The sequence below is a fragment of the Grammomys surdaster genome, unplaced genomic scaffold, assembly GCF_004785775.1.
Source record: "Grammomys surdaster isolate TR1022 unplaced genomic scaffold, NIH_TR_1.0 125834, whole genome shotgun sequence".
Taxonomy (NCBI): Eukaryota; Metazoa; Chordata; class Mammalia; order Rodentia; family Muridae; genus Grammomys; species Grammomys surdaster.
This window is the reverse complement of record NW_021620662.1, coordinates 658,252-730,340: the sequence shown is the minus strand read 5'-3', so window position 1 is coordinate 730,340 and position 72,089 is coordinate 658,252. Positions and strand designations below refer to the sequence as shown.

Sequence of the window (72,089 nt, the reverse complement as noted above, 5' to 3'; positions counted from 1 at the left end):
ACAGGACTGTCCACATCCTCCTGAAAATCAACTCATTTGCTTTGTCTGGTGTGGCCGCCCCATCCTTCAGGAATTTCCTCCTGATGGTAACATGAAGATTGTGTCGCTGGTGGAAGAAAAGCAAATTATTTCAGAAGAGAATAAAAGTGAAAAACAGAAATATGCATTCAACATTGTCTATTTGATCATAAAAAGATTTCATCTATTTGATCATCCAAGAATATATTTGAATCCCTACATGCACCTATTGTATGTCAGGCACTTGAAACAAAAAGACAAAGACCTCTTCCTTTGTCAAACTGATGTTCAAGGAGGGGGAGAGAGAACAGACACAAGGCATTGTATAGCATGTAAAAATGCTTTCTTAAAAAAGAGAAATAGTATCAAAGGAAGGAAACAAAATATGTTATGATTAGGCTAAGAGAAGGGTCCCAGGAGCAATGTGATTGGTCCATGTCCCTTCCAGAGCTAGAATTCTGCTATCCCAGATCAAAGAGTCAGACAGAAGCAACCCCCAACTTCTTGCTTCAGCAAAGGCAAGATCAAAGAATTGAAGAAGTGTTGGGACTTAAAGACTTAAAGAATTAAAGAACTGTCAACATTAAAGACAGCACCTTACATATGAGGAAACAGAGGCACACAAAATTTAAATAATGTATCTTAGAGCAGAAGAGGGCTGAAAGCAGAAGGGAGAGCCAAGACTATAGCGTTCCAGTAACTTCTTCAAAAGTAGAAGAAAAAAAAAAAGGTCAAGTACTTTTGCAGGTGAGGTAATAAAAAAAGTTTTTAACTGCACAAAGGGCATGAGCTATGTAACAACAATAATACAGCAGCAAATACTTACCGGGCACTCATTTCCTGCCAGCCACTGTCCTGTCAGGATAATAAACTGAAATCACCCCCATAACCACCCCCAAGGCCAACTCTATTGTTAGTGCTTGCACTTAGTTCTTGTAGTCAACATTTTTTTTGTTTGTTTTTTTTTTGAGACAGGGTTGTAGTCAACATTTTAACATTTAAATCGTTGTTTGTTTGTCTGTTGTGTCTTGGAAGTGTTTGTTTGGGTGAGGGGTTGTTGAGCCAACGTCTCTGGCCCAGCATGGCTTCTAACTCATTCTGTAGCTGAGGATGACAATGAACTTCTGCTCCTCCTGCTTCTATCCCCCAAATACTGAGATCAAGAATGTAAGCCACCACACCTGACTTCTGCAGTGCTAGGGATCAAACCCAGGGCTCCCTGCATGTTGCACAAGCACTGCACATGAGCCCCAGCCCCACGCCTTATTCTCACTCACATAAATCCTATGACCTTCAGCATTTCAAAGGCTGCACTTGTAGCCCCTTCGGGGGCAGTGCTGGGGACTGTACCCTGGGCAAGTTGTGTGCTAAGCAAGCATTCTACTTGCTAAGCCAAGGAATGGAACTATTTTTAAACAGCTTACTGATACTCATTCAGCCATTGTCAAGGTGCCAAGGTGCAAAGCACTTCAAAGAGTGTAACTAGTGGAAGCACTGTCTTCAAGCAGATTTTAAGGAAGTAAGGTAAGTGCAACACTAACTGTGGCCACAAGAAGTGAGAGCAATAAAAACAAAATACCCACCTGCTGTAGGGATGAACAGAGAAAGGGATGAACTCTGGGTTTTGTTACAGTCTACATGCAAACAGAAATGTGATCTGCTCTAATATTCCTGCCCACAGGGTAAAAATAAACCAGTTGGTCAAGAGAAAGAGCAACTATTTTTGATACTGAGATCAGAAAGAAATGCATCCTGTGCTTCCTAACAGAAGATTCTGTTTAATGTAATAAAAATCCTACACATATTTTTTTCTACACTAAACAGTGATCAGCTTTCATGGAGAGGAGCAGTTCCAGTTAAAAAAATAAATCAGGCCATTTAACATGCACACAGTCAGAAGAGCGCTCAGCTCCCCACCTGGGCTGTCCACCAAGGAGACTCTGCAGCACTGCTGACCCGCTTCAGACAACTGCACCTCTCCAGCTGCGATCAGACTCGACCAGGGTCTGAAAATGCCACTGTGTTGTTCAACTGAACTCGTTCCTCCTCATACAAATTAAATCACAAAAAACACTGTGATCCTTCATAGAAGCAGAAAATAGGCCACCAGTCTAAAACAAAGTGTATCAATTTAGGAATTTTTAGTTTTATATGACGGTACTGGGAATGTAAGTACTGGAAATCAAACCTAGGTCCTATGGAAGAGCAGTCATTGCTCATAACTGCTAAACCATCACTCCATTCCAAGTTTCATCTCTTTAGTCTCAGCACTCAGGAGGCAAAGGCAGGAGGATCTCTGAGTTCAAGGCCAGCCTGGTCTACATTGTGAGTTCCAGGACAGCCAAGGATACACAGGATACACACCTTGTCTCAAAAGAAAGAAAGCGAGAGAGAAAAAGAGAGAAAGAGAGAAAGAGAGAAAGGGAGAAGGAGAGGGGGAGGGGGAGGGAGAGGGAGAGGGAGAGGGAGAGAGAGAGAGAGAGAGAGAGAGAGAAGAAATGAAAAGAACAAAGGGAAAGAAAGGAAAAGAATGAAAGAAAAAAGAAAAAAGAAAAGAGAAAAGAAAAGAAAGGAAAAGAAAAGAAAGGAAAAGAAAAGAAAAACTGACCAGAAAGTGTAGCTTGGGGTAATAAAGAAATTACAGAATAAATGTAGCCATCATAGCTAGTTATTTTGATGTTAAGTATTTAATATGGCCCCTTCCTGGTCCTGTGGGCTGGGGCAGACACAGAGTTGGTCTGCTCCTGTCCTGTGGAGATACTGACTCCTGAGTCATCCTAGAGGAGCTACTGCACTCAGAGCAGCTGAGGAGCCACTGTACTCAGAGCAGCTGACACTGAGTTGATCTACTCCTGTCCTGTGGAGATACTGACTCCTGAGTCATCCTAGAGGAGCCACTGCACTCAGAGCAGCAGAGGAGCCACTGCAATCAGAGCAGCAGACACCAAGATTAGAATCATAAGACTACAGAGACATCTGGACTCTGAGGAGCTCTGCAACAAGCAAGATAACTGGAAATACAGACTCCAGTCTTACACAGTGAGGGCGGGCAACACTAGAGTTAACCAGATGGCGAAAGGCAAGCGCAAGAACATAAGCAACAGAAACCAAAGTTTCTTGGCATCATCAGTTCCCAGTTCTCCCAATATAGCAAGCCCTGAACACCCCATCACACCTGAAAAGCAGGATTCAGAATTAAAATCACTTCTCATGATGATGATAGAGGATTATAAGAAGGAATTAAGTAACTCCCTTAAAGAAATACAGGAGAGTACAAGTAAACAGATAGAAGCCCTTAAAGAGGAATCACAGAAATCCCTTAAGGAAATGCAAGAAAACACAAAGAAGGAATTAAACAAAAAACATTCAGGATCTGAAAATGGAAATAGAAACAATAAAGAAAGCTCAAAGGGAGACAACCATGGAAATAGAAAACCTAAGAAAGAGATCAGGAGTCATAGACGCAAGCATCACCAACCTAATACAAGAGATAGAAGAGAGAATCTCAAATGCAGAAGATACGGTAGAAAATATTGACACAGTTGTCAAAGAAAATGCAAAATGCAAAAAACTCCTAACTCAAAACATCCAGGAAATCCAGGACACAATGAGAAGACCAAACCTAAGGATAATAGGTATAGATGAGAATGAAGAGTCCCAACTTAAAGGGACAGTAAATATCTTCAACAAAATTATTGAGGAGAACTTCCCTAACCTAAAGAACAAGATGCCCATAAACATACAAGAAGCCTACAGAACACCAAATAGAATACACCAGAAAAGAAATACCTCCCGTCACATAATAATCAAAGCATCAGATGCACAAAACAAAGAAAAAATACTAAAAGCAGTAAGGGAAAAAGGTCAAGTAACATACAAAGGCAGACCTATAAGAATTACACCAGACTTCTCACCAGAGACTATAAAAGCCAGAAGAGCCTGGACGGACATCATACAGACCCTAAGAGAGCACAATTGCCAGCCCAGATCACTATACCCAGCAAAACTCTCAATCACTATAAATGGTGAAACCAAGATATTCCATGACAAAACCAAATTTGCACAATATCTTCCCACAAACCCAGCACTTCAAAGGATAATTGATGGAAAACGCCAACACAAGGAGGGAAACTACAACCTAGAAAAAGCAAGGAAGTAATCTTCCAACAACCCCAAAAGAAGATAACTATACAAACATAACTTTACCTCTAATAGCAAAAATAACAGGAAGCCACAATCATTTTTCCTTAATATCTCTTGACATCAATGGTCTCAATTCCCCAATAAAAAGACCCAGACTATCAGACTGGATACACAAACAAGACCCAGAATTTTGCTGCATACAAGAAACGCACCTCAGTGACAAAGACAGACACTACCTCAGAATAAAAGGGTGGAAAACAATTTTTCAAGCCAATGGTCCCAAGAAACAAGCTGGAGTAGCCATTCTAATATCAAATAAAATCAACTTTCATCCAAAATTAATCAAAAAAGATAAGGAAGGACACTTCATACTCATCAAAGCAAAAATCTACCAAGGTGAACTCTCAATTCTGAACATCTATGCTCCAAATGCAAGGGCACCTACATACATAAAAGAAACTTTACTAAAGCTCAAAACACACATTACACCTCACACAATAATAGTGGGGGATTTCAACACCCCACTCTCAGCAATGGACAGATCATGGAAACAGAAACTAAACCGAGACACTTTGACATTAACAGAAGTTATGAACCAAATGGACTTAACAGACATCTATAGAACATTTCATCCTAAAACAAAAGAATATACCTTTTTCTCAGCACCTCATGGTACCTTCTCCAAAATAGACCATATAATTGGTCACAAAGCAGGCCTCTACAGATACAAAAAGATTGAAATAATCCCTTACATCTTATCAGATCACCACGGAATAAGACTGGTCTTTAATAATGACAAAACCAATGGAAAACCCACATGCACATGGAAACTGAACAACTCTCTACTCAATGATGACTTGGTCAAGAAAGAAATAAAGAAAGAAATTAAAAACTTTTTAGAATTCAATGAAAATGAGGACACATCATACCAAAACTTGTGGGACTCCATGAAGGCAGTGCTAAGAGGAAAACTCATAGCTCTAAGTGCCTACAAAAAGAAACTGGAAAGAGCACACACTAACAAGTTGACTGCACAACTAAAAGCTCTAGAACAAAAAGAAGCAAATACACCCAGGAGGAGTAGAAGGCAGGAAATAATCAAACTCAGGGCTGAAATCAACCAAATAGAAACAGAAAGAACAATACAAAATATCAATAAAACCAGGAGTTGGTTCTTTGAGAAAATCAATAAGATAGATAAACCGTTAGCCAGATTAACCAGAGGGCACAGAGACAGTATCCAAATTAATAAAATCAGAACTGAAAAGGGAGACATAACAACAGAAACTGAAGAAATTCAAAAAATCATCAGATCCTACTACAAAGGCCTATACTCAACAAAACTGGAAAACCTGGAAGAAATGGACAATTTCCTAGACAGATAACAGGTCCCAAAGTTAAACCAGGAGCAGATAAACCATCTAAATAGTCCCATAACCCCTAGGGAAATAGCAGCAGTCATTAAAAGTCTCCCCACTAAAAAAAGCCCAGGACCAGATGGTTTTAGTGCTGAATTTTATCAGACCTTCAAGGAAGACCTAATACCAATTCTCTTCAAACTATTCCACAAAATAGAAACAGAAGGAACACTACCCAATTCGTTCTATGAAGCTACAATTACACTCATACCCAAACCCCACAAAGACCCGACAAAGAAAGAGAACTTCAGACCAATCTCCCTTATGAACATCGATGCAAAAATACTCAATAAAATTCTAGCAAACCGAATCCAAGAACACATCAAAACAATCATCCATCATGATCAAGTAGGTTTTATCCCAGGAATGCAGGGATGGTTCAATATTCGGAAATCCATCAATGTAATCCACTATATAAACAAACTCAAAGAAAAAAACCACATGATCATCTCACTAGATGCTGAGAAAGCATTTGATAAAATTCAACATCCCTTCATGATAAAAGTCTTGGAAAGATCAGGAATTCAAGGCCCATACCTAAACATAGTAAAAGCAATTTACAGCAAACCAGTAGCCAACATCAAGCTAAATGGAGAGAAACTTGAAGCAATCCCACTAAGATCAGGGACTAGACAAGGCTGCCCACTCTCCCCCTACCTATTCAATATAGTACTGGAAGTCCTAGCCAGAGCAATTAGACAACAAAAAGAAGTCAAAGGGATACAAATAGGAAAGGAAGAAGTCAAAATATCGCTATTTGCAGATGATATGATAGTATACTTAAGTGACCCCCAAACTTCCACCAGAGAACTCCTAAACCTGATAAACAACTTCAGCAAAGTGGTTGGTTATAAAATCAACTCAAACAAATCAGTAGCCTTCCTCTACATGAAAGATAAACAGACTGAAAAAGAAATTAGGGAAATGACACCATTCACAACAGTTGCAAATAATATGAAATACCTTGGTGTGAATCTAACCAAGCAAGTGAAAGACCTGTACGACAAGAACTTCAAGTCCCTGAAGAAAGAAATTGAAGAAGATCTCAGAAGATGGAAAGATCTCCCATGCTCATGGATTGGCAGGATTAATATAATAAAAATGGCCATTTTGCCAAAAGCAATCTACAGATTCAATGCAATCCCCATTAAAATCCCAACTCAATTCTTCACAGAGTTAGAAAAGGAAATTCTCAAATTCATATGGAATAACAAAAAACCCAGGATAGCGAAAACTATTCTCAACAATAAAAGAACCTCTGGAGGAATCATCATTCCTGACCTCAAGCTGTACTACAGAGCAATAGTGATAAAAACTACCTGGTATTGGTACAGAGACAGGCAGGAAGATCAATGGAATAGAATTGAAGACCCAGAAATGAACCCACACTCCTATGGTCACTTGATCTTTGACAAAGGAGCTAAAACTGTCCAGTGGAAAAAGGACAGCATTTTCAACAAATGGTGCTGGTTCAACTGGAAGACAACATGTAGAAGAATGAAAATTGATCCATTCTTATCTCCTTGTACAAAGCTCAAGTCTATGTGGATAAAGGACCTCCACATAAAACCAGATACACTGAAACTAATAGAAGAGAAGGTGGGGAAAAGCCTCGAATACTTGGGCACAGGGGAAAAGTTCCTGAACAGAACTCCAATGGCATATGCTCTAAGATCGAGAATTGACAAATGGGACTTCATAAAATTGCAAAGTTTCTGTAAGGCAAAGGACACTGTCAATAGGACAAAACGACAACCAACAAATTGGGAAAAGATCTTTACCAATCCTTCATCTGATAGAGGGCTAATATCCAATATATACAAAGAACTCAAGAAATTAGACTCCAGGCAACCAAATTACCCTATTAAAAAATGGGGTATAGAGCTTAACAAAGAATTTTCAACAGAAGAAACTCGAATGGCCGAGAAGCACCTAAAGAAATGCTCGGCATCCTTAGTCGTCAGGGAAATGCAAATCAAAACAACCCTGAGATTCCATCTCACACCAGTCAGAATGGCTAAGATTAAAAACTCAGGTGATAGTAGATGCTGGCGAGGGTGTGGAGAAAGAGGAACACTCCTCCATTGTTGGTGGGACTGCAAGATGGTGCAACCACTTTGGAAATCAGTGTGGTGGTTCCTCAGAAAATTGGACATAGCATTACCCGAGGATCCAGCTATACCACTCCTAGGCATATACCCAGAAGATGCTCGAACATATAACAAGGACATATGCTCAACTATGTTCATAGCAGCCTTATTTATAATAGCCAGGACCTGGAAAGAACCCAGATGTCCTTCAACTGAGGAATGGATTCAAAAAATGTGGTATATTTACACAATGGAGTATTACTCAGCTATTAAAAACAATGAATTCGAGAGGTTCCTAGGTAAATGGATGGAACTAGAAATTATCATCCTGAGTGAAGTAAGCCAATCACAAAAGAACACACATGGTATTCACTCACTGATTATTGGATATTAGCCCAGAACCTTGAAATGCCCAAGATACAACTCACAGGCCACATGAAGCTCATAAAAAAGGAAGACCAAGTGGGGGTGATTCAGTTCTTCTTAGAAGGAGCAACAAAATACTCAAGGGAGCAAACATGGAGACAAAGTGAGGGACAGAAACTGAAGGAGGGGCCATTTGAAGGCCTTTCCACCTGAGTATCCACCCCATATGCAGTCACCAAAGGTAGATGCTGATGTGGAAGTCAGGAAGTACATGCCGATAAGGGCCTGATATGGATGTCTCCTCAGAGGCCTTCAAGAGTCTGACATATTCAGAGGCAGATGCTCACAACTAGCCATTGAACTGATCATGAGGTTCTCAATGGAGGAGTTAGAATGAGGACTGAAGGAGCTGAAAGGGTTTGTGGCACCATGAGGAGACCAACAATACCAACCAACCACAGCTCCCAGGGTCCTAACCACCAGCCTGGGAGCACTTATGGAGGGATCCAGGGCTTCAGCTGAATATGTAAGAGTAGAGGGCCCTGCCGGCCACAGATGGAAGATGAGATCCTTGACCTCATGAAGGCTGGACGCCCCAGGGGGTGGGAATTTTGAGGGTGGGGAAGTGGGAGTGTGGGGGGGGAGGTAGGTGGGGGTTACATCCACAGAGAAGAAGGTGGAGGGGTAAGGGGATGGGGGGTTCCCGGGTGGGTGGGGGATGGGGTAAGGGGATAACATATGAAATGTAAATAAAATATCCAATAAAAAAAATATATAAAAAAAGTATTTAATATGCTTAAGTATTTAACTACTTACCTATTGGATTATTTTAATTAAAAATATTTTTGTTATAATGGCATCTACTTTATCATCTGATCACTGAGAGAAATAATGTTTGCCTTTTACAAAAATAATTAAATTTTAAAAAGATCTCTTTTTATTCAGCAGAATCTGGGCAGCAAGAAAACAGCTCTTCTTACCTACTCGGCAGCCTACTAAACACCCAGTAGTAAGCAATGCCAAAATGCTACACAGTTTCCTAAGGCAGAGTCTGCATAAACTGATTAGAAATCACAGTAATACTATATTGAGCTACCTTAAGTATAAGGATTACCTCTGAACCATTAATAATATGAATGCTAAGTTTCCAAATGGAACCACCACAAACACTTGTGAATGAAATATCTTCTTTCTTTTTCTTTTTTTTATTTCTTTCTTCTTTCTTTTTCTTTTTTCAGTTCTTCTTGCAAAGAATCATACACTTAGAAATGTGTAACTGATCAAGAGACAGAGTGGGCCAGGTCAGCATGCAAATATTTGCCCATGAATTTGTCCTCAACTTGCATCATCTTTCATTTAGTTTTGCAGTTTGAAGTTATATAGACCACTTCCTCAAAAATTATCCATGAAAATAACCAATTAAGACAATGAACATGGAAAATAAAATACATACATCTAAACTATGAGTCTTGTGCTTACATTCTGATCTGTAACTGTATTTGTTACTTTTCTGACAAAAAAGCCATAAGCAAAGCACTGGAAGGAAGAAGGTTTCTTTGGGCTTATGATTCCAGAAGGGTATGTGTCCATCACCATGGGGAGACGTGGCAGTAAACAGCAGGCATACAGCAGAAGCCTGAAGCTGAGAGCTCACACCCTCAACCACTAGCAAGAAGCAGAAAAGGGAAAACTGAAAGTAGCTCTAGGCTTTTCATCCCAAAGCCCAATCACCATCCTTCCTCTCAGAAGGGTACACTACCCAAACTTCCCCAAATAGCACCAACAACTGGGAACCAAGTGTTTAAATACCCAAGACTACAGGGGACATATCCCATTCAAACCACCACAGAGCATTCTAATAATATCTCATAGAAAGCATCATATTTATTTAGCCTCCACTACTTCTACAATGGACTTGAGGGAGCTTAAAATAAATGCATGTATTCAGGAAGAAAATTATAAATTAGAATAGGAGAAAAGATTCTAGAATTGAATATGAAAAATTGGAACAGGATTTTAATATGGAAACAATAAGGTTCAATACCTACACGATCACAGTTCAAGAAAGAATTTGAACCTATGCTTCACAGTAATCTAGGATGAAAATGTAAACACATTTCAGTAGTCTTGGGTATTGGTTCCATCAGGACAAGCATTTGCACTCCTCCTGAAGGATGCAAAGGTATTTCCTATTTCTTACTCTGAGAAAGCTGTTCTAGGCAGAAGATGAGATTTTTTAAAAAAAGACTTCCCAGGCAAGCTATGGCTTTAATCCCAGTACTCAGAAGGCAGAGGAAAGTGGATCTCTGAGTTCAAGGCCAGGCTGGTCTACAGAGTGAGTTCCAGGACAGCCAGGGTTACACATAATAACTCTGTCTCAAAAAACAAAAACCAAAGGAACAAACAACAAACCTTCCCAGTGACATTTGAACAAGTGAATAGGACACAGAGCCACTTATATATGCTGTCAGTGGGTCTCTGTCTTCTCTTTCCTCTGTCTTTCTATGTCTGATCAGAACTACTCTTCATTTCCTTCCTCAGCAATCCATCATTATCCATATCCCAGAGCAGGGCTCCAGTCCTTCAAGAACATGGTGAAAGCCTCCACAGTCTCCCTTGACCTGTCTTCCATGGCACTTTATTTATAAGATGCTACCAGCATAAAGCTCTAAAGCTGTAACTATCTCGGCCTCTCAAATACCCACTTGAAGTCCTTCTGCAGTCCTGAAGCAAGCTTCTCTTTGAGTCCAAAGCTCCCAGTGGCTTTTCCTTCTCATATCTTGAGCTATCATAAGTCCACTCATCTAAAAATAAGCTGAGTCTATCCACTTCTGCTCATGGCAATGCCAGTGTGGGATATATGCCTCACCTCCATCTCTGCAGGTTAATGGCCAAGTTTAAATGTCACCACACCCAGGTAGAACCCCTTAGTTCTCTCCTGTGAAATAACTCCTTCTTTTCTCCAGCTCCATGCCCTAAATCAGGGTTCTCACTACAAAGTTTAATCATCACATCTTTCCAGATCTCTCTTGGACAGCCCAGTTTTCATACTGCCCCTCAGTTTCCGTCCACACTGGTCCTGTCAGCTCAGTGTTTGGAGTCATCCTTCAGTATCTTCATGAGGATCTTCCAGGCTTTCCACAGTAGGTTCTTTCTCCAACCAAATCAAACTCACTTCAATCTTTCTAAATAGGAGATCATGTAGTTTACATTCTACACATCTGCCTCCAAGAGCCAGGATAAAAACCTTATTATTTTTGCATCTAACATGTCCACCCACTCACTGCATACAGTCCACCTTGCTCCTTTGCTTGGGGTTTTTCCTGCTTATTTACAGTTTCTCTCCTTCATAGTAAACACATTTGCACAATCAGTGCACAGACTGTGCTAGCCCTGTTCTCGGTCACATCCTTGACATCTAGAACATCATCTGGCACACAGTAGACAATCAAAAGTCCAGGGTGAGCTAAGGAATGCTGTCTATTCCTGGCACACCACGAGCACAGCACACGTGTCCTCTGGAGTGAATGAATCCTCCCTTCTATTTTGATACACTTCCTAAGTTCTGACAGTTGATGGTCTTGGCATCCTCTCTTGCATCTCACACAGTGCTTAGCACACACTAGGCCTTCAGTACATTTCTGTGAGCTCAGAATATTGCTATGTAGTTCTCTGAAGAAGGTGAATATTAAAGATGTTGCAGGATACTTGATCTTGTATGTGATTATGGAGAGTTATGGAATGTTGTAGGTCAAGAGCCAACATTCTCCTGAACTCTAAAAACAAAACAAAACAAAAAAACCAAAAAAATAATTACCTCCTCCACACCCAGTGCTGGAGATTGAACCCAGGCCCTCTACTACTCGACCATATCCCCAGGCCTCTTTTTACTTTTTATTCTGAGATGAGATCTTACTGTATAGCCCAAATAGGTGCTGAACTCACAACAGGCAAGCCTTGAACTTATGATCCTCCTGCCTCAAGCCCCCTGAATAGTAAAATTACAGGCTTGTGCTGCTACATCTGACTTGATTTGGCCCTTCAAAGGCCAATTATCCTAACTGTTATGCCTGGCCTGACATTCTAGTGATTAATAGGCAACCTTCTCAGAATACATCACTTAACTTGGCATACTTTTAAGTCCACCAACCCTACACTAAGAACCCTGCAGGATTCTGGACATCTGAAGCCTATAGAAGACATGCCTGCTGTGCTACATCCCACCTAGGGATGCTCCCACTGCTAACTGTATTGACTTACAGCTTTCTTTTGTTCTGTGAGTACAAAAGTTCACATAATCTCTTCCCCAGTTGAACACGTGATTCATAGTAACTTGAATCTGTGCTCCTGAACTGTTATCACTCATATTTGACTCAGAATAAACAACTTTCTTATTTCCATGAAAACAGAGTCACTATTATACATTCAAGTTGATTTGACCAAAGCTCAAGTACTCATTTTTATCTTCTAAACCTGAATCTGTCTTCTCTTTTCACTAAACATTCTGTTTTTCTGTTGTAGTGCTGAAGATGAAAAGCTAGCTCTCTCCTGGGCTGCATAGCCAGCCCATGATTCCGTCTTACTTCTTAGGGAACATAACGCCTCCCTGCCAGAGGAAAGATGGCCTTGCAGAGTATTATGGGTCACTAGCTGTGAGGTCAGAGGTCAGAGTTCAGAGGCCAGCTCTGCCATTGGTTAAAGTCTTTCCACCTCAGCTCACTCCCTAAAAGACTAGTAAACCTGTCATGCAAAGCAGTGGATTGGCTTTCACAGCCAAACGGCCAGACCCGCACCCTTTATTACCTCCCTCCTTTTTTTAACCGGTTTTAAATTGTCCAATTCATATCTGAATGATTGTAGAATATACTGTCTGAACTTGAGCAGGTCATTATTTGAAGCAGGAGGGAATTATGTTTACAAAGCATTAATTCTCCACTAACTTCTCGTGACCTCATAGCACTCAGTACTCGTCTCGTGGGCACAAGTGACTTCAGCACGTTACTGCCATCATTCTTGAGATTTCCTGGAGCCAACACAAAATAATTTCCCTAGATGTCACTAAGTCACCAAAAAAAGTAATCCTCTTTCTTTTAATGTCCCACACAGGAAACAGAGGGGCAATCAGGTAAGAGCTATGTATTTGCCTCTCAAATACATTACATAATAACATGGCTCCAGCTTAAGAATAGAAGATTTAGAAAACAATATAAAAGGACTAAACCAAAATGTAAGTGCATCTCAGTCAAAATGGATGTGACATCATTCAAATCCCTCTAGGGACAATTCCATTTGGAAGCAGGGATGTCTGGCCAGGGCTCACACAGATGAAGGTCAGCTGGGCACTAGAAGGTGGCAACTTAACGCTTGCTGAAATTCACACAGACAAGCAAAGAACAAAGCAAGTCCTCTCAACACCTTACGGATTTCTCTCACCAGCCTTATTGACTAAAGCATAATAACCTGCTTGCGCTGGTATTTGGCAAAGGACCATTCTTCAACAGACCACATTCAAAAGAGCAGAAATGCTCTCACAAATCTTGACATTATTGCTAGACACAAAGAATATATTTGCAGAAGGAAATAATGTCAAAACCAAAGCAGCAGGAATATGTAAGCTTTTATCAGCAAGTGGGAATGGAGCTTCCATGGCTCAGGTGCAAATAAGGACACCAGAAGGAAAGGTCAAAAGAATGTTTGTTCCTGGACAGAGAACTAAGGCTTCCCACCCAAATGGTAGCTTTCTCAGCTGCCCGTTCCAGTGAAAGCATCTAAATTTTGTTGCTGAAAGTTCATTTTCTCAAAGAGCTTGTATAGCAGAAACTATAGCCTGGCAGTGATCTGCATGGAGCCCACAGCAAATACCCACTTGAAGATAATCTCTAATAGTTGCTTTTACAGGTACCCAACGGTTATAATGCAAAAAAAAAAAAAAAAAAAAAAAAGAGTATGTGGTACTTAAGACAGTTACTCCTGCTTTAAAAGCAGCAGTAATTTAAGCTACTGGAGAAAAGAAGGATGCATAGTAACTTTCTCCCTAAAATCAGATGGTAAAAGGGCAGTGCCTTATATAACAGAGATGAAGTGCATATAGCTAAGTCAACAGAAGGATCGAATAAATAATCTCGAATAATACAATTTGATAAGAAACCCTAATTCTTTTCAACTAAAGAATTTGGCATATGTTCTATACTTGTTCACACTAAGAGGAAATTGTCCTGAACATAGAATTCAACATCTGTGAGATTTAAACTTCTTTATAATGAACTCGATCCCCCATTCCAAGCCTTCTAGCTTAAAAAAAAAAAAAAAAGTCTGCAAGATTTATTTGCCCATGAAGAACAAAAAGTACTAAGACAAGGAGAATAACTTAAATAAAACACATCCCTCCACCTCATGGCCAGCAGCAAAACTGAAATTTCCTTCTGAATGAAGAATGACTCTGTGAAAGACTTTAACAAAAACAAATAGAATTAAATTACATTTAAAAACCAAGCCATGCAGTGGTGGCGCACGCCTTTAATCCCAGCACTTGGGAGGCAGAGGCAGGCAGATTTCTGAGTTCGAGGCCAGCCTGGTCTACAGAGTGAGTTCCAGGACAGCCAGAGCTATAAAGAGAAACCCTGTCTCGAAAAAAAAAATAAAATAAAAATAAAAACCATATCTCCATAAGAGAATTAGTCTCTTCAAAGACTACATCCTTATTACAAAAATTCCCACCAATGCTCAAAACATTTTAGATGCAACTCCTATAGGACTTCCTCCATGTATAAAACATTCTTTTAAATTTTCAACTGTAGCAAATCTGGTCCTTTGAATGTGGAATTTGATGTCTGTAGGCTAGACATACTTTCAGAAATAAGGAGAATCTCCAACATGGATATTATTTTTTATCAAAAGTATATATTTTTTTCAAAAGCTTTTATGCTTTTTTAAGTAGTTTGTAAACCACAATTGGTCCTCTATGTCTGTGGGATTTGAATCTACTAACCACATAGTGAAACTATTTGAGGAAAAAAATATTCAGAACGCATATATGTAGATGTCCTTCCTACCCAGGCCCTGAACAATACAACTACTTACATAGTGTACATTGATTTAGATGTTATAAATAATCCAGAGGTGATTTAGCATATGCAGGAGCATGTGCAGACATTATATGCAAATCCTATGCCATTTCATGGAAGGGCCTCATCTGCAGATTTGAGCATCTTCAAATGGTTCTAGAACTGACGGATGACCGTACTCTTAAAGATCATTCTCCAGAAATGTTCCAAAACCCACTTCAAAGAATTGTAGATGTGGAATGAATAGACAACTTCATTATTTTCTTGAAAGCCCATTTCTCTTTTTATGGCATCTACGATGCTGTGTGTGCAATTAATCAACTGGATATCAGCCAAATCCAATCCGTTCTCTCATGTCATACACTCATGAGATGTTAATATGTGGTAAGCACTAAAGATTTATAGTAATAGTGAGCGAACACAGGACACCGTCTGCCCTCATGAAGTTTATAGTCAGATAACAAAACCAATTTACATAGAAATATAAATTATAACCAGTAAAAAAAAAATACATGGTGATGCAAAAGCCTAGGGCAGTAAGATCCAATTATTAAACGGTAAAGAAATAAAGTTGAGCTGAAACTAAATCGAAGTTAACTGGACATGCAGGACTGAGGAGAAGATGCATGGGACGAGCTGGGCAGAGGAAGATGCTACTCCGTGCAGAATGGCAGCATGCACGCAGGCTCAGCATGATATATTAGAAGGGCTGAGAGAGAGGCAATCTTTAAGCATCGAGCATTACTGACAGAGTAGTATGAGATGAAGCTGGGAAGATAATCATGGAGGCTTGCAAACATTAAGCAATGAGAATCTCCAACCAGACTCCAGTGGAAAGCAGAGACAGCAACGTCGTGAGATCCGTACTGCCAGCTGGGTTCTACCACTAAAGATGAAGATCCGATGGGAAGAGACCAGTGAAAAGGTTACCATAACAACCAGAGAGAGCAGGAAAGACAGACAGAAATGAACGGACTTGAGAGCCTCTAAGCACATGAAATTGATTTTTAAAAAAGTATGAAATATTCCATATTCAATACTTGAAGGTAACCCTTTGATCTTGCCAAACAGTGTCTTGGTCAATTGAAAACCAAACAGTAAAAATCATACAAATTTTAAGGTCAGTTTTTCAATCAGCATTCTACAACATATTTATAGTATTTCTGTATCATATTTTACATGGCAAATAAAGGCATAAAAATAGTAGAACTTAGCATCTCACTTTATGTAAACATACAAGTGGCTGAGAAACTCTGCTAGACTTTGCACATTCAACAATGCACACATTCAGAAATATTACACAATAAGTATTTCTTCCATGCACAAAAGCATTTATTAAAAATGCAAAACAAATCAAGCAAAAGGGAACCGCTCTGTTTCCATACTTCATTTCTCTTTTATTGCTGGGTCCATAAGCTGGGTGATTTTTATAATTCTGAAACTATAGCACAGCTGAGATCTAATAATCACCACCAAGTTTCATAATAAGCTGTTTAGTGGCAACTACAATGCCCACAAAGCCTGCGAAAATTTAGATCTAAACCTTGACCCATTAGAGAAAACTCTTTTTCATATCTCTAACCCTTTGATATGCCATCTCCAGTTCACACCCTCCAGAAAATACAGCTTTCCCATAGATCCAGCTTCTCTGTAAGTCTGGGTCACAGAGTCAGCAATGATTGTCAAGTAAAAATTACAGGAAGTCATTATTTTGAATTAAGCTCCTGTATAGACTAAGCTAAAAACCAAAATGGAGTCACTTAGATTGTAGCTCTCAGTCACTAAGCTTGGCCAGGGCTGTTTGACCATCCAACAAAACAGGATTAGAGATTAACACTCTAATCTCCCAAATGGGCCAGTTTCAAATGGTATGATAATGAATTTCCTTTGGTTTTAATCCTTAGGCAAAAGATGGAACCTGCAATAACTGGTACAAACTGACCAGTTCTCTGCTCTGTTTCTGCTTCAGGGAAAGAAACCTTGACATGAACAGTCGATTTTATTCTGTTCCCGCTTTTCCTTAAGTTCTTTTCTTCTCTGAAACCAATCTCCCTTCCCTGGACAATCAAACACATTCTATTTTATAGAATAAAGGATGATCAGTTGCTCAGTTCTAGAGTTGAAGATAAAGCTGATTCAAGGATGATAAGTATCACATGCTCTCATTCATATGGGAAAGCTAAATAAATAAATAAATAAATAAATAAATAAATGGTTGATCTCACAAAAGACAGTAGAATTGTGATTACCAGAGAACAGGAAGGACGGGGCAACTAGATGGAGACATGTCTGGTACCAAAATATAGTTGGGTATGAGGAATAAGTAGACGTCTATAGCAACGCAAGGTAGCTAGAGTTTACAATTTATTATATGTTTTATAAGGAACTGGAAAAAAGAGTTCAAAGACTTCCTTACACAAAAACATGGTTGAGAAATGTTTAACATGAAAATGCTAACTATCCTGATATAATCACACACTTTATACATTCATGTATTCCCAGAACTTAAAAAGCTGACATGGAAAGATTTTGAGTTAAAGTCTAGCCTGGGCTACATAGCAAGCCCTGTCTCTAATTAATTAATTGACTAGTTAGTTAGATAAAAAGAAATCCAATTAAGATCATTAACTGAAATTATTGCAACTTTATTCTTTGACAGAAAATAGTAAATTCAAAATGTAGTCAACCATACAGAGTTTAAACCAAGACTCTTTAGACAAAGGTATCTCTGAAATTAAGGAGTTTATTGAGTTAACAGGAGTGAGCCAAAATAGCAACTGGAAACAAGTGCAGCAGATCTAAAAGCTAGGAGTCACTTTATCATCAGAACTGGAGGGAGGGAAGCATAAACTGTTTACATTGAACCTGCACCGGCTACACAAATGAGGGGCAGGGTAAAGTGAGTTGAAGATGGTGGGGGTGGGGCTTGATGACAATTCTTATGGAGTACTGCTACTTCTGAGACGGTTGAGGTCCATAGTATGGATAGTTTATATGTACACAAGGTGCAGTGGCACCTACAGGTCCACTGTGCTGGTATTGTATGAAGACTTCAACATATCCTCAAGGGCAAGCCCCACCATGCTGGCTGACTAACTTCCCTTATCCCCTGTCCCCATCCTTTAGATCTTATATTTAAACTTTGGTTCACTCAGAATGTCTTTCTTAAGACTGCATAAACTCATACAAAGCAATGTGTACAGCAGCTCAACAAGAACAAAGGGAAACGGGACTGTTACTGATCTCACATGAATGCAAATAGACTATCTACATTCTAATTCTTGAAACAAAAACAAAACAAAATCTCTAATGTTGAGATTTTCCAACCACAGTTATAACACTCACAAAATGGAGTTTTTTATTTGAAAGAAATTCAATATGAAAATTACCAAGAAAAGCACATAAGACCATAGAAAGTCAATAACTTCTTTTTTTGTTTTTACTGTTATATTTTTGGGTTTATTCTCTATTCTTGAAGGCATTGTTAAGATTATCACATTCTACCTACACATCTGTATGTACCCATGTGAATGTAGGCACGTGTCCTGTGCTGAGCTGGTGGAGGTGAGAGGAAAACCCCAGGCTCTATCCTTACTTTTTACTTTGCTTGGTAACAGGTCTCTTTTTACCATTCAGTTGTGAATAATGGCTGCTTAGTCCAATGTCTTCCAGGGATTCTGTCTACATCTACCAATATCATCATAGGCACAGGGATCTTAAATACACACTGCCATGCCTGACTAACATTTATCCTGAAGATGCAAACTCAGGTCCTCACACTTACACAGCAAGTACTGAACAATTTCCCCAGCCTTTCTGTTTTAGAGGAACAAATATTACCAGGAATGATGGCATGTGCCTGTAATCCCAGCACTTAAAGGATCAGAAGTTCAAAAGATGAACATATCTATTTTATTCTTCAGGATAAAAGTAGTTACTCCATCAAATACTTTGATCTTTTTCAAATTAACTATTAGCTTCTACAAAGTAAACCCATTTTTTTCTGCTTAATACAAAAATGCTGTCTCTTAAGACTATGATCCACTTTACAAGTGCTGATTTTCTCACCAAAATGTTACATTGCTAGCATTTTTTTATTCAAAATAACACCTAATATTTGATTCTTATTAACATTTTTTTAATTTTTTTGGTTTGGTGGTTTTGTTTTGGTTTTTGGAGACAGGGTTTCTCTGGGTAGCCCTGGCTGTCCTGAAACTCACTATGTAGACAAGACTGGCCTTGAACTCATAGAGATGATACACCTGCTTCTGGTTCCCAAGGGCTGGAATTAAAGGCATGCGCCACCACTGCTCAGCTTTTGTTTTTTGAAATTTTAGGACAAAACTGGGAAGGCTACATTTTCAAAGTTAGGACTCTGCTACATATTCAAAGTTAGAGAAACCACAAACATTTACTAAAATTAGGATCTAGACCCAACTGGAATGTTTATGTCACAAAATCCCTTATGATATTTTTTATAGTAAAGATACTGATTTATATTGTTCTACAAATACATGTCATCAATTTATTTTGATTTAATTAATCATATTCTGTGAACTGGGCTTAGGGTTATTTTAAAATGTTGAGAGTTTATTTTTGTAATCCAACAACTTTATCCAAAAATGCAGAAAATTTTTCTGGCTGGCCAGGAGGATAATATCTCAGCATTGATAAATCCATTGACTGTAACAGGCCAGGCAGCGTGCTGCAGGTACAGTAGAAGAGATGGCCTTCTTTGTGCAGCTGCTTTGCCAGTTCAAATTGATGATTGTTCATTAACTTTTCATTTACAACTACCACAAGTGGCTTGCCTTTTTCCAGACTCTCCAAACAGCTTCCTGCACCTGCGTGGCTAATAACAAGATCGGCTTGCTGGAGGTCTTCTTTCAACGACTCCTTATACCTGTAAACATCCAGAGTGAATGACTCAGTACTGAATGGTTCAGGCACCACAGTGCCTCTACCAATTTGGAGGACCAGTTGGTTGTAACCCAGACTCTTGAGTATCTGAATGCTATCCTTGGCAACCATATGATCGACGAGGTCGTCAAAACTGGTGGTCCCCACGGTCACAAACACTCTCTTCATTGGGCTGGTTCCAGATATAATATGACTTCTAAAGGCAAAATGCACTTTTAAACATGATGCTTTTGGTAATCTAAGTCTCAATCTAGGCATTATTTAAAGAAATGTAAATACATATGAATTTCTGTTATCCTCCCCTCAAGCCCCCCCAAAAAACACTAAGGCACTAAAGCATGTGTGAAATAAGCTAGCGTTTAGCCATACCATCTGGCCCATTATCATGATTTATAACATGTATGCTTAAGCCTGCATTAATCATGCAGTGATATTTTTCTAAAACCCCACTATACTTCTGATCTGCCACAATCACTTTGGTAGAAAGGCTGTACTCTATGTAGTGTGATTATATTCAAATCCTACCTTGAAATCTTTCCAACATGAGTGAGGAAGGAAAATTACAAAATTCTTAGCAGTTTTGATTTTGACAAAAACAAGTTAACTAGACTGAGACTAGGGCTTAAAATCTCAAGGCTTCTACCACTGTGGACCTACACAGAAGACTAATCTACAGAAAACCTGAACCACTGCTGAGCTGCCCCAGGGGACATGCTAGCTATGCCAAGGAAAGGTTCGCCTGGACATCTCATGATCGCATTAAAACAGCTGAAATACATGTCGCTCCCTAAAATAAAAATGTTCACCTGATCACAATTTTATACACTGAACAAAGATATTTCAACAAGAATTCAAATATAACCATGCCACATTGTACATGCACCACTTTTTAACAAATTTAGAAGAAGAAAAATGGAGATTAGCTAAACCCTAGATCATTTATAATTTCTGAACTCCAAGTGAAGGGATTTTTATTAATCCTTTACTTTTTAGAAGGGTATGCACACATGCACACATACGCACACAAAGTACTTCCAAAAATCTACCAAGAACTGGGAGAATTAACAATGCTATTGGAATTCTCATACCTGTCTTTTATAAACAGGAGAAATGAAGCACACACAAACTACAGAGACTAGTGTAGTGAGACCACCACCTAGCTCCCAAGTTTACAGTGCTATCTATCCTTACTCGGCCCGGGCTAATCTTCCTCCCCACTTCTCAACCTTATTAGACAGTTTTAAAGCAAATGTTCAATATCCAGTACCCGAAATAAAGCCAACTTTCTATAATTACATTTCATAATGCTGCTATCATTTCCTAAATAATATATATAGTCCACTAATTTATCTACTATCTAGTCAGAGCTTGAATTTTTCCAAATTGCCTCATAATTTTATTTTTACAACTTCATACATACTTACTCTCTTCAAACCAACAGCCAAACGCGGTTGCCGTATCTCCTATCTCATAATACTTCCTCTTCCCTCTTTCTGGCCACTGATAAAACAAACTGAGTAATGTGTCGAACAGAGACTTCCACATTCTGTATTTAAGGAATTAAATGACTGGAGAGATGGCTCAGCGGTTAAGAGCACTCATTACTCTACCAGAGGACTTGGGTTTGATTCCCAGAATCTACATGATAGCTCGCAACCAACCATCTGTAACCAGTTCTTGGGGATCTGACATCCTTTTCTGTCCCCTGGAGGACCAAGCACACACATGCTGCACAGACATACATGCAGATGAAGCACTCAGACGTATAACATAAAGGGGTTTTTTTAAAGTTTAAACTTTAAATCTCTGGATTGTTTATCATGATCCCTTTTTTTTTTTCCTGTTCTTAAAAAAAAATGAGTTTAAAAGTCTCGGTCAGAATCATATTGAGTTCTTTATCAAGAAACTTCATAGGTGCCTCTATTTCCTATTAAATCAGGAGGCATCTCATGCTCATTTCTTTCTCTTTTTGTAATGATAAGATTGATCAGTGGCCCCAAGGTTTTTTACCGGACATCAGATACAGAGTTCCCCAGGAGTCGCTGGCCTAATAGTTTCCCTGGGTTGGGAGGAGGAAGAGCGTTGCTGGGGAGTGATTTGTGGGGCTTAGTGACTTTAGCAGCAGCTGATGGTCATCCCCAGACCTGCTATTTCATTAGAGGTAACAAGGTGCTATTGATAATGCTACCTTTCATTTTACATTTATCAGACAGAATTCCCTTCAAAGCAGGATTTTATCTGACTCATCTTTTTGGTTCCTCTGAAGTAGGGTGTTGGGTTTTTCTTTTGTTTAGGAGGTTTGGGGTTTGGGGAGGTTTGGTTTTGTTTTTGTTTTGCATGTCTTTTGTTTTTGACTGGGATAAGGTCTTATGCGGTAGCCCAGAGTGGTCTAAAATTTATGGCAATCCTCTTGCCTCAGCTTCCCAAATGAGCTACCACACCCAGCTAGAGGTTTCTGTTATTTATTTTGTATTGTTTGTTTGCTTGTTTACCAAGAAGGGAAGATGGCACCTGGTCTACAGCTTCACAGTATTTAGCATCTAAGATAGTTCCAAGACGTATATCTGCCCCTTGCTTACTAAAATGACTTCATCTGCAGTCAGTGAGCACAACTTCTCAACACACTTTTGATATAACCCTTTGGGTAATATTTTAATTAGTTGGCCTGCAACATAAAACATATATTAAACAATAAAAGTCTGGATCCAGTATGACTATGATGCTTCATTAACAGTCTCTGGGTTTCTATCCTATCATGTTGCGGGGAACTCTTGAAGCAAACCCTTGAAATCATCCACTCTGTTCCTCCCCTGTCCTGTTTGACTAACAAAACCATCTTCTTCTGCACCTGTGCCCTTTGCTCGGCAGTCCTCATCCTCTACATCCTACTCCACCCTCTCCTAGCAAATAGCTCAAGCTCCATTTCCCCCCTCAGGAGCTAATATGCTCTGGACTCTTGCTGTCCAACTTCCCTCTTTTCTCCTGAGATTGAACAATCTTTCTTTTCAAATCCAGCTCCTCTTCCCTGGCCCATTAGAATTTCTAGACAAGTCTGACATTACTGGGTAATCTCTGCCCCCTAAGCACAGGACAGGAGCTAACACTAAAGCAAGGGGAACAAGAACCATTCCTGAGATGACTGAGAATCCAGAAGGTCGAGTCCTCTTCCTAGGTGATTTCTGGCTTCCTATAGTCATATCCTGTGCCATGTGAAAAAAGCAAATGTGAAGAGGGGTAGAGATGGGAGGCAGAGAGTATATGTAGTACAGGACTGTGCGACGGCTTGGGTTTCTCTGAGAAAATATATGTAGTACAGAACTGTCCAGCTAAGGTTCCTGAGATCCAACTCATCTCTCTCACACTTTTGTCCTATGAACCAGTGACTGCCCCTCAACAACACGAGATGACAGGAGTCCTAATATAGCCCCCACCATGAGTCTGAAGACTGTGACCATCTTTCCAGTTTCTTTTGTCTGGTTTCCTGTGTGTTAGATATGAATTTGTCACTGTCTGCAGTAGCTCTGCAGACATAGCTTATTCATCTATTGAACTACTTTCAGAGTCCTTGGAAAAGTGCTAGACAGATCTTTAGCACATAAGTAGCAATAGCATGTGTTAATGATTCCTCTGTATGTAACTGAGCATTTATATACATATGCTATGTTATTTAAACCCCATAGAAACTTCCCAAGCTGGCATTATTACCTCCTTTCTCCCATGCCCCTTTTGTGGTGCTGGGGTTCAAACTCAGTGCCTTGCTCTTGCTAGGCAAGGACTCTACTCATGATCCTCCTGCCTCAGCCTCAATAGCTAAGATTACAGATATATGCCATTGCATTTTATAGATAAGTCTCCGTTTTGTACATGAATAAGAAAAAAAAAAAAAAAAACTTGGGCAGTGGTAGCACATACCTTTAATCCCAGCACTTGGGAGGTAGAGGCAGGCGGATTTCTGAGTTCAAGGCCAGCTTGATCTACAGAGTAAGTTCCAGGACATCCAGGGCTACACAGAGAAACCCTGTCTCAAAAAAACAAACAAACAAAAAAAACTTATCCATTTACTAATTAGTAGATGGTATGCTAATTAATAAAAAGATTGAGGATTTGAACTATATTCACATTCAAACTGCATCCTCTTTCCATTACACTCACATAGCCTCACATACTACTGCTAATTAACTTACCAGAAGGCATAACTAGTCAAAGACAACCACCTAGCAAGTTGATTTCCACTGACCCCAAAGTATATGTTCTTCCATCATTAAAAAATATTAATAAGCTAATGCATAAATAAATGAGCTATGTGAAAATAGGTCTCTTGAAAAAGTTATAATACGATTTCTTCAGAATTGCTGCTGGCAACCTGAAGACTAAATGCTGGCACTTCTCTTAAAGTAATGGCTAAAAGGGATGAATATTTAAGATCACTCTGTCAGAACAAGTTGTATACAACTCCCCTGGCAGTGATATTTCAAAACGGCAAAAAGAGATTTGTGAGCACCTGTCAATGTACGGCACGCCTACAGCTCTCCACTTGCTCAGAGGAATACCCCTGTGTCATCCGTACAGGCTAATCGTTATTGAGCACTCCCGTGGCTTGGAGGCAAGAAGAGGAGGCCTTTAGGAAGAAAACAGCTTCCCCTTCAGAGGAAAACCAAGAAGGGCAAGGACATCAGGGAAGACAATTTATTGGCAAAGAACCTGAAAGTCACTAGTTCTCATCCCCACTCAGTCCTATCCTTCCGCTCACATGGCCTCTTCAGATCCTGGCCTGTAATTCCAGGAGGGAGCTCATGGTAACAAAGTGACCTGTGGAACAATGAGCTAAGGGACTGCCATTACAAAGCATCCCTAAATGTCTGTTGGTGGTCTTTCTTCCCTTCCTTTCTCATTTTCCTCACTTTACTTGAAGACCTTCCTACCATAAAGCCAATGCCATACATCACACTCTCAGAGGGAGTTGATGACTGCTCCTACAAGGCAAGAAAATGTCAAAGAGGCACACTACTACATTGATTTGGTTACAGCAAGCATCAAGCAGATTCAATGGTAGAGGAATCCCTCTACCATCTACCTTTTGATGGCAAAAGGGTCTGCTAACTTGAAGGTTTTGATTGCAGGCAGGCCATATAAAGAATCTAATCACCACTGCAGACTCAATAAATACCTCAGGTAAGATCATACATGTGAAAGTACTATGTAAACTTCTAGGAAAATGTAAAATAACTTTGGTTCTCAGTATGGCTATTACTAAGATAAAGACCTGAGAAGCAGGTAGGATGGACACGCATGCACACACACATGCACATACACACAAACTAAGTCTAGAGAGAAGGGATGTGCTAGCTTTACTCATCACTGTGACAAATCACCTAACATAAACAGCTCAAGGGAGGAAGGGTTTGTTTTGACTCATTGTTTCAAATGTTTGAGTTTGTGGTGAACTTGGTCCATGAGTTTGGTCACAACCTAATGGTAGCAGAAGCTACATGACAGAGGAACTTCATCCCCTCATGATAATTAGAAAGAAGAGATTGAAACAGGAAGAGCCCAAGGACCAGGTATGACCCTTGGGTACCTCTTGTGACCTGCTTCTTCATGTCTTAAAGTTTCTACCGCCTCCCAAAATAGAAGCCTGAGATGGGGCTGGCACTTCAACACAGTCATCTGCTCAGACATTTCACATTCAAACTGTAATGAGTTTTGAGCAGCAAAAAGAAAAAAAGAAAATGATTTCAGAGGCTGCAACAGAAAACTTAAGTCACAAAGATGTTCAGAGGTTAAGGGCCTCCGGCCAGCAACTCCCCCCTCATTCAATTAATAAGCATTTCCTGAGTGCTGGGCCACTGGTCTATGACCTGAGATATAAGCCAGCTTAGCCAAAGCTAATATAGAGTGATATCTGTCCTTTATAAAGGACAGAAATTTAATTCTTATTTGGAGAGACTCAATAAACAAAAGATAATAACCGAAGCCAACTATGCTAGGTTTAAAATGAGCACAGGAGAACAGAGCAACAGAGATTAAAAGCACAGAGGCTGAGCAATATTCTGAACTTAAATACCAGCCAAAGATAAGAATGAGATCAAATTTCCAATGGTGATTCTCTAAAACTACATCCCACTGTAGGAGAGAATATCACACTGTGCTGGGATAGAATTGTCATAAAATTAGACATATACAAACTTCCTAGGAACATAAGCTCAATTTCCATATTCCGTCTTCACATTTGTTCAAAATTACTAGCCTGAAGTGTCATCTAATATTTAGGAAAATGGGGAAACACTTCGGCAGAAGCAGAGTAAAGAGAATTGTAAGAGATACAAGAGAAGCCTATGGGACCAAAGAAAGACTCAACAGAACTTCAAAGATTTACTGCCTTTTCAATTATGTATATGTGGGGGGGGGTACACACAAGTGCCAGCACCCATGGGTGTCAGAGGCCAAATCTCCCTGTAGCTGCAGTTCCATGGCTGCTGGGAACTGAACCTGTGTCCTCTGTGAGAGCAGTAAGCATCTTACCTGCTGAGCCATCTCTCAGGCCCCTCAACAGGACTTTAAACACTACTCAATTTCATTTCCCTTAATAAAGGTTGTCTCTAAGTCAAGAATGATATATAAGGTCCTTTCTAGAAACAACTTCAAAGAACTGGCAGGTGATCCATAGAGCACTGCACAGGGAAGAGGTTGAGTCCCTTCCAGAATGATTAGACATTTCTATCATGGTCTCAAGATCGGGGAGGGCAAAGGGGGTCATGCAAGCCCTTCATTTACCTTTCCTTCACTCAGAACTTAGAAAAAAATCTTAATAGGTAAACGCAAACTGGCCATCTCCTAAGTAGAAAAATGGCAGGCCCAGAACAGGGAGGATTTGTGTGCTGTACTGAAATGTACAGTAAAGCCTTTGTGTCTGGCTTTGAATGACATGTTTGAGCAAAGCCTCTAGTATGTTTGGGTAGAGGCTGAGAAATTGTTATGAGACCGTTTGAACCTTGAGGAAATGTTGTCTGTCTAGAGAATCTGCACTTGGTGCTACATAAGAACCTGCTGCTGCACCGCCCTTGGTCCTAAGTCATAGCAAACCTGGAGTTCTTACTTCTGATTATGGCTAGCCATGGTCAAAAGGGACTGACGTTTGTGTGGGTCCTCTGCTCTCACAGGCAGCAAGAGCAAGATAACTTTGGTAGCTGGAATCATTCCCAGCCTCAATTAACCTTGTATAATGTTTGAATAAAGTAACTGGGGTGAGCTAGCTAGGTGCCAGTCTTTTCCAAGAAGGCTGAACCCCTCTGCTCCTTCAAGAAATGAAGGTTTAGAATCTTGGTGGGCTCCTTTTTCTCTACTGCAGCACCTATGACCAACATCAATCAATACTGAGTATATAACTTGGTTTCAGTTCTTAAAGAGTTTATACTTTAGCTGGAGAAAGGGAAAAACATTTCAAAGATACATGGCCATCAAATGCCCAGGTTCCTAAGATGTCATCAGAGAACCAAGATGCATGGCATTGCCTCAGGGAGACAGCCAAGCAAGAATGAATGGGGAACAGGGTGCATTCCTGACATACCTGGAAAGAGGAAAGACTGAGCCTAGAAGAGGAGGGAGGAGGAAGAGATATATAGTGAGTTCAGGAATGAGGGACAGACAAGCCGACTCCAAACAGAGCATCTGCACAGGCATCAGGTCACAGGAGCCCTAATCAGTCAGGGGGCTTAAAGAAATATATCCAGGAGAAGAGATGACAGATGAGGATGATGGAGGTGGGGCTGGCGGAGATGGCAGAGGTGGAGAAAGGGAGGTGGAAGATAGAGAAGACGGAGATGATGGTGGTGATACAGATGGAGATAAGTGACATGGGAATGGAGCGCGGGAGATGGAAGATGAAGATGATGGAGGTAGAGGTGGGGGTGGAGATGATGGAAGAGAGAGATGGGAAGATAGGAGATGGCCATGTTGGAGATAAAAACGGAGATGGGAGAGATGGAGATGATGGAGATGAAGAGGGAGAGAGGGAGGAAGGGAGGGATGGAGAGAGGGGGAGCCTTATAAACAGATTTATTATTGGGAATTAATACATGTGATTATAGATGAAGAAGTCCCAAGGTGTGCTGTTGGAAAGTTGGAATATAAGAAAAGCAGTAAGTTCCCATTTGGGGCTAAAAACCCTAACTCAACAGTCAGAGAAGGAAGACACAGGTAATAATCCCCAGGCACCACAGTAAGAGGGAACAAGCTCCTGCTGCCTCAAACTCTTGTTGACTTTCAGTAAGTGACTGAGCCCCACCCACATTAATGCAGCAATCTGCATTACTAAACCTACCAACTCGGAAATAACAGTCCCACAGACACACCCAGGATGAGTCTGAGCACCCTGGTGTTGCCTAAGGAAGTTGACTGTCAAACAAGCCTTCACACCTTGAACTGAGTCATTACCCAGTGGGCAATAAGGGCTATGACTAGAAACAGGAACAAAGATACACTTTAGCAAATTAAACCGACCTTGATATGGAAGTGGGAGATGAGGAGAAGGAAAGCAAACCAGAAGCAAGACATAAACTACATATAATTACCTATGCAATAAGATACTGCAACAGACGGTGAACGACAAACATTTCTGTGACTCTCCTCATAGGAGGAACTCTGACAGGAGAGTAAGATGTGGGGTCATTACTTGGGTTGCACTGCATCATGTAGCGCTGTGCTGTGTCCACTGTATTGGACTGCATTGCATTGTAGTGCATATATTTTGAGATAGTCTTGCTATGAAGCCAGTCTCGCCTTGTACTGTAGCTCCTCCCACTCGGTCTTCAATGCTAGGATTACGGTATACATTATCACTTCCAGGTCTCTGTAGTTTAACTTGATATCAGGATTTACATGCAGAACTATAAGGAAGAACTGGAAAAGAGAGCCCAGGATTTCAAAGGTCAGCAATAAAGATGCAAGTTTAGGAAGAAAGACTAGGTGAGAGCCGACTCAGCCTGACCGGGGTGGGAGGACAGTAGGAGGAGCCAGGCGGGAGGAGCCAGGCAGGCTGAATCAGCAAACACTGCCAACCCTAATCAGTTTATGACTCACTGTGAAGGAATGACCACTCTCCTTGGTGACAATCCAATCCTAAAACTAGTCAGCAGGGAGGATTACGTTAAGGGGGAAAAAGGATGGGCCAGCTCAACCACTTCTCAACTGCTAGAAGCTAATTCTTACTATCCAAAGCAACTTTTCAAAAAGGCCATGCCAAGTCCTAGGCAGTCAAATGTCCAAGGAGCAACTTCAGAAGAAACCTCATCTAGCTGAGGAGAAACAAATATTACCAACTGAGTTTGGGCTTTGATTTCAGAGTTTTGGCTTAAGATAGAAAGGAGATTGGCAATGGGTCTCACACTGTGGCCCAGGCAAGCCCACTATATAGCCCAGGCTGGCCTCAAATCTGCAGCAATTATCTTGCCCTAGAATCTCCTGTGCCAGATTATAGATATGGCCACCACAGCTGGCTGAGGTTTTTATTACATTAAATAGGTAAATATCAAATACTTTTATGTTTCCCCAGGCAAGCAAAGATTAATAAAAATTCTATTGTCAGATTTCTCATAAGCATTTAAACTACTATATCATAACTTTAAAATAAGACAAAAATGCAAATACCTTGTAATATATAGAGAGAGATTTAAAATATTCAACATATCAAGAATGCTAGTGTTATAGAATAGATAATAACCAAAAATAATACATTTGATGTGTTGTGTTTTCCCACAAAGAAATCAAAACAAGTATGTATGCAAATCATAAAGTCCACATCTAAGAAATTTTTATTAAAATTTTTTGATAAAGAAAACCAGGAGCTAGGAAGATGGCTCAGTAGGTAAAGAGCTTCCATGAAAGCATGAGGACATGGGTTGGAAAACACACAGAGAAACGCCAGGGATGTTAGCACACTTCTAATCCCACTACCTGGGAGGCAGAGACAGGGGGATCCTGAGGCTCACTGGCTGGCCTGTGAGCTGCAGGCCAGTGACAGACCTGTCTCAAAGGAGAAGGTTGGCACTGCTAAAGGTGACACTCAAGGTTGTCCTCCAGCCTCCACAGACAGGCACACATGTACAGTCACACCCTCATATATATACACAGATTTTTAAAAAGTCAAGCCTGGCATGGCAGTGCCCACCTGCAAACCCAGCACTTTCGAGGCAAATACCAAAGAATCAGGGGTTCAAGGTCAGCCTTAATTATACAGCATGTTTGAAGCTAGTCTGGGCTCATATGAAGCCCTGTCTCAAAAAAAAAGAAAAAAAAGAAAAAGAAAAAAGGCAAGAAGAAATATTTGGTAATAAAGATGCAGAAAACACAAAAAGTTTTCTGTTAAGTGATCTTCAAACAATATATTTTAAAATGTAATAAATCACTGTATTATGAATGTATGTACACATGTGTAGTCATAGAGTATTATATATACATGTACCTATATACAGTATGTACATGTGGAAATCTATATATGTAAATATATTCCCCCATAATCATTATAATACACTGCCAAGAAAATAGATCTAAGACAAAAAAACACACACACACAAACAAAACCAAAGACTCTCATTTTGAGAAATAACATGAACATCTTCAATAGAATTAGAGCTGAACAAAATTAAAATATTAATCAACTCCCTTTAGATTTATTTTTATGTTATGTGTATGAGAGGATTTGTAGTGGGATATCCTCCCACTACATTTGTATAAAGCTCAGCGATTGGGCTGTATGAGAGGTAGGCGGAGTGAGGAGAGAAGGAGAAGGAAGGGGAGGAGCTAAGAGAGAGGACAGAGATGTAGGAGCCATGGAGAGCCTCCCATGTATCGAGAGCAGTCCTGGGTAACAACTTATATATAGGTTAGTTAATTGGTTAACATTTCCAATTGTGTGGGCATCTTGATATTTGAGCATTACCAAATGTATAAAGCTATTGGATAATCTTTAAACAAAAGAGTCTCATTTCTACCGGGTACCGCGTGGATGGCAGGATGGTCTGGGTTCAGCCCAACCTTGTGGAAACAGTGTGGATTGGCTCTGCCAATCTCCCACGCTGGTGTCTTGTAGGTGGCAGGGCCAGCGCTTTTGGGCCAGCATGAGCTGCGGTCAGAGTTGAGCAGCAGTGCACGCCTCCGGTCATGGCCTCAGGCCTTGCCTAGTCAGGAAATTGGCGAGGCCATACCACAAAACAGATCGGGTGCTGCCGATTTAAAATTTTACTGTAACAAGGTTTGCCTGTATATTTATATATACATCATATGTATATGCATGCCTGGTACCCTAAGTGGTAGAAGTGGCATTGGAGCCCCTGGAACTGGAGTTACAGATGATTGAGAATATGTGGGTACTTGGAACTGAACTTAGGTCCACTGGAAGAGCAGTATGTGCTTGCTCCTAACCACTGAGCTCTCCTGCCCTTAATCACCTCTTCATGATGATCAATAAAAACTTTCCACAAGAAAACCCTGGAATGTTCTTCCCACCCCTCCCATTTCACATTTTATACACACACACACCACACATAAACACCACACAGGCAGAGAGAGAGAGAGAGAGAGAGAGAGAGAGAGAGAGAGAGAGAGAGAATTCCTGATACTTTCTACAAGCCCAAAGATCCTATCATCAATCCATGGCCAAGAAGCGACTCTAACAATATGAAGAGAGGAGCCAAAATGCATTCCCTTGGCATTCTGCAAACCCTACTGGATTTCTCTCAACTCCTTAATGGCATGTCCTAGAATGATGCTCTGATGAAAATGTTGAAAAAAGAAAACTTATGCTTTATAAAAGCTAATTAACAGATCATTCAACTGCAGAGTTATTTTTTGCCTGTTATCCATTACTTCCTCCTCTTTGGGCAAAACACTAAAACCGAAAGAACCTGAAATGTAAGAAAATGAGGTGACCCCCACCTAAGAGCTTTGCACTGTGGTGACTTCCCCTGTCCTCAGCCTTGTACAATCAGAAAAAAGGTGTTAACGTCACTAAACATTAAAGAGACACTATTGGAAGTATAAATCAAGGAAAGTTGACATTTTCATATCGATGTCTATCCCATAAACTTTTCCTACTGAAAGCACACATGTGTTCTGTAAAGAATTACAAAGGTGATTTCTAGAGCTATTTATGGAAGACATAGGGAACCACCAAGATTCCCAAGAATAGAAAGCTATTTAAACAGCCCAGTGTACAGTTACTCAATACAGTCCTGAACAGCAATGCAAAAAGACACAAGGGTCACCTACAAGCACAATCATGGAAACCCTTTTAAAATGCATTGTCAAATTAAAAATAAAAAACAATGTCTGGAAGGGTAGCTCAGTGAAAGAAACATATGCCTACCATATATGAGGCCTTGAGGTGGCATTCTCAGCTCAGCAAAATAAACAAGTAAATAAAACTAAACTTGAAAGTTACATAGTATAACTCACTGTTAACAGCAAATATATACTTTAAGAAATAACTTATTTAAAAATTTTATTTAAAGGTTCTTTTAAAGTTTCTTGAGTAAATTTCTTAAATATATAAATTTTAAATAAAATTTCTTAAATTGAGTTAATTTAAGAAAATTTTCTGGATATACACCAGGATTCAGTATCAGCTATTATATTTATAAGGAAATTTTTAAGACAAAAAAATACATGTACTTACATCAGTTTTTTCAGAAGATAAGATCACAATATACTCTTAATTTTCAACATTACATTTCATTGATACCTAGCTTTTTTTTTCATTTTGGTTTTTTTTTTTTTTTTTTTTTGCTTGTTTTTTTCGAGACAGAGTTTCTCTGTATAGCCCTGGCTGTCCTGAAACTCACTCTGTAGACCAGGCTGGCCTCGAACTCAGAAATCCACCTGCCTCTGCTTCCCAAGTGCTAGGATCAAAGGTGTGCACCACCACTGACCAGCTAATACCTAGCTTTTTATTCTGAATAATATATAGCATACATAATCAGAAAAATAACCATTCTATGTTAGTAATATAATCAAAAGTAGGCAAAAATCTTATAAAGAATAGAGAAATCTTTACAATTCATTGACAATATCTCAACTTTTATTTCAGAAGGCAGTGTTATCCTTACTCTTAGAAATTAATATTTATGCAACACCGTAGATACTGGAAAAGCCTTTATAGTGCCTGTTCTAGTAACACTCTCAGGATAAAAGTGGGCTTCAAATTTTAAGTTTATCAAATTCAACTGAGCAATACTGTCAGCTTCTAAATAGTTGCAGATAAACCAATTCTATGCAAAAGTAACCACAGACTTAACAGCAAAAAGTATGCATTCTTCAAACCCTAACAGTATTGGAAGTGTTTTTATATTGGAAATACAAGGAATAATAGATAATGTCTCTAAATTTATAGTCCTGTGACTATCTCAACATTGTAAAAAAAAGAAAGAACTTTAAAAAGTTTAATATGCTGGAAAGGTGTTTGAAGGATTGTAAACATGAGATAATTTTCTACCTGCCTGGAAAAGAATGTAAGAGAGAGGGTCTCATCTCTACTATAACAAGATATCAAATACATCATGTAAAAGTCAACACCTCGGCTTCCCCACCAGCGGGATGAGAGAATGGAAAATGAACAGTCTCAGTGGTCCCCACTAGCTCTAAAATCTGACAACAGACTCTGAGTCTATCCTTGCCAAAAGATTAAAAAAAAAAAAAAGCATACACACAGAATAAGGCATTATCTAATATCATAAAATGCACAGCCAAGCTCAGCAGACTCTTGCCTAAATTTACGTCTTTACCCTGAGTTATATTTTCCTCTCCTACAAAAAACATCTTTTAAAAGACTCTGAAACCCACAGCTATATCTTCCTGTAGTTACTCCAGTGCTTCTAAAGGACATACTTATCACTACATTTGGGTTGGGCTTGGGGGTTTTGTTGTGGATTTTTTTCCATCAAATATGTGTGTGTATGTGTGTGTGTGTACATACTCCTTCTGTCCTGTCTCCACAGGAGTTCTCATTTGGGTTAATAAGGATAAGACCTGGGGCTGGCCACAGATGGCTCAGAGGCTAAGGAAGCTTGAAGAATGAGCCTCATGAACTGCGCTCCTACACTGGGATCCATGTAAAGGAGAGAATCAACTCCACAAACATCGCCCTCTGACTTCCACACATGCACCGGGGCACTAACGTGTTCTCTGGCTCTCATTTTCACTCTCTCACACTCAAATAAATAAATAAGTACATTTTAATAAATTCTCGTATTGGGCTGGGGAGATAGTTTGATCAGCAACGTGCATGCTCTAAGCACCAAGTAAAAAGGTCAATGATAGTGTCAGTGAACCTGCAATCCCAGTGCTGGAGGTGGAGACAGGCAAACCCCTCAGGATCGAGATCATACAAGATCCTGTGTCAAAAAATAAGGTGAAGGATACTGAGAAAATCACCTAATGTCCTCTGGCTTCCAAAACACACACATACACATATATACACACACACACACACACATACACACACACACACATACCCCTTCTAAATAAAACAAAAAATAAAACCTCATTTTACATCCAAAAACTTAATGAATTGTAACAGGGAAAAAAAATTCAAAGTACGCTCCGTAAATCAAAAATCTTACATTCAAGTCTAAGTACACTATTCCCAGAACCTAAGTGTGTCCTAAATAAGACTCTTTTACAACTCCGAGCCTCATCTGTTCCTCCTGTGGAGTCTAAGTACAATGTACTTACAGAAAGGTGTTCACATTACACAGCTTAAATATGGCAGCCTGAAAGCACCTGTCAATCATGATACTGTAGAAAGGTTTGTTTCTGTTACTGTGCTATCCAACAGATCCATACACAAAATCCTTGGAGTTCTGCTCACTCTTTGAGCACCATCCCTCTCTGTAGGCTATTAACTACAGCCTGGACTTTGGTGAGAATAAAGATGAAGTAGCTATAAACTGAGCTTCAAAGCCAGAGTCTGAGGGTCTGCCTTTTGGACAGGCCAGTGGAAAAGTGCACAGAAAATGAAGGTCAGGGGTCTAAGCAAAGATCAGAGATGGTCACTTTGTAATATTTTCACACAGGAGGGATACTCTTCACCAAAGTCTCCTCTTAGAAGTAGCAAAGGATGTCACTCGGAAATAGAGTGCTTCCCTAGCAAGTGTGAGACACTGACTTTAAAACCTTGTAGAAAGAAAAAAGTAACACAAGCTCATAATTCTACTCACTGTTTCCTCTCCTCACCCCCACCTTGCTACATACGTTTGTACATTTGTTTCTTAGTTTATCGCTATTGACTCTTAAAGTTCTGCTAGAGAAAGAACTTCTCAGAAAGAGCTCTGAACCAAACCTGGGAGGTACAGAACCATCCAGCAGTTAGAAGCAAGAAAAAGCTAGCTGGACAGGTGAGCCTAAATGACTAAACCACTCTCAGGCACTCTGGATCCACTTCTGAGATCCAGCCTCTCTTGCCCTTCCACCCATGTAATTTAATCTTATTCCTAAAACTATAAGACAAACAACAAGCAGGACCTCAACCTTAACTTGTATCAAAACAAAGATGGACAAAATTCTTGTTAGTGTCATGAGAAAGAATTTGTTGGTGTTCAAAGAAATCAGTCTTTAATATCTGAAAAGTAAAGCCAACCTGTTTGCCGTATTGGACTGAATCTCTCACTCAGTTTCTGTCCCAAGAAGACCACTGACATTCTCCAAATGAGGACATTGGCTAGGGTCCATTAGGTCTAGGCAGCTTCGTGCTATCTAGTGCCAGGTGCACAAGAGAGGTCAGACAGGTACATCAAGGAGGGAAAATCTTCCCCTTGCTAATCAACAGGATAAAGGTGGTTAAGCAGGAATTATTTTTCAATGACCTATATAATTTCATCAGAGCTGCTATGGCTATTAGCTGAAAGCAGCTGACTTCCTAATGAGATGAACTGGATAGCAGGGCCCTCTCAGAGCAGCCAACAGATGAGTAGAGTAGTAGGCCGAACCTGAAGAAAGCAACAATTGGTCTGCCACCTTTCCCACCTTTCCTCCTCCTGAAAGCGGCCTGGTTTGGAGCTCTTTCCCTTGGAGAAGGGGATGTGGTATCTCTGTATCTGGAAGGCTGCAGCACCTGTAGAATGGATGACAGCTGATCTGTCAAGTACAGGAGGCTAAAGCCAACCTGGGCTAATTCTCAGGACCCACTCCAAAACTCCAAGCAACCACAGTAGCCGTCACCACCAAACACCTCATCTACCTGACCCTGAAATAAAACAATAGCTAGCTAACCTCACATGAGTGAGGTTAACAAGAGAGCTTTGTTGAAGTCAGGGAAAACACACGCACACGCACTGATAACCATAACTCAAATTCAGTTTCATCAGAGAATTTATGAAATTGAGCAACAGCCAGCCAACAATAAATTCCTCACAGCAGGAAAGTGCTGCAAGTCCAGTGGCACCGCCTCCGTCTCCGGTGTATGCCAGGAAAGGTTTGGAGAGGAAGACAGATCCAGATTTCATCGTCTCTGCCAATTATCCCTTGGGGACCCAGGCGCTACGACCCAAAGGACCGAGAAAGGGGGTGGAGAGCCTGATGACATCTTCCTCAGTCAAAACAAGCTGGCCCTCTTCACCCAGGGTCGGTCATGAGTAACGTCGCCTGCAGGAGCCCTCAGCGTCCCGGGCAGTCACAGGGCTTTAGGCTGGAACCTTCTCAGCCGTCCTGCCGGTCCTCTCTCCAAAACCTGCTCCTGCCACTCAGCAGGATGCAGGAAGGAGGTTCTCAGGACAGCCTCTTCCACCTCCAACACCCTAAAATAAAATAAAAGCAATCCTCCAAGCACAGATTTCTTACCTGCGTACGGTCGCGGATTCTCCTGCCACGCTGTGTCCCCTCGACAGTCAGAAAGTTTGTGCGGCTGTCCGGGATGGGGGCAAACAACCGAGCGGCCAGTGCACAGAGCACAACAGAGAACTGAGCCGGCTCCTCCGGGCCCAACACCCAACTCCTGGCGCTGGGGCAGCTGCCCTCGCGCGTCTGGGCGCGGTGACCTCCAGCCCTGGCTTCAACACACCCTGAAGACCCGGGGACAAATTACCCAGCGAGAGAAGGTCGAGGAACAACTTTTCTCCAGCGCGTCAGCCGGTGGCGGAGCTTCGCAGGTCTCGGGTCGGTCCCCGCCCCACAGCTCGCACCCTCCGAGAAGTCTAGGCAGGGAGGTGGCAGGGGCGGTGCCCAACCTGCCGGGCGACTCAGGGGAGAGCGCCCAGGCCCCGCCCCTAGGGCCTCTGCCGCCTCAGACCCCGCCCCCAGCAAGCCCCGCCCTGCCTCCCAGACCCGCCTCTGCCAGGTGCTCCAGAGACTCAGATTGCGTGCACTACAACGCGCACGGGTTTCCTAGGTGAAGGGGGCGGAGCCTCTGCGAGAAAGTTTCCACCGAAACTTGAACTGGAGCGCTAAGAGGACGCCTCGCCCTTGGGGGCTCGCCTCTCCGGCAAGCTTCGTCTCTCCTCCAGCACCACTCCTGACAAGCAGGCACGCACCGCTGGTTTCTAGGGTTTTGAGAGGAAAGGAAGCTGCACACCGCGACGCGCGGACGTCTTAGATTTCCCACTTCTAGAAGGTTTGAGTGCGGAGCTTGACGCATCGCCTCACGCGGATTCCCTTCGCTTGTTCTCTTTTTCCTCAGATATTTGAACTTTAACATGACAGGACGGTCCCTGTAGATTTGAGTCTCCTGTCGTTCGACTGGAAAACTCGCTGGCATGAACAGGAGGCCATTTAGTCCCAGCAAGGAGGCAAGAGTTGCAGTTTTGCAGTTTAGTTTCTTAGGGGTAATTTTAGCCGTTCGGGCCTTATTTGTGAGTTTGAGGGTATTCCATAGGTGTGTGTCGCTCATTCACTGGCAACTGTCCCCACTGCCACCCCACCTCCAGCAAAAAAGAAAGGGCAGTTTAATATGAACAGTCCAGGGCAAGGATGAAAGTTCGCAACTCAGAATTCTCCAGAAGAATCGAGAACAGTAGGGAGGTGGTGGCCCTTTGGCACTGCGTGGTACCTTACCCTCTTCCAGGGCCCAGCCCTCGACCTGGGGCGACCTTTGCCTAAGGACTGAAAGCAGCATGCCACGCCAGCACTCCTCTTCAGTCTCCACGCCCCTATGTGCTTGGACCGCCTGTCCCGGCTTGGTTTCCTGTACTTTAAATCCCATAGGAGGAATCTGGATCTTGGTTAGCAGCTCTCTTGGCATTTGCCTTGCTCAGTGGTTAGTGTGGCTGAAACTTGAAGTGAGTCCTCCTCCCACCGGATGGAGCTACACTACAGTCTGCAAAAAGCGGATGTGGAGGTTTTCCACCACAGCATCCTACTGGCGCCTCACCAAATCCTGCTTCTAAGGAAGTGTCTTCCTTTGTTCTGCATGAATGACATCCGGAGATAACCAAAAATCGGGCAGATCTAGTTTTCTAATTTTCTTTGCACCCATAGCAACTGGCTGATACAAATGTCATGCTTTCTCCCACTACCTGAACATCACCACCATCACTACCACCACCAACCCTGCCGCCCGCCACTGTCCCCCAACCACCAGCTTTCACTTTTACCACCTGTAGATAAGAAATGGTTCCTGAATATAAAACGGGAGGGAGGGGCGGGGGGAAGAGAAATTAAGAGAGCAGGGTTTTATGCACAGCAGGTCACAGGTCTGCTCTGCCTTTGGAATGTGGGTAGATCATTCCTTTATTGAACTTGGGTAACTTTTGTGTGCCAAGCACTCTTTGGGGACTTGAGGAACATAAACATTACAGTCTCAATAACTATGAAGTAAGAATTTTCTCAAATGTCATGAGCATCCACAACGGTGTGCTATGCTGTCACAGGGCCAAAGCAACTGAGCAATTGATAATGAACTGTGAGCCAAAATAAACCTTCCCTCTTTTTATGTTGATCTAAGTATTTTGTTACAGTAATAAAAGGCCAAATAACACAATTAGTAACATGTTAGCCTTTTAAAATTTATTTTTTTTCTTCCCAGTGTTGTTCCTGTATACTCTCTTTGGCTAAATTATACATATTAAGACACTGAAATTAGACTTCTTTAATGAAGAAGCCGAACATTCCTCACTCGCCCTGCTTTTACTCCCATTTGTAAGTGCAGTTATATAAAGTGGTATCTTGTGTTTCTAAATTTGTTCTATTTAAAATAACAGAAATTTTGAGTTAAATTTAAAAGGGAAAGTAATATTCTGCCATTAACTCTCGTACATTTTAATTCAAAGAGCTCACTAGATTATCGACCTTAACATCCACATGAAGAAGTAGACAAAGGCCATCACCTCTGTCTAAGGATCCTAAAGTAAAGCACAGAGAAGCATTGTCCTGGGTGCCTTGAAATCTAAACTAAAAGGACACGAAAACATTGCCATCCATAGATTAAATGTAAATTTGTATTATCCTCTAGAGTTAAGCTCAGTAACAAACACTGTACATCCTGTTAGAATAATAATTGTCCTGACAAGAAAATATTCTAACAAGCAAACAAAACAAAAAAGTTTGTTTTTGGATGATTTCAGCTCCTTTTGGAAATAATCTAATGGTCAGGCTCTCTTTCACTAGTGATATAAGGTGTACTTATTCTTAAACTCTTCTAGCATCTATCTATCCTGTACTTGAATCACCATAGCCCAGGCTATCCATTCAAGTTCCAGGCCTACCTTTTCCATTTCTGTGACCCTAATCAAGTAAATTCAAGTCTTGTGTTTTAACGTTCTCTTTGAAAAGAGGTAATGAGTGCATTTATTTCACTGCATTGTGACAATATATTTTCATTTCTGAACACAATTCAGACAGTACAATAAGCAGTCATTAAACAGTTTGTTTTCAAGGTAATTTCTAGAAATGTATCAAAAGAAAACATTGTAAATATGTAGGACGGTTTATGTACAAGTATTTTTGGCAGGAAAACTTCATAAACAACTCTCCAATAGGAACTAAGTAAGTTTTGTTCTAACCACATTTAGTCTACCAAATAGTATGCTCTCAGGATTATGATTTTAAGTACATTTAAAGCTAAAATATAGCTATGCAAGTTGTTTAGGGTGCTTTCACTCAGGGGCAGGTAGGACCTGGTACAGGATATATTCATAAGAAAACAGGAGGCCTTTTGATGAATTTTATCAGTAGCCATGGGTATATATGGGCAGAAAAAAAAAACAAAACAAAACTCTGAAGACCAAGCTAAAAACGTTAACACCAATCATCTTGAAATATCAGAAGTGCAAGAGATTTTCTTCATTATACTTTCCTTCCTTTCCTCAACTTTCTATAATGAGCATGTGTTGCTTTTATAATAAGATAATTTTATTCTGGGGAAGTTTTTGTGTTTTTGTTGTTGTTTTGGGGATTTTTCCCCCTTTGATTGGGCAGTTTGTTTAGGTGTTTGTTTGTTTGTTTGTTTTGTCCCTCTATGATGTATCCTTGGCTACCTATCACTCACTGTTTTGACCAGGCTGGCCTTGAACTCAAGAGATTACCTGCCTCTGCCTCTACCTCCTGAGTGCTGGATTTCAAAGGTGTGAGCTGTAGCACGTAATTTATAGCCCTGGATATGCTCCGAGATCAGCTGCCAGCAACAGCTGTCTTACTCTGCCCCAAAGGCTAGCTTAGTCAAGCTGCCCAGTCTCATTCAGCTCTGATGCTTTTCCCATGAACGCAGGAAAGTGCACTATCTCTCCACAAGTCAACCACCCGGCGGCTAGCTCCACCAAAGTCTGCCCCAGTTGTGCCTTTTCTCCTGCCCACCTCCAAGGATGGAAAACGCCAGACAGCATTAATATTTTAAAACTAGCCAGATAACACAACTGCTGGGCCCGGAATCTATTGCCCTAAATTCATCAGCTATCCTATATCAGAATTCCACCGGTGGCGGAGGCTACCCCTCTTCCTCCTATGACCTGGAAATCCTCCTTTACCCAAGGATCGGCTTCTGCCATCTTTATTGACAAAATCAAAAGCCAATTAGGGAAACACCTCCATCTACAATGGGCCACCATGCCTGGTATTAATTTTACCTTTAAAATAAATTGGATTAAAGGAATAACAACCAACACTGAGCTACCACCTCATATTCATTAGTGTTAGTGAGCATGTAAGATGGTGTTGCTGTATGGAAAACAGTGCTGCAGATCTTCACAATATTAAAAATAGAGTACTATATGATCCAATCATCTCATTCTGGGTGTGAGATATGAGTACACCCACTCTCAGAGCAGCAGCAGGTCCAGCGTTGCTCCTGATCAGTGGTGCCTCTTCCTTAGGGTAGCCTGCTTCCCAACATGTGTCAATACAAATAACAGAAGTTCTGCCCAACCTCTGCAGGGCCTGTCCCAGCACCATGCTTCTTTCAGGAGATCAGCGGAAGCTTCTGTGAAAACTGTACCACCTAGCTTGCTTCCTTTAATCCTCCATATGTCTGGATTCCAAGATCTGATAAACTTCCATCTGAAGTCTTTTGAGTTTGTTTTCCAGAGAACCTAGCCTATAGTGTTTATGAAAGAAATTTTCTTTTCTTGGTGTTCTATATTTTCTTGCATATTTGACATTTATATTTAATATAGTCAGAGTTTCTTCTGTAATAAAAATATGAATCTCTTGTATTTTCTTATTTCCAATATCTAATTCTAAATAATTCATCATTTCTTCAGAAATTTGTGGCATCCAGACCCTATATGTCAAACCCCTGTGTATACACAGGTCTAACTTTGTATTTTGCTCCCTTGGCTTAAAGATTTCAATTGCTTTGTTTTGCTTTCTAAAATTGCCCTGAAATATTTGCCAGATACAATTTATTCTACTGGTTTCACTCCAAAAATCTCTCAAAGTTTTATTAGAATTATATTGATCTGTAAATTAATTTTAGAGGAATTAAATAGTTTACATTTAAATCAGCCCATCTGTTAGCATGATATTTTGCTTTATTTATTGAGCTGTTTTCTAATGTCCTTTAATAGTAATAAATCTTGATAGGGGTGTGCATGCTGAGAATGAAAGCCCAGGTCCTGGGCATGCTCCACCAGCACTCTAGCACTGAGCTGTACACCAGCTCCTAGACGTCTTCATTCTTTATTAATTTATAGATGTTGTGTGATTTTTCTTGACATTAAAATGCCACTTTCTACTTTTTGCTTTCCTTTTTTCCCCCAACTTTTTTCTCTTTGAGACAAGCTCTTTCTATGTAGCCTTGGCTGGCCTAGACTGGAGCTTACAGAGAGATTCTTGTGCCAGTGCTTCCCAAGGACTAAAAGTATGTGCCACCATGCCCAGCCATTTTCTAATATAGAGTAATATAACTTATCTATGCTGATAAGTTATCTTGATGTCCTGATTTCTTTTTAAAATTCTAATTGGTAGTTAAATTTTGAAAGCATCAATAGATCCCTTTCCTCCAAAATTTTAAATAATAATAGATAATTACTTTAGTCTTAAACTACCCTTCCTAGTTCGAAAGAGGTTGTGTCCAACAGTAGGATCACAGATACCTCTCACTTTTTAAGTGGATGCTGGATGTCTGAACTCAAGTCCTCATTCTTATGTGGCAAGCACCTTACTGACTCAGGATCTCCCCAACTGCAACAAGCCATTCTGAAAAAACTAACCAACAAGCCAGGAATACTACCTTCAAAAACCAATACCCCTGTGATCTCGTTTCCTCCCAGTAGTGTCTAGGTCTAAAGGGTTCTACTGCCCTCCAATACTATCCCACCGAAGACCAATCCTCTAACACATGATCTCATCCAAACCATCTTAGAATGACACTGAAAATACAAGCCTTTTCAAAATGAACCTTGGCTCCAGGTAGAATGATTAAGTGTTAAGTAAATAATTCCAGTGACTACACACCTGATTTCAAGCCAAGTTTGATACATTTATGTAGTCCAAAACTACCATAAATGTTAGATAATTAAAGTCCTGAGTTGATTTTTACTTTCAGATTCCCAACAGGAATAAACTATTAAATTGTTAAAGAAAGTCTTTTTCATCCGGGATTTAAAATTTTGCCACAGAGACATAATCAAAAAAATTTATTATAGTTTATCTTTTGATTTCTTTTAAATACTAAGTACTTTTTAAGTATTTAAAAGATATTAATTTTTATTAATAGATATTTTTAAATATCACCTTTTGTTATTGTTGCTTTTTCTAAATGAATATAATTTGTGCAAGCTTAATTTCTTAGAATTTTTTTGAGGCTCCTTTTGTGACCCAAGCACATAATGTACTAGTACAAATGTTCCCTGAGAACTCTATCAATAAAGTGGGTATTTGTTTTCTAGACAAAGTTAGATACACTGAAAGACAGGAAGGCAAAGCTCATTAGTCTTCAACTATCCCCTTATTTATTTCTTATCTACCTTAATAAACATTTGTAAAGATATCTTCTCAGATTTACTATTCTGATTTTTTTCAAAACTTCATCTCCATTACTCTACCCTCTTATGCAGTCTGTTTTGAATGTGTATTGTTTAGATCAGACCTCTTCATTTCTGGATGGCTTATGCTGTAGACATTGTTGTATTGTTGTGAAGGGACTACATGACCAAGGCAACTAGTATAGGGAAAGCGCTTAATTAAGGGCTTGCTTACAGTTTCAGAGGTTTAGTCCATTATCATCATAACAGAGAACATGGCGGCTTGTAGGCAGTTGTTGTTGCAGCCATATCTGAGAGCTACAGCCTGATCTGTAGGCAGAGGGAGGGGGAAAGGGAGATGGGGTATGGCATGTTTTTTTTGAAACCTCAAAGGCCTCTTCCAGTGAAATATTTCTCCAAGGCCACACCTACTCCAACAAGGCCACACCTATACGAACCTATAGGACATTCTTATTCAAGTCACTGTAGGTTTAGGTTTTTCAAACCCTATTTTATTTAGGGTTCTAGAATGTTTGACCTCCATTCTCGCCCATCAATAAGAGGTAGGGAAAAAAAAGGTTTGTAGGACAAGGGGGTTGTAGACAAGGGGATTAAAGGATTACTTTACAAGTAGTTCTTTGGGGTAATTCCATCTTCATTGTCAGGATATCAGCAGTCCAGTCCAATAGCAAACACCAAACAAGAATCAGTAGCATTGGATCAATCCAGCAGAAACCACAAGGTTCAGCCAAATTGACAAGAGTCAGCAGAAATGACATGAATCAGCAGGAATACCATGAAAAGTCCTTTGGCATATTTCTCTCTACAAAGAAGACGAGCAAAAAGCAGCAAAGCATTGCAAGGCCAGCAAAATCCAGCAAAGTGTTGTAAGGTATAGCAATGCAAGAGCATCCTTTCACTGTCTGCGGGGGTTCTACTTATAACTCTTTTCAAACATCACACACTCTCCCAAGCATCTGCTCCAGCAAAGCATCACATGACCTCTCCCTTCAGCAAAACATCCTCTTACAATACAGTTTCCAGGAAAGCATCATGTGACACAACTGAGTTTCCAAAGAAAACAGAAATTTCTACCTCAGACAACACACACACACACACACACACACACACACATATATATATATGCTTGTAATTTTTTTGAGACATGGTCTATTATGTAGCTCTGGCTGACATTCAATATGTAGACCAGGCTAGCCTTGAACTCTCAAGAGCTCCCACAAATCCTCCGGAATGGTGGGATTAAAATCACCATCCCCAACTCACCTACTGTTCTTTACCATTATGAAATTGCCTACTTTATACCTCCTTTGTAGAGAAACAGAAGCATATTATAAATAGTATCAGATCCAAATAGTTGGTATCAGATCAGAAGGTTAGATATTTAGGGGAGCTGATATTGAGATAGTCTGGTAGAATTTGGCCATCTTCATGTATACAGGACTTGATTAGATGACGTCTGCCTACATTAGGGTGATCTTTTCTACTAAAAGCTTGCTAATTTCACTGTTAATCTCACCTAAAATCTACTCTATGGTGATTGGTTTTAATTGTCAACTTGATATAATTTGGAATTACCTGGGAAAAGAATTTCAATTGGAATTGTCTTGATGGTATTGACCTGTAGCCAGATCTGCAGAAGATTGTCTTGATTTTGTTAATTGAAGCAGGAGGACCCACTCATGTAGACAGTTCTTGGATTTGGGTCCTGGTCTCTATATGTATGAAGAGGGAGAGGGGCTGAGCACAAGTAGGTACACAGCATTAATCCATTGCTGTTCTTGACTGTGGGTATGACTAGCTGCTTCAACTTTCTGACAGCTTGATTTCCCCCATGATGGACTGTAACCCGGAACTGTGAGCCAAATAAGCCCTTTCTCGTAGGTGTTACTTCTGCCATGAGATTTTATCACAGCAACAATAATAGAACTACACTCCAAGGTGCTTCTTAAAATTAACTTCCTTAAGATCAGGGACTAGACAAGGCTGCCCACTCTCCCCCTACCTATTCAATATAGTACTGGAAGTCTTAGCCAGAGCAATTAGACAACAAAAAGAAGTCAAAGGGATACAAATAGGAAAGGAAGAAGTCAAAATATCACTATTTGCAGATGATATGATAGTATACTTAAGTGACCCCCAAACTTCCACCAGAGAACTCCTAAACCTGATAAACAACTTCAGCAAAGTGGCTGGTTATAAAATCAACTCAAACAAATCAGTAGCCTTCCTCTACATGAAAGATAAACAGACTGAAAAAGAAATTAGGGAAATGACACCCTTCACAATAGTTGCAAATAATATAAAATACCTTGGTGTGAATCTAACCAAGCAAGTGAAAGACCTGTATGCCAAGAACTTCAAGTCTCTGAAGAAAGAAATTGAAGAAGATCTCAGAAGATGGAAAGATCTCCCATGCTCATGGATTGGCAGGATTAATATAATAAAAATGGCCATCTTGCCAAAAGCAATCTACAGATTCAATGCAATCCCCATTAAAATCCCAACTCAATTCTTCACAGAGTTAGAAAAGGAAATTCTCAAATTCATATGGAATAACAAAAAACCTAGGATAGCGAAAACTATTCTCAACAATAAAAGAACTTCGGGAGGAATCACCATCCCTGACCTCAAGCTGTACTACAGAGCAATAGTGATAAAAACTACCTGGTATTGGTACAGAGACAGGCAGGAAGACCAATGGAATAGAATTGAAGACCCAGAAATGAACCCACACTCCTATGGTCACTTGATCTTTGACAAAGGAGCTAAAACTGTCCAGTGGAAAAAGGACAGCATTTTCAACAAATGGTGCTGGTTCAACTGGAGGACAACATGTAGAAGAATGAAAATTGATCCATTCTTATCCCCTTGTACAAAGCTCAAATCTAAGTGGATAAAGGACCTCCACATAAAACCAGATACACTGAAACTAATAGAAGAGAAGGTGGGGAAAAGCCTCGAATACTTGGGCACAGGGGAAAAGTTCCTGAACAGAACTCCAATGGCATATGCTCTAAGATCGAGAATTGACAAATGGGACTTCATAAAATTGCAAAGTTTCTGTAAGGCAAAGGACACTGTCAATAGGACAAAATGACAACCAACAAATTGGGAAAAGATCTTTACCAATCCTTCATCTGATAGAGGGCTAATATCCAATATATACAAAGAACTCAAGAAATTAGACTCCAGGCAACCAAATTACCCTATTAAAAAATGGGGTATAGAGCTTAACAAAGAATTTTCAACAGAAGAAACTCGAATGGCCGAGAAGCACCTAAAGAAATGCTCGGCATCCTTAGTCGTCAGGGAAATGCAAATCAAAACAACCCTGAGATTCCATCTCACACCAGTCAGAATGGCTAAGATTAAAAACTCAGGTGATAGTAGATGCTGGCGAGGGTGTGGAGAAAGAGGAACACTCCTCCATTGTTGGTGGGACTGCAAGATGGTGCAACCACTTTGGAAATCAGTGTGGCGGATCCTCAGAAAATTGGACATAGCATTACCCGAGGATCCAGCTATACCACTCCTAGGCATATACCCAGAAGGTGCTCGAACATATAATAAGGACATATGCTCAACTATGTTCATAGCAGCCTTATTTATAATAGCCAGGAGCTGGAAAGAACCCAGATGTCCTTCAACTGAGGAATGGATTAAAAAAATGTGGTATATTTACACAATGGAGTATTACTCAGCTATTAAAAACAATGAATTTGAGAGGTTCCTAGGTAAATGGATGGAACTAGAAATTATCATACTGAGTGAGGTAAGCCAATCACAAAAGAACACACATGGTATTCACTCACTGATTATTGGATATTAGCCCAGAACCTTAAAATGCCCAAGATGCAACTCACAGGCCACATGAAGTCCATAAAGAATGAAGACCAAGTGGGGGTGATTCGGTCCTTCTTAGAAGGAGCAACAAAATACTCAAGGGAGCAAATATGGAGACAAAGCAAGGGACAAAAACTGAAGGAGGGGCCGTCTGAAGACCTTTCCACCTGAGTATCCATCCCATGTGCAGTCACCAAAGGTAGATGCTGATGTGGAAGTCAGGAAGTGCATGCTGATAAGAGCCTGATATGGATGTCTCCTCAGAGGTCTTCAAGAGTCTGACATATTCAGAGGCAGATGCTCACAACTAGCCATTGAAGTGATCATGGGGTTCTCAATGGAGGAGTTAGAGTGAAGACTGAAGGAGCTGAAAGGATTTGTGGCCCCATGAGGAGAGCAACAATACCAACCAACCACAGCTCCCAGGGTCTAAACCACCAGCCTGGGAGCACTTATGGAGGGATCCAGGGCCTTAGCTGAATATATAAGAGTGGAGGGCCCTGCTGGGCACAGGTGGAAGATGAGATCCTTGACCTCATGAAGGCTGGATGCCCCAGGGGGTGGGAGTTTTGAGGGTGGGGAGGTGGGAGTGGGGGGGTAGATAGAGGTTACATCCACTAAGAAGAAGGAGGAGGTGTGAGGGGATTGGGGGTTCCTGGGTGGGTGGGGGATGGGGTAAGGGGACAACATATGAAATGTAAATAAAACATCCAATAAAAAAAAAAAAATAAAAATAAAGTTCCCTTTCTGTACCAAAAAAAAAAAAAAAAATTAACTTCTTCATCCTTTTATCTTCTCAGTTAACTACTCGTGTGTGTGTGTGTGTGTGTGTGTGTGTTACTAGGGTTTGAGTCCAGGCCCCACTCATACTCGGCAAGCATTCTACCACCACACTATATTCCTAAGCTGTTTGTTTTTTTGTTTGTTTGAGACATTATTTCATTGATTTGTCCAAACTGGTTTTGAACTCACTTTTTAGTTCAGGGAGACCTGGAATTTATGACCCCACCTCAGTCTTCTGAGGATCAAGATTACAAGCTTTTACCATGAGGTCCAGCTTGGCGTTTTCTATTACTCTATTTCTTTATCTTTTGTTTCTTTCATTTGCAAATAATATGTGGCTAGATTTAAGTCTTTAAAAAAAAGTACATTCTGAGATTCTCATTCTTGTGATTTATAAATTCAATCTACTTATATATATTATTACAACTTCTACTGTGTCAAAGTATATTTATCATTTTCAATTTTTATTTTTGCTATATTTTCTTTGTTTCCTGATGTTTGACAGATCAAATTTTCTTCTCTTTCTTTGAAACTTATATTTTATGATTTCCATTCTCCAGGTGAAGAATTATACTGGTTCTTATCCTTCCTTGCCAGTGTGTAAGATGAAGCAAACCCTCCTCCCTCCAAGCTCTCTGCTCACACCTCCTTTCTATCGTGTATCTAGGTCCAGACTGCTAGGGAGATGTTCTTCTTTGCTCATCCACTATTGTTTTAGAAAGGAAGTTACTCTTAGTTTACCATCTCATCTGTAAACAGAAGTCTTCTCTTTCTTCTTTATCAATTCTTTTCTTTCTGTTTTCTTATATTTTATTCATATAACAAGAACCAGCCAAGTTCCAAACATTGAATCGCACCTTCAGAAAACCATACAAATGAACACAAGACTACCTTGTGTTCCATGTTACTATGTTACCAACATGATCCAGTAAGGAAAACACAGTGTCTACCTTCACTTAATCCCTTCATGCAAAAGGTAAAATAAATTTTAGTTATAAGAAAATTTTAAAGGAGAAGTTAGCTAGGGCTAAACCCAAGAAGGTCCAGTAGAATGTTATTTAACCACAACTTTGATGAATTAAGTAGCTTTTTTGTTGTCTTGGGGTTTTTTTGTTTTTGTTTTTTTGGTTTTTTTTTTTTTTTTTTTTGTTCTTGGGGTTTTTTGTTTGGTTGGTTGGTTTTGGTTTAGCTTTTGCTTTTGAAATAAAATCTTTGTACATAGTTCTAGGTGTCATAGAACTCACTATGTAGACCAGGCTGGCCTTGCCTTTGGGATTAAAGGCATTCATTACCATGCCTAACATAAGTAGCTTTTAACAGATCACGATTAAGAAAAAAAAGAACTGGCAAGATAGCTCAGCGTAAAAGCACGAGCCATGCATACCTGATGACCTGAGCTCCATCCTTGGAACATGAACATGCTCACATGATCACACACTCACACACACACTCACCTTCACATTCACACACGTGCACACACATGCTAATAATAATTTTCAAGTCTTAAAAAAGAAAACACCTCTTTTGCACATATCTTTAATCTCAGCACTCAAGAGGCAAAGGCAAGCAGATCTCTGTGAGTTTGAGACCACCCCCGTCTACAATGTGAGTTATAGGATAGCCAGGGCTATGCAGTGAAACCCTGTCTTGAAAAACAAATGAAAAGAAAGAGGAAACATTTCCTATAAAAAAGTACTATCAACAGTGATGTCAAACTTAGTAGCATGATAATTACGAAGCCCTGTGCCATCTTTCTCACTGTAGACTCTGAATCTTTGTTTCATTATACAAGATGATGTCTTTAAGACCAAAAAGGAAAAGCCCCAATACCTTAAATGAATGCGTAGATATGTCTTTGCCCTGATCACCATCTGCTCTTATCATAAAAAAGGCTTAAGTTAGTCCAATTCAATTTTCTCTTTAGAAAGTCACACAGACTTCCACATTTCTTAGTGCTGAATAATGTTTGGGGCTAATTAAATTATCTTTCTAAGTGTTCAAGATGAACCTATTATCCTAAAATACCAAGGCAGATTATTTCCCTCTTCTAACACAAAAGGGCTCTGTGCTTGAACTTTCCTGGGGTGCTTTGTTCCTGGGCCCATGAGCCTCCTAGTTGTCCTGTTCCTGGCTCTCTCTTAGCTCCCCCTGATACGAGTTGATTTGATTTTTTTCTTTAAATATTTTTCTTTCAGGATTTTATGATATCTGAGATTTGCTTTTCTTTTTCAGTCAAAGCCTTACTAAGTTGTCCAGGCAAGTGTCTCGGTCTCAAGTAATCCTTCTGCCTTGGCCCATGGAATAGCTGGTACTACAGGCCCACACCACCATGCTTAGCTCTTTTGTTTGGTTTGCCTTCTCTCGTCACAGAAGACGCCCACTATAATGGTCAGTGATAACGTGTAGGCGGTTTACCCCTGCTTTTGTTCCTTGCTTCATCTACTGTCATGATCCTCAGGTTGCTAATTAGGACTCTTTAAATTTCTCACAGATCAAGTCTTCTTTGTATCTTGCCACACCATCACACTTTCAACTCAGACACTTGGAAAACCTACATCCAGTTTCAAGAGGTTTCCCCTAAAAAAGACAGTGAGAGGTTAAAAGTAAGCAGCTGTGTGTGGCTTTTGAAGGAGAAATAATCAACAGAAAATTTTAACCACAGTGAATTCTTGATTGCTCATAAGATTAAAATGGCATGAATAATTTAAACCCATAGGGTTATCCTAATAAAACTGGCTTCTTATATGTCATTAGGCTTTAGGTCTTCAGCCATTCCCACTTCCATAGTTCATAGTCTCATCCAAACTTTGGAAAGGTTGACCTACTAGGAGAGTCACGGTTATATTTTAACACACAATATAAATCAACTGTACCCATACAAAGGATTATGTTGACTCATTAAAACAAATCTATACACCAACACTGGAAATCACCCACTAGGGACTTTTTACTCAGTTGAAAAACAAAAGCAACTGTGAAGCTGACATTGGTTCTGATGGAAATGTGTGCAAAACAAGCACTCATCTGTCAAATAACAAACTGGAGGTGATGAAAAAATCCAGTGTAAGAAATAACAGAGGATACCTGAGACAAATTGGTTTTAATATTAAAGATGAGAATACAAAGTGGGTACCCATTTTCTAAAATGCTTGGGACACAAAGTATTTTTTTAATTTTATTCAAATTTGGGAAGTGTGTGTATGTTAAAAAGATATATAACTTGGGATTAGGATCTAAATCTAAACAGAAAATTCATTTATGGTTTTTATACATCTTATATATATTAAGATATAGGTAAAATATTTTTAGTGCTGGTGTTTTGGCTACAGGTCAGGTGTGGAATTTTCCACCTGTAGTACGTGAGTGCTCAACAGTTTCAGATTTGGTATAGTTTATACTAAGGATGCTCAAACTGCATGGGGCTCACAAAACATGGATCCTCTGCTCTACCCAGAGCAGCAGCAGCAGCAGCACATGACTGCCTCTCAACTACTTAGAAAAATTAGAAACACTGGGAATAAAGCCCAACAGTGTGACTATTAACAAGGCTACCAGGTGATACTGATGCTTAGTAAAGTTTGAGAAAGACTGATGTAAAAATCTAAGGAGAAAATATTTTAAGGGTACCTTTTGGTGCAGGCCTATAATCCAGCTACTCATAAGGCTGAAGCAGGAGAATCACAAGATTAGTACCCACTAGGACTACAGATTAAGTACAAGGCCAGCCCGAGAAATTTAGGGACAGCCAGTCTCAAAAAGAGGCTTGGGATTTAGCTCAGTAGTACAACACTTTTGACCAACATACATAGTCCTCTAAATTCATCCCAAGGACAAAAGAAAGACAGGAAGGGAAGAAGGAAAGGAAAGGAGAGAGGGAAGGAGTAAGGGAGAGAGGGAAAGGCAGGCAAGGCAGGGAAGGAGAAGATGAAAGCCACTATTTCATCATATGCAGTTTCTAGATTTTTAGCTCTAAATAAACACAAGATTGGCCACCTATATGTTTGTAAAGTGAAAACTATAAATAAAGTAAAAGAAAAATATGTATGGTGTCCTGCTAACAATAATTCCTAAAGTACACCTATCAGTTTGGTTTTTGTACTTCAATCATCAGGGCCCACCCAAATGTGCAAAGCAGCAACATTCTCCTTCTCCTTCTCCTTCTCCTTCTCCTTCTCCTTCTCCTTCTCCTTTTTCTCCTTCTTCATTTCCTCCTCTTCCTCTTCCTCCTCTTTTTCCTTCTCCTCCTCCTCCTTCTTCCTCTTCTTCTTCCTGCCTTCAGCACCCCGGCCTGTCATTCTTCCCAGTCCTCACTTGCACCACAGTCTTCAGCATGGAATCTCAGTTTCTAACTGTCTTTCTGAGAATTTGTAAAATTGTAATTTTTGAAGAAAGATATTTTCAAAGCCAAGTAGCTTGAGAAATAAGAGGTTTTATCCATAGCCTGGATATTCCACTCCAAAATGTAGAGAATTGCTTTTTTAAATGCTAGGCTTATTCACAATTCTTACATTTTATGTGCCCATAGTTTCTCTGTTTAATATACCTCATGAAATCAAAAGATATCATTAGGATAAGATACTTGATGTTATTTATCAAAGGAGAATGTGATATAGTTACAAAAACAATAGTAAAGGCAGGTGGTAATTTGAGAGTTCTTCTTCAAACATCCATAAATCCTTGAAGTCAGATTTCCTCCATCACTTGAACATAGGAGAAGCAGTATATTAGAGACATATTGAAATGTGTGCTTCCACCCCCCACACACATCTACAATCCAAGATCTTTATTATTATTATTATTATTAATTTATTTATTTACTTTGCATCCTGACCACAGTTTCCCTTTTCTTCTCTCTTACCAGTCCCCCACCCCCACCCCAATTCCACTCTCTCCTCATTCCTCTTCAGAAAGGATAGCAGGGCCCTCCCATGGATATCAACCAGCTCTGGCATATCAGTTTTCAGTAAACCTAGGACATCCTCTTCCACTGAATCTAGACAAGGCAACCCAGTATGAAGAAAGGGTTCCAAAGGCAGTCAACAGAGTCAGAGACAGTCCCTCTCCCACTGTTAGGAGTTCCACTTGAAGACCAAGCTGCACATCTGCAAGAAACGTTTTATAACAACAGCAGCCTCTGTGATCATTACAGGGTGAGCTGCTGCTCAGGTTTGTGATGACAGAAGTCTCCACACAATAATTCTCAGCACTGGCTGCATCTTAGAATATTCTGACTAGCTTTAAAAAAAAAACAAACTGATACCCTAGCTGACCTCCAGGAAAAATTACATAAAAATATCAGACAGTGGAAAGGAGATCTTTATGTTTTCTGAGCTTTTGTGGGTAATTTCAGGGCATCCAAGATTTAACAACTACTGCCTCCGTTTATTATGGCAGGTCTATAGAGAGAATCACACTTAGGAGAGTCAACATAAGGAGTCTGAGGGTGTGAATGAGACATTGTTTATTTTTGGTTACTATATCCCTACCCTGCAAGTTACTACCCCTACCCCTCACACTAATGTTATTCCATCTATTCAGTGGCCATGCAATAAGTAAATCAAAGTGGATCACAGCATAATATAAAAGCTCACACTATAGAAAACAGAGTCAGGAATGTTGGTACATGTGTACAGCCCATAGCACTCAAGAGGCAGACATAAGAATATCATGAGTTTGAGAGCATCCTGACCTACACAGAAAGACTCTTGTCTCACAAAAAAGGTGAAAAAGAAGAAGAAGAAGGAGCAGGAGGAGGAGAAGGAGGAGAAAGAACAGGTAGATAGAAGAGAAACACATAGGGATGAGCCTTGCGGCATTGAATTTGATAATGATTTATTGTATGTGATACACAAAAAAAATCCACACCCAATGTATGAATAGAGACAAATTGCGCTACATCAAAATTAAAAATTCCTTCACAAAATACATTTAATAGAGTAAAAAAATAACACATGGTTTGAAAGTATCATTGTATGTCTAGTGAGGTCCTGATACCTACAAATAAAGAACGTATGCAGATAAAATTTAAGTACTACTTTTTTTAAAAGGTAGAAGATGCTACAACTCATTGCAAATTGCACAGCAGCAATAATATGACAATGTATTGGATTCAGCATTCTCCAAAGATATAAATTATTGTTATTTTATTAGTGGAAAAATGCAAATCAAAAATGCAATAAGATGCCATATCTCACTCACTAGGACAAAAAACAAAATCCAAAAAAACAGCAAATGCTAGTAAAACAGTAGAAAAATTGGAATGCTTGTTCAATCTATTTATGTGTATAATGATATTTTCACTGTTGAAAATAGCATGGAAGATACTTAAATTTTTAAAATATTACCAGTCTTAAGTCTTATTTTGTGCTGCTAAAACAGAATTCTTAAGACTGAGTAATTTATAAAGAACAGATATTTATTTTACTCAAGACCTTGGAGGCTAGGAAGTTGAAATCCAACATTTAACATCTAAGGAGGATCTTCTTCCTGTGTCATCCCATGATGGAAGATGAAGACAAGAGAAAGAAGGGATGGATATTCTTCACTGTCAACTTGACTGTATTCAGAATCATCTAAGACATATACCTTCAGGCATGTTTCTAAAGAAATGTCCAGAATGGTTTACCTAAAAAGGGAAGACCCAGCTTGATTGTGGACATAACTGTCCCATGGGCTGGAATCCTGGAATGAGAGAAGAGAAAAAGAGGAGAGAGCAAGCTGAGCACCAGCATCCATTTCTCTCTTTCCTGATTGCAGATGCAGTGTAAACACTACCTCCTGCTTCCATTAACAAGTTGGATGGTATCCCCACAACCATAACCCCAAAACCAAACCCTTCCTTCTTGTAGTCAGATGTCTAACAGAACAACTTGAGGAAGGAAGGATTTCAAGGGGCTTTGAGGGCTTATAGGTTAAGAAAAGATGTAGTCCATGAAAGCAGGGAAGACAATATGGCAAGAGCCTCTGTCTTAGTTAAGGTTACTATTCCTATGATAAAAAACCACAACCAAAAAGCAAGTTGGGGTGGGGAGGGGAGGGTTTATTTGGCTTATACTTCCACAATGTACTGGGAAGTCAGGACAGGAATTGAAATAAGGCAGGAATCTGGAGGCAGGAGCTGATACAGAGGCCATGGAGGGGTGCTGCTTACTGGCTGGCTCCCTGTGGCTTCTTCTGCTTACCTTCTTATAGAACCCAGGACCAGATGGCACCCCCCCCCAAACTGGGCTAGGCTGTCCCTGATCAGTCACTAATTAAGAAAATGCTCTACAGCTGGATCTTATGGAGGCATTTTCTCATTTGAGGTTCTTTCTTTTCAGATAACACTAGCTTGTTTCAAGTTGACAACAGACTAGCCAGCACAGCCCCCATCACCATGAAGCCAAGCACAGGAAATGGAGCCAGTTTACAATACAACCATAAATCCTACCCCAGTGACCCACTTCCTCCACCAGGGCTCCACCTCCTAAAGGATTCGCAGCCCTCTAAAATAGTGCTATCAGCTGGGGCCCAAGTATTCAAACAAAGAAGCCCATGAGGAACATTTAACACTCATACCAGAATGCTTTTTAAGTTGCCTTTGTAACAGCAACCAACAACTAATGCAAGAGCACACACAAGAGAGGACTCAACTCTTACAACTCATCATGGTGAACCCACTCTTGCAATAGAGCTTCATAAGAGGCTTGCCTTGTATTTGTTGTGACGCTGGCAACCAAAGCCAGGGCTTCATATATATCTAACAATCACTCTACCACTGAGCTACAACTCAGACTACAACATTTTAAAGGTCCTCTCCCAATAGCATTGCATTAAGGTTGAAATTTCTAGCATGTGAATTTGAAGGATACATCCAAGTGATAACACAGTATAATGTAGAATTCTATAAGGTGTGATAACACCATATAATATAGAATTCTACAAGGTGTTTATACACAAGATTGAAAGCATAATGCATTCTGTGATAGTGTCACTGTAGCCCAGGCTGGGCTTAAATTTATTATGCAAATTAGGCTGTCCTTGAACTCTCAGCTGCTTGTCAGTACCTGGGAAGTAGAGGCAGGATCCAGAAGTTCTAGGTCATTGCCAGCTGCATAACAAGTCTGAGGCTAGCCTGGATTACAAGAGATCTGTCTAAAAAGAAAAGAAAATTACTATGTTTGCAAATTTATGTGTGCTTCAATTTAAAAGAATACATACATATATGTGATATATATGCATATATAGATATAAATATAGATATATAGAGAGAGTTTGTGTATACATATACATATACATATACATACACATACATACAAGTATATACATGTCAAAGTTTTCCCTTTGCTAGCAGCAGTAATTCCCTATTTTTTCTCACCTAGAATGTTGTCACTAGCACACTAGGTAAATGGGCAAAGTTATTCAACATTGAAGGTGAAAAGCTGGAGCCTTTGGCCTTCCTCTAACTCCAGGTACTTGTCAAAAAGGGTCAACCTCTTGGCACTTGGGCAATCCATTCACAGACCTCTACTTGATCACATCAGCCTAATTTGTGAAATTAGTGAAGTCTAACTCTGTCTTCTTAGGTTCTTTGAATTTCATACAACTGAAATGCTACATAAGCCAGCTTATATATTTTTAAAAAAATTTATTGACACCTGTCTAGGTAACTGGCCACAAGCGATGAGACCTTGAGGGGTCCAAATGATCTTCTTGACTTGTTCTCTCTCAGTTGGCTGCATACCAGTGGCTGCCAGCTTCAGTTTGCAGCAGTGCTCCAAGTTAATGATTTCCAATCATGAGCAGATCTGCATTGCAAAGGTTCAGTGTCTCAAATGTGAACATTTTTGTACATGCCTCCAGACATGGGAGAGTTTCTCTTGGGAAATGTTTTTCTACAGATAGCCATCTTTGCTTCTCAAACTTTAGTGCATCCAGAAATCACCTGAGATCTTGTTAAAATGTAGTTTCTGGTTCTCTCAAGTTTGGGGTGAGCCTACCTTTTGAATTTTTAACAAGTTCCCAGATGTCACTGAAGCTGCTGCTCCAAGGATCACATTTTCAGTACTAAGGAAGAATTCAGAAATATGTAGGAGTCATTTTCATTGTCACTGGAACTGGGAACACACCTGGCAGTTAACAGTGGGGAAGGGGGGTGTTAAGTCTCCTGCAATGCATTCAGGATTTCTACAGAATGGAGAATGGAACCATCTGAAATATCAATAGCTCCTTCTTTCAGGAGCAATGTTCACATGCCTAGTGGCATCCAAAAATGTGAGGATACCATAAAGTAAAAAGTAGAGTATCCGTGTGTTGGCTCCTTAAAGCCGCCAAGTCCAGATGAGAGGAGAGAGAGGTCCCGGTTCTACATGGTCTCTCTGGAGCTTTGCGAGATGGTGAGTGTCAGCAGCCCAAAGAAAAACACCGGCTGGGAGTCTTACCATAGCAGGAACTCAATTTTAATGTAACAACCTCTTGTTTATACAAACTCGGAACATAGGAAGGAAGAGTTTTGGTAAGGTGACATGAAGTAGGGGGCAGGGAAGGGTGACGGAGGGTATGGGGTGACTGACAGGGCCAATTACAAAGCTCTACATCAGCAAAAACTGAGCAGGGGCAGAGCCAAACAGGTCCTGTTGAGTCACCCCAATACAGAAGTGACTGAGATAGGTCTCAAAACTGGAGCTAGGCTTAGGCTCTCCCACAAGGCCATAGAAACTCAAGTTATGCTCGGATTTGTCCACAAGGTCTAAACCAGGGCCGAAATGGGGCCCAACAGCCATGCAGAGGCGTATCAACAAAAATGAAAGAAAGATACCGCTGCTGACACAAATGCAGCTGGCAAGGCACAGAGCACACCCTGTGTGGTGGTTTGAATAAAAATGACCCTCATAGGTCCATAGGGAGTGGCACTATTGGAAGGTGTGGCCTTGTTGGAAGAAGTGTGTCACTAAAGGGTGGGCTTTGAGGTCTCAGAATCTCAAGTCTGGCCTGTGTCAAGTGACTGTCACTTCCTGCAGCCTGTGGCTCCGCCACCATGTCTGCCTGTTTCCCACCATGACAATATGGACTAAACCTTTAGACTGTAAGCCAGCCCCAATTAAATGTTTTTCTCTGTAAGAGCTGCTGTGGTTATTGTGTCTCTTCACATCACTAAACCCCTAACTTTGACACCCTGTATGCCAGGGATTGGGAACACCGAACAGTGAGTGATAAGAAAATACACTGATGAAAGTATTTACCAAAATGGAAGGAGGGAACACTAGAAAGAAGCCCAAGGTACAAATAATTGTAGGTATTAAATATCAATTCATGCTTTCACGCATGTGCAGACAGATTGAAAGATAGTGATAGACATGTATGTACATGCACACATGCATTCACTACTATCCATTAAGAAAATTAAAAACACAATATAATGTTCTTTTCTAGTACAAAGCAACAATGAGGAACTTAGGTCTCTAGAGTTTGGTTTCTAAATAATGCCCTTCACTAAAAAAACTTAGGGTTTGCTGGTTAAAGTAGATGCTTTTGGGCTGGCCCTTAGGAAGAACAAGATAAACCTGAAGTATTCAAACTAAATACTTCCAATCCAAAAAATTAGGAAGTATTCAGAATAACAGAAATGTGCTGTGGTGATCAATGTTGTCAACTTGACAAAATCTAGAGTTACCTGGGAGATAGTCCTAAATGTGCCTGTGAAGATTGTTTTGATTACATCAATTGAGGTGGGAAGGTCTGCCATTCTAAGGTGTTTTATGGACAGAAGATCCCGTACTATATATGAGTGAGGAAGCAAGCTCGGCACCAGCAACATGCATGCATTGCTCTGTTCTCTGACAGTGATATAACGTGACCAGCTGCTGAGCCTTGACTTCTCCACTGTGACACACTGTAACCTAAACTAAATCCTTTCTCCCTTAAGTTGCTTTTGTCAGGATATTTTTTATCATAGCAACATGAAAAGAAACCAAGATGCCTACCAAGAAGAAGCAGCAGCTATCTTGAAGGGGTTCCTACTGGATAAACTTGAACATTAAAAAGTGTTTTATAACACCAAAACCCAAAATGAGATGAAAATCTAGGCATAGTAGTGCATGTATGTAATGAAACAGAGGCATCACTTACCACCCTGGACAACACAGCAAGACCCTGCTTCCAAAAAGATCCAGAAATCCATGAGATCAAATATATAACAAATGAAAGGAACAGAATGAATTCCTTACAACAGAATGATAAATGACAATAAACATACTAGTTCAGTGAAAAGTAATTGAATTATTAGACCATGGATTTTAAATCATTATAACTCACTCCAAACTCATCCTTATTAATCAAAATAGGAACCATTACAACAAACATATTTTTGACAGATAATTAAGTTTATCCTGTAGAGTAAAAATCTGTGCTTCGAGACTGAGTGAACTCCCACAGAGCATTTCTGCATCCTGATGGTTGTGGAAGCATTGTCCCTTCGAAAATTTGAGATACCTGAAGCATATTAGTCACTTAGAAGGTCAGGTGAATGTAGTGAATAAAATTTCACAGCATAGACCATACAAGTTCTGAAGCGTCATTTGTTCTCACGGGGTCAGGCATTGTCATGGAGAAGAACTGGACCCTTTTTACTGACCAGGGCGGACTGCAGATGCTGCAGTTTTCAGTGTGTTTCATCAACCTTCTGAGCATACTTCTCAGTCGAAATGATTCAGAAATGCAAGGATTCAGAAAACAGTAGTGGGTTAAAGCAGCACAGATTGCCTTTGTCAACCAAAAAGAAACTTGTAGACAAAAGCATTTATTTTGGTTTACAATTTCAGAGGGATAAGAGTCTACCAAGGCAGGGAAGGCATAGCAGTAGGCAGCAGGAACAGGAAGGTGCGGATCATTACCGCTACACACAGGAAACAGGGCGTGCAAACCGGAAGTGGGGCGAGGTCGTAAACCCTTTGAGCCTTCATACACCGAGGTAGTTCCTTCCGCACAACTGCATCTCCTGAAAGTTCTATAACCTCCCCCAAGAGCACCACCAACAGGTAGACAAGAGTCCAAGTACATGTGCCTGGGAGGGACACTTCTCCTTCAAACCACACCACCAAACAACAACTGTGACCTGTTGTTGTCCAAGTTTGGTTTTAGGAAATGCTTTGGAACTGCTTCTCAGTCCAGCGACGGAGCTGCTCATTGCAGGTTGTGATACACAATCCACTTTAATGGCACATCAGAAGCCAACGAAGAAATTGTTTCTTATCCCATAGGATAAACGTAAATGACAGTTAAAAAAAAAAAAAGCAACAATTTTTTTTTTGGTCAGTTCATGAAGCACACACTTAACAAACGTTTCTTCCTTCCAGTTTGCTTCAAATGCCTAATGACCGTGTCTAAGCTGTTTTTTGACAATTTCACCTGTACTTGTAACCGAGTCACCTTTGATGATGGCTCACAATTGGTCATTGACAGCTTCTGATAGCCAGCCATGTGAGGCTCTCATCTCCTGCTCTGTGCTCTTGTAATAGTTCTTGGGCCAAATGCACTTTCGATGTGGAGAGTTATCTCATTTCTTTACAACCCATTTTGAATTAGAAAATGGATCAAATTTATATAACATCATTTCCACAGTCTAAATAAAATACAAGTAATAAATAATACCAGAGAGATGACTCAACAAGTATGGGCACATGGCACAAAAGTATGGTGACCTGAGTTTGATCCCAACAACCCATTGTTGAAGGAGAGAACTGACTCCAGAAAGTTGTCCTCTGACCTCCACATACTGTGGCATGTGTATACCCATACTCACACACACTACAATAAAAAATTTTTTAAAAAAAACCCAAGCAAATAATGTGTAATTAGCAAAAGCTATAAAACAAGAAGTGCACATTAAAGTGATACATAAAGGCAAAGAGGATGGCTCAGTGGATAAAAGCACTTGCTGCCAGGCCTGATGACCCGAGCTCCATCCTCGGAACCTACATGGTGGAAGGAGAGATCGAATTCCTGAATGTTGTTCTGACTTTCACACACATCACAGCATGCTCACATATACACACACACATACACAAATAAGTAAATAATGTAATAAAAAATATGTAAAGTGGCTTAATTTAACTTTAACTATTTAATAAATTATTTTAAATTGTATTCCAACATCAAACAGCAAAATTTTAAAATTCAAAGAAATGCAATGATGCTCTGCATCAACCTAACAGAAAGAATGAAAGAGGTAGAAAACCAGGTCAGCAACCCTTCCTGTGCTGGTTGATGCGGTCAGATGGCTAATGCTGTTAGGTAGAAGTTTGAACAAGATGCCAATATAACCTTAGACTCAATGTATTAGTTACTAATATAATCTTCTATAGTTACTATTATATATTAGATGTTTGTATTATATTAGATACTAATACATTAGAAATGTATATAATATTAGATACTTATGTTATACTATATTAGATACTAATATAACCTTTGAATATCACTCAGTGTATTTGGTTACTAATATAACCTTCTATAGTTACTATTATATATTAGATACTTATATCAGATACTAATATAACCTTAGAATATCACTCCGTTTCTTAGTTGCTTTCCTGTTGCTGTGATAAAATACCATAAACTAGTACAACTTGCAGAAGAAAGACCTTATTTTGGCTAATAGTTCCAGAGAGGAATTACTAAGTGGAAAAAAAAAAAAAGCAGCAAGAAACAGGATTAGAGATGCAACTAATTGTATTCCATCAGACAGGAAGGGGAAGAACTAGAAGTTTGTCACTCCTAGGGACAAACTTCCTCTAGCAAAGCTGGGCCACCTAACCACCCCATATCTCTCAAACAGATCCACCACTTAGGGACCAAGTGTTCAAATACATTACCTGTGGGGAACATTTTTCATTCAAACTCCCGCCCTCCACAAAATACTAATCAATTTAAAAAGGGGTTTCCAAGCCGGCTTCAGGTTCTTGCTGCCATGACTAAACACCTGAGCTCCACCCCTAGGATAAACTTTCAAGGATGGTATCTACACAAGACACCCCAAGACCAAGTTCTCAGCACAAAGATTTATCTGCCCCAGAGGGACAAAGGGTGGTGAATAAGAAACAAAGACAAGAGATAAAGATAGAGGATGAAGGAGAAAGGAACAAGAGACGGGAGGAAGAGGGACAAAAGACTGCCTCTGAATAGAGAGGAGACAGACAATAGCCCAGAGGCAAATGACAGTTTATAAAGGTAGAAGGGAAAACCGAGTTAGGATGAGGTGTTTAATTTTGATTGGAAGTGTTAATTAGAGTAGTCACAAGGGAGGTTTTGATTGCTGGACCTCAGTACTTTGATAGCTGGACTTTGGTAGTCAACCCCAGTGGGAGTTAAGTGACCAAAATACAGAGATCTTGGTGGCTAGACTTAGAGATGTAATCTAATGGGTTTTTAGCAAGGCAGAGGGGCTAAAGCAAAGCCTGCCAGAGCCATGCTTGCCATGCTGGGCCTACTAGAGCCCTTCAGAGTTGCTGGAAAGAGAGACCCGACTTGTGTAAGTTGTCCTCTAACCCCCACAAGTACACCACGACACATATGGATGGTCACAAAATAAATAAATGTAACAAAATGTTTCATAAGTAAGTAAATAAAGTAAGATAAAACAAAGGAGAGGCAAACGATGACTTCCCAGGGGATCCGCCGGCAGGGAGGGCGGGGTGACAGAGATTGACGAGATGGGGTAAGCCGTGCTTCCTGGCACGCCGCTCTAACAAGGGTACAGCACCGTTCCTATGCTCTTTCTTTCAAGGAAACAGGACTTGATTCTGACCGTGTGTCAGGAAACCTGAGCCGCAGGCTAAGGATCACCGACTGAACGTGGGATCTGGACTTTTGATAAACTAGAGGACAAGAAAAATAGAGAAAAATTTTGAGGATTCCTCCAGGCTGGGAGATGACTAAATGCAGCATGAATCCTGGACGAGATTCTGAGCCAGAAAATAAAATGAAATATCTTGGAGATGGCTGATAAGAAATGTGAGTGAGGTTTGCAGACTAAGTGGTGGATGTGGATTTATGCTCTCTAAACATCCATTGTGATTAAAGGCTGAGTCCCCAGGGCTTCACCCTGGTATTGAAAGGTAGTGAAACCTTTGGCAGATGGGGCCTAATAGAAGGTCCTAGATCACTGAGGGAATGAGGTATTTCTGGCCCTGCCTGGCTAGGAATTCTTCATAAAGGATTCATAGAGTGTATAACTGCCACAATCTACACAGTGTGGGGACTGACCTGATTGGGACAACAGGGACATGAAGAAACAACAGACACACAGAAAAGCTAGGGTCAGGTGGGCTGTGCCCTCTAAAGGAAATGTACCACAACCCAGAAACCTACACAGCTCAGTGGTGGCGCATGCCTTTACCCAGCACTCCAGGAGGCAGAGGCAGGCAGGTGTCTGTGAGTTCGAGGCCAGGCTGGTCTATAGAATGAATTCCAGGACAGCCAGGACTACAGAGAGGAAAACCTGTCGTGAAAAGCCAAAAATAAAACCAACCAGAAACTCAGCACATGTTTTATACACAGCAAGAGCAGAGGAGGAGGTTAGCTAGCTGTTCTCAGTAAGAGGCTTCTGTAAGGGGCAGTCTTGGGTTGTAGAAAAAAAAAAAAACCACACAAACAAACAAACAAACAAAAACGGAAGCTGCAGTTTCTCCATACATTGGTTTTTGCTAGTGGACAACTGATTATAAGCATTGGTAATTGGACCAGGGAACAGCTTTGCTAGTCCTCTGAGCTTGACCCAGGAAAGGTGTTGCCATTTCCATGGGTCTGAGGCATTGACATGGCCATGCTGTGTCAGTAATACACATTCACTCAGGACTTCATCTGCTCCCGGAAGCTCATATGTGATAGAGAGAAAGTCAGAGTAATAATGTTCTTACAGATACAAATGGCATGCATGAGTGTTTACACTTAGAGCCCGGAACAAGCATGACGTAGTGAGAGAACAATGAAAGAGACTGAGTTGGCGAGATAATCCTGGCAAGGTTCTCACCAGGGTGAGGCTGGAAGTGACTGTTGTTAACTGGACTAGGCAGCTATAGAATTTTCTCTCTACCTTGGTTTCTTTTGAGTATCTGCTTGTTCTCTATTTCATGTGGTCCCTGGAATGAGTCCAAGACTAAGACCTGGCCTATTACAGGGACCCATCTTTCTGGGGAAAGTGAGTAGGCCAGGGTTGGTCTCATATGCCAAACAGCCAAAGTCAGAGTACTTCCCAGGATTGCTGTGCAGATGTGGGGAGCAGACATGAATCCTGCTCTGGGAAAACCAGACTGCAAGGATGTGCCTATGAAGCTGCTAGGAGCTGTTTTACCCATTCACAGGAAGTAATATTAGCTTTTGAAATTCTAAACACATAAAGTACCTTTCCTCTTCTGTAATTCTACCACTTTCTTCGATTGAGTTGAGCTCCTTCATCAAGAATTAATTCCCAGTAAGGTCATGGTGGCTCACACTTTTAACTCCAGCACCGGGGAGGTAGAGGCAGGAGGAGCTCCATGAGTTCAAGGACAGCCTGTTCTACAAAGGGAGTTCCAGGACAGGCAGAGCTGCAAAGCTGTTACACAGAGAAAGCCTGTATTTAAAAAAAAAAAAAAGGAATTCCCAGCCTCCCAGCCAGGCTCATTCTCCCATTTCTCTGATTTTCTTTCTCCTTTATTCCTTTTGTATCAGACACATTTGGGGCACTTTAGGATAATCTGGCTTTATATTGCTATGTGAATGTTTTGTGTGTTCACATTCTGTCTTTGTAACACAACACCACACCTCTAAGCAGCAGTTGCTAATTGCTGGAGCATGGGCATCACTTTTGTCAAAAATGCAGTGTAACAACCCAAACTTAAGACGATAGAGTCTTCCTCAGCAGGTCTCTCCCTCAGAAAAGGCGTGCACTGTCTAAAGTCACTCATTCCCTTGTCTGTCTGTCTGTCTGTCTGTCTGTCTGTCTGTCTCTCCTTCTTGCTTGCCCACATAGCCCACATGGGGAGTCAGTATGTGAGCTTTCCTCCTAGTGTCCCAAGTTCCTTTCTCTCTTGCTTCCCGCTCTGATCCCTTCCCCCACTTCCTCTTGAGAAACTCAACAGGGACTATGTGGTTTTTATTTTAACATTGAACATAATAGGCCTATGCTACATCGATGTTAAAATGTCAACAAATTTCACATATGTTGTCAAAACTTCAAAACCTCTGCCTCTGCCTCTCTGCCTCTCTCTGCCTCTCTCTGCCTCTCTGTCTCTCTCTGCCCCTCTCTGCCCCTCTCTGCCCCTCTCTGCCCCTCTCTGCCCCTCTCTGCCCCTCTCTGCCCCTCTCTGCCCCTCTCTGTCCTTCTCTGCCCCTCTCTGCCTCTGCCTCTTCTGGAATTAACTTTAAGAAATCTGAAACAATCTTATTAAAACCAGTCGGTACTCTCTGATATCTTTCCTGAAACCTAGAACAAAAAGCCCCGAATCTTCTAGATCTTCATTTCTGGTATTTGTTCTGTCTTTAACTCTTTATTTACCGTCTACTGTCAGCTACTCCAGCATAGCTAACTGAGTTCCTTGGATCGGCAGAGGGCTGAGGGCGAGAGAAAGAAAGACAAGGAGTCATCTGGTAAAGAACCAAATGCTATATTTTCAACTGTGTAGCTCCCTTTTATACTCCCCACAAAACAGGAAGACAAACAGGAACAGGAATCAAAACAGGAACAAGGATCAAAACAGGAACAAGGAGATACACCAGCAGCCTACTACCCAAGCTTGGATTTCTCCTTGAGCAGTCTTCTCAGGGAAATGCATAGAGATGGAGGATCGGGCATAACAGCACAGGTGCAGAGGATGGTGACTCACAGTCTACCACTCTACCAGATCAGGCCATCCCAACCCACACCTGTGTTTCTCCCTGTCCTAATGATCCTTTTCTTCAAGCCAATCATGTGGCATTCTGGAAGTCATCTGGGCATCTAACCTGCTGCAAGGGTTCCGGTGGGTACTTCCAGAGTCTAGCCCCCTCCCTTCTGATTTCCCACCCTTACCAGAGTGTCCGTTCTTCCTTCCCCTCACCTTTAGAAGCTTCTGAGTTCTTCTAGACTTCCGCTTGCCATTTTTAATACTGATCTTTGAATTCACCCATTTTCATAAAGTAAACTGAGACTCACAAACATGTTTGTCTTCTCTCTCCCTGCTCAGGCCCACTTGTCTTATCAAACTAATACTCCCTCCCCAGTGGACACCACTCAGTCTTGCCCATCCAAGGATTCCTCGCTTTGGCTGTCTTAAATGATGTTTTCTAAATGTCTCTATTACCATGTAACCAGTATCAGAATAATGAGGTAATGCCAGACCTATGACTGATTACCAGCCCTCCGCTGCTGATTCATTTTGAAGTTTGCCGAACTATTTACATTTTAAGAAGTTCCCCCAAGTGATGATACTCCTGCTGATGGTCTAATGCTTGAAGAATTACTAGTTATGATCAGAAAATCTGAACCTTGATGCTATTGACATGTGAGGTCAGATAATTCTTTGATACCCCTTCCAAGTGGGGCTTTTTGTTGAATGTTTAGCAGAATCCTTGACTTCTATCCAATAGACAGGAATAGCACCTCTCTGTGACAAAATTATCTCCAAGCCAGATATGGTGGCACACACCCATGAGAGGCAAAAGCAGGAGGAGCTCAAGGAAGAGGTTAGCCTGAGCTACATAGCAAGACCTTATCTAAAAAAACAAAAACAAATAAACCAGCCTCTAAGTATTTCCAGTATGGCTTAGGAAAGTAAAATTGACTTCTGTTGAAAATAACAGGTTTAAAAGTATTAACTTGTAACATGAACCAACATTAAAAATATACTTTACAGTTTTTTGAAAGTGCAAAAGATGACATACAGTTAACATGCGCATATTCATATGAATGTTAGAAACATGAAAAGCAATATACATTTTTATGAATGCATACACTTATCTCTAAGGTATCAGAAATAGTGATTGAAAGGACACACAGCAAAATCATGAACATAAAAGAGGCTGACTGTGTTTGCTACTCTTTTCATTCCAGGGACCAAACATCTGGCAAAAGCAACTTGAGGAAAGACTTGATTTGGCTCACAAGTTTGAGGGGATACAGATCCTCGTGGTGGGGAAGGCACAGTGGTGGTAGTGAGAGGCAGACAACTTCTGCAGACAGACAACTGGTTCTCGCGGTATTCTGTCTCAAACGCTAGTTCATGGGATGGCACCGCCTACATTCAGAGTTGGTTGTCCATCCTAGGTTAAATGTTCCTGAAAACCTCCTCCTACCCACACCCAGATGTGAGTTTCCATGGTGATTCTACAAGCCATCAACACTACCGTGAAAACTAACCATCATCGAAGTGTTTTATCACTCAAGTATTGTTAAAATCCGTAGCTCATTTGACATTTTTTTTTTGGCCTATTGTTAGTGACAAGAATTGAAAAATATCTATTACTTATTTTGTTATTACTATTTTTCCATATTCAGAACATTTTTTTTTCTGAATTAAGGAAAAAAACTTTCTTTCTACCATGGCAGCCATCTTCTGATAACTCGCCAAAATGACAAACACAACAGGCAAGAGGAGAGGCACTAAGGCTATGTTCCCTTGGCTTTTCCCAAAACATGGAGTTGTTCCTTTGGCCACATACATGTAAATCTACAAGAAGGGTGATATTGTAGACATTAATGGAATGGACACTGTTTTAAAAAGGAATGCCCCATAAGTGTTACCACGGCAAAACCAGAAGAGTCTACAATGTCACCCAGCATGCCGTGGGCATCATTGTAAACCAGCAAGTTAAGGGCGAGATAAGAGGCTCAATGCACGGACTGAATACATCAAGCATTCTAAGAGCAGAGAAAGCTTCCTGAAGAAAGTGAAGGAAAACGATCAGAAGAAAGAGGAAGCCAGAGAAGGGTACCTGGGTTCAGTAGAAGCTCCACCCAGAGAAGCACACGTGGGAACTAACAGGAAGGAGCTGAGCTGCTGGAGCCCATTCTGTACTAACTCACGGCCTAAGGCATAAAAATAAAGGATCTAAATTATAAAAAAAAAAATTTAAAGAATCTAGTAAGCAAAGCCACCATTTACATTTCTGCTTGTGTTTGTTGTGGAATGATTAAAGCATAGGACGGAGTTCAGCGGTAAAGTGCTCGCCTAACACATCCAAAGATTTGGTTCCATCTCAGCACTTGTCAATCGGGTGTGTGTGGCACGTAACCCATAATCCTAGCGCCTGGGATGTAGAGGCTGCAGGACTAGAATCACTTGGCTCATGGCAAGTTCAAGGCTAATGTGACCTACATGACACTCAATCTCAAAATGTTTGTTTTCCTTTAGAATCTTTATTTTGAATATTGTCTTAATTTGGTTTTGTGTGTATGCTTCTATCTAAACATTATTATCTTGTTTTTTTCCCCCTTTGGTTTTTTCGAGACAGGGTTTCTCTGTGTAGCCCTGGCTGTCCTGGAACTCACTCTGTAGACCAGGCCGGCCTGGAACTCAGAAATCCGCTTGCCTCTGCCTCCCAAGTGCTGGGATTAAAGGCGTGTGCCACCACTGGCCGGCTAAACATTATTATCTTAATTTTACACCCAACATTCTGAAATTTTTAAGTCAAACTATTGGCCCTCACTAGATGATCTGGTCACCATTGTCCACTTGGATTAAGTAAAAATAGTTATAACTTTCTCATTACACATTATAATCTTTGAAACACAACTATCTTTCCTTCCTAGAGACAGCTAACCAGCTTGTTCTCTAGTGAAGTGTGGCCTAAAAAAATTACAGGCTAATCACCAATATTCTCTCTCCCATTGAACTTCATAGTCTCAGAGGCCATATTGTAAATTAAATTGTCTCTCTCACCCACTATATATGACAAAATTAGTAGTACTCCAGTTTCTTTCCCATTATACATTCTACAGTGCAAATATATATACATATATATGTACACATATAAACATATACATACATACATACATACAATAACAGGATAATAGCCACTATGATTTTGTTGTCTCTTTTTAATGAAGTTAAGAATATGTAAAAAATTTACCAATTAACTTTCAATTTTGTGTGTATGTGATGTGTGTGTGTACACACATGTGTGCATGTGTCACAGTGCTCATGTGGTAGTCAGAGACACCTCAAGTGTTATTCCTTAGCCTTCCACATTGTTCACTGCTGCATACACAAGGCTAGCTGGCTCAGGAGCTTCTGCAGACCCTTCTGTCTCTACCTCCCATCTCACCATAGAAACACTGAATTAACAGATATTCATGCTACCATGCCTAGCTCATACGTGCATTCTGTGGATTTGAACCCAGGTCCTCGTACCTTCAGGGCAAGTATGTTACCCACTGAGCTATCTTCCCTGCCCACCATTTAAGGTTTAAATATACCATTCTGCCATCTTGAGTAAATTCACATTGTTAACAAACATCATCAACTCCATCTCTAGACCTTTTCTGTCTTCCTCAGTTGAAATTCTGTACCCATAGATCACTGACCCTTCATTCCTTCCTCCCCTCAGATCTTGGCAGTCACCACTTTACCCTGTCTCAATGAATTTAACTCTTCTAAGACTCCTGTGTGGATTGAACCACATAATAGTTATCCTTGTGTGACTAGTTTATTTCACTTAGAAGAATGCCTCCAAGATTCATCTTCGCTGTAACACGTCCCAAAGCTCTCAGGATTGTTTTGTGAATGGGAAAGTATGAAAGTTTCCCTCTAAAAAGATAACAGTGTCCAGCATGCCCGCGGTTGTGTTAGGATGTATTTATTTCAGAGAAGTAGAAGGCTGGCCTGGACTCTGTCTGATGTAATGTATTTCCCCAGGGGGAAATATACCTTGCTTGTTTATATTGAACTCAGGCATCTCTAAATTGTTACAGTGGTAAGTAATCATTTTTCTTTACAGGAAATTTCAATCTTGTAGTTGTATTCAAGTCAAGTAGAAATGTTCTGATAGTTTCTGTAAAGGCAGCTGTAAAACCTGCTTAGCTAGAAAGCTGTCAGATGTCCAATTTCTCCTGCTCACTGGGCTCTGTGTTTGATGGGACCTGGTAGCTGTATGAATCAAAACTCCATCACTGGAAATACAGAGTAGAGTTTGATTGAGGATCTGAGGCCCCTCTGAGTTTGATATTTGTTTATGACAACTTGCTTAGCCTTCTAATCTATGAATTTCATCTGCATTTATCAGAGGGCCAGTTGCATTTCCCCTTTCATCATTAAGAGAACAGACTTCCCCACGTAAGCATTCATGGTTTCTCATTTACCTCTTGAGGCTTGGGGACACTTACCTGCCAATGCTAATGAGATGCTCTTTGAAGACTTGGGTGTTTACTTGCTTTTTGGCTGACTTTGGTGGCTTTGTCGTTATACTGCCCCATCGTGGCAACATCAGGAAGTTCATGTCTCTGGAAAGGAATGCTCTTCCTCCTGGGTTCATCTCTATCTTCCCACACTGATGTTTATTCTTGTTCCCACTTATACAGTACATTTGAAAATCTACCACAGGGGCTTGGAAAGTATCTCAGTAGTGGGAGAGTGCTTGCCTGCATGTACACAGTCCAGGTTTAATCCCCAGAACCAAATAAAAAGAATGAATAAAATAATATATTCACCATAGATGAAAGAGGGTTTAACAAATAGTTTGCTAAACCATTCACCAAGTTTTTACCTGCTATTTAAAATTAGAAAAACAACAGAATTGAGTTCAGTGCTCCAAAAGTACCTACTGTAATTTCTGTCATCATTTTTGAAAACATAATTATTTTATCATTTGTGAGATAATTGAACTTGATAGGCTGCAGCATGCATTAGAGCTTATTTCATTTGAACCACAATAAGAGGCATGGTTTTCCATTTGCTGCTTTGAAAGGGTATTCTAAGCTCGGTGCTAAGTGTTCACTAACTAACATAATTTTTGCTAGCTCTGCTTTCATTTAAACATTTTCTAAACCTCTAGATAAAGTTCAGACATTGGAAGAAAGCTTTCTACAAAATAAACTTTTGAAAATAATCTTAACCAAAAAATTTTAAAAATCTTATCCCAGATATGATATGGTATATTATATGAGATCCTTGACTCAATGTTAAACTAAAACAATATATCCCGCTAAGTATAGTTCATAAAGTTACAAAGTTGGGCATTTAATACTGCCATCTATCCAAGTTTAGTTAGTCTGTCTCCTGTAAATCTTGTGTGAAAGAATACAGTGTAAACCTAAAGCACATGTAAAGTGTTTGTACAACACAGACCGTATAACAGGCCCTCTTGACAACTTCACAGGGCATCACCATGCAGTGTTTTGTCAAACAGGGTAGTGATGACTCACCAATAATTTCAAAACAATTGTCTTACTGAATCTATTGCCATTCAAGTATGTATAGCATCTGCCAAATGTGTGTTAATTTTTGAAGACAGGTGTGGTGACACACACATGTGATCCCAACACTGGGGAGGCAGAGACAGGAAGAGCATCTGCAAGTCTGAGGCCCAACATGATCACATAGAACGTTTCAGGCTGACCAGGGCTATACAAACAAATAAACAGAAAAGTATTTTTGGATTGCTAGAAAAAAACCACAAACAATGTCTTAACAAAATAGGATACAGGTGCTCAGGGGAACCACAATCCTTAGTTCTATGATGATCATCTTCTGCCCATTCTGAATTTCCTCTGTCCTCAGCAACCACCTCAGCAGCTCTGGACTCTTTTTTTCTCGAGGGGTTATTCATTTGTTTACTTTTGAAGGGTTAGGGCTGTTTGTCATCCTGCCTGGATTAGGTCGTTGTGGTTTTTCATTGACGTGGCAATCCCACCAAATGCCCTAAAATGTCACCTACAACCCAGACATACCTATTTTTACCTCCATGATGAAGAAGTCTATTCCTGTATCCTCTCCCCAGGTATCTTTCTCAGAAGCTTTACAATTTTCCTTCTTCCAAGTCGCCAACTATCCAGCCAATTCGACTAGAGCCATGAATCAATACATAATCAAATCTGGCCATTTCCCCTTCAAGCAT

General features: G+C 40.4%; 1 protein-coding gene across 2 annotated transcripts; it reads right to left on the bottom strand.

Moving 5' to 3' along the window:
* Positions 1-17,823: 17,823 nt before the first annotated feature.
* On the bottom strand, positions 17,824-37,246 carry LOC114640541 (UDP-N-acetylglucosamine transferase subunit ALG13 homolog). 2 transcript variants are annotated; one of them, XM_028789473.1, is made up of 2 exons: positions 36,847-37,246; positions 17,824-20,215 (listed from the first exon to the last, which is right to left on the bottom strand). In XM_028789473.1, exon 2 carries the CDS (start codon positions 20,185-20,187, stop codon positions 19,690-19,692), a length of 498 nt encoding a protein of 165 aa, XP_028645306.1. In that variant the 5' UTR covers positions 20,188-20,215; positions 36,847-37,246; the 3' UTR covers positions 17,824-19,689. The 2 variants fall into 2 exon arrangements, with proteins under 2 accessions (XP_028645306.1, XP_028645307.1); XM_028789474.1 differs by lacking the exon at positions 36,847-37,246 and having other exon boundaries at positions 19,690-19,943; positions 20,003-20,012.
* Positions 37,247-72,089: the final 34,843 nt, after the last annotated feature.

Excerpts from the sequence above, each read along its gene's own strand:
- LOC114640541 (XM_028789473.1), bottom strand. The coding sequence starts at position 20,187 with ATGAAGAGAGTGTTTGTGACCGTGGGGACCACCAGTTTTGACGACCTC.